This window comes from Piliocolobus tephrosceles, chromosome 3 (assembly GCF_002776525.5).
Source record: "Piliocolobus tephrosceles isolate RC106 chromosome 3, ASM277652v3, whole genome shotgun sequence".
NCBI lineage: Eukaryota > Metazoa > Chordata > Mammalia > Primates > Cercopithecidae > Piliocolobus > Piliocolobus tephrosceles.
Genome location: NC_045436.1, coordinates 141,376,487 through 141,448,575, shown reverse-complemented (window position 1 = coordinate 141,448,575; position 72,089 = coordinate 141,376,487). Strand labels below are relative to the sequence as shown.

General features: G+C 36.3%; 1 protein-coding gene across 1 annotated transcript; it reads right to left on the bottom strand.

Annotated features, from left to right (window-relative positions):
* Nucleotides 1-41,893: 41,893 nt before the first annotated feature.
* Nucleotides 41,894-71,245, bottom strand: YIPF7 (Yip1 domain family member 7). The gene is given in 8 exon segments (XM_023224560.1): nucleotides 41,894-42,056; nucleotides 44,064-44,245; nucleotides 48,515-48,660; nucleotides 54,975-55,153; nucleotides 69,080-69,199; nucleotides 70,624-70,657; nucleotides 70,660-70,782; nucleotides 71,224-71,245. Coding segments are annotated over 8 exon segments (969 nt in total).
* Between the last annotated feature and the right edge of the window lie 844 nt (nucleotides 71,246-72,089).

Genomic DNA, 72,089 nt, shown 5'->3' with positions numbered 1-72,089 from the left:
GGTATGTGTTAAATAGTGCAGATACATTGCTAAAAACAAATTATGAATTTTCCCAAAGTCTTGGTAAGAGTCCAAGGAACAGGAAAGAGCAGTTCATATTAAGCTGAGCTCTGCTGTTTCCTCTGTTTAATATGCTCAATATATACAATTTTTAACAGATCCTGGCACATTGTGGGTAAATATTGAATAATGAGTAAAATTGTGGTAATATATCAATGGTTTTGAACAATTTCCGAAACAATAATTTATGCTCTAGATAAAAGTACACTGGATAAATGATAGATTCTGATGTTGCATTTCCTGAAATAGGACGTTGTTGTATTTTAGAGGGCAAAGTTTTTGCTCCTTTAAAATTGGAAAATATTGCTGTGAGTTTACTTACAACAAAGTTTACTATAAGTCTACATACTCATTTTCATGAAATAAGAGTTTTTGTGTACATCATTTTAAAAAGGGAGTTCTAGACAGAAGGTGCAAATGAAAGATACTTGGACCCTGAATACTGGTACTTCATGTAAGAAGATAATTAATCACTTGGCAAACGTGCTTTGTGCCTTATTTCCTTATTAGAGTGTAAACTCTAAGGGTAGCGTTGTTCACCCTTCATAACATTATCCACTAGAATATTGCCATTCCCAAGTTTTTAAACTTTTCCTGTCTATTTTTTTCCAGACATGATGCCACTAAAGACTAAAAAACAAATAAAATAAGGCTTAGTGTCTCTCCTGAAAGTGCTCATGGGCTTGTGGTAGAAATAGTTCTATTTTTATCCCAAAGTGACAAAAATCTAGTAATTGAGGTAGATAAAAATTACTTTGCAGTTGAAATATATGAGTAAAGTCTACTGAAAATAAAAGAAGCAGATAAACATACTACTAGAAAGATAATTTAAGATATGTCTTTAAGTCTTTGATAAAACAAGTAAGCAAAGATAACTCACGAAACAATAGATATCTGAATAGATGATTGTTCAAATAGTTCTATAAAGGAAAAGTTTATATTACATAAAGAATATTATTTTCAAAACTGCTTATAAAAATTTCAAACATTGACCCTGCATTAGGCTATAAAGAAAATGTCAAGTAATTCCCTAAAGTGAAATGCAAAGCACATCTCTGATGACAGTGTAATTAATCTACAAATAAGAATATATATTAACTACTAAAATGCAACCACTTAGAAATGTCTTTTCTTAAAATAATGTTGGCGCTAAGAGGAATATAATACCTCAATTTCTAAGTATTTAGATAATAATTATAAGAATATTAAACATGGAAACACATGGATTGTGACTAACATTACACTAATGGGAAAAATACAGCATTTTAAACATTCACTAATAAATCAAAGGGAATGAATATTTTTAAAAAGTAAACATTAAATGTATAAGTTAGCATAAGATTGTAGAATTTAAAAATATAATTTTTCTGGTTAAAATAAAACATGGAATATTTTTATCTAGTTTGGATTCCTGGCAAAGAAGTAAGACAAAGATTCCTGCCCCTAGACCCATGGATAATTTTTTTTATGTTCCTATAATATAAAATGCCTTCTTTTAAGCTAATGAGGAAACTGAAACAAATCAAACACCTTCAAAAAACATTAATCAGTCAAAAAATGTATCCATAAGACTAGATTTAACTACATGCTTACTTACTGTAATAAGAGGAAAACCTGTGTGTGTGTGTATGTGTGATTTCCCACCATTCAATACAGAGTGATAACTCATGTTTTCAACATATTATCACTATTTTTAAAATTTTTAAAAAACAGATATATAATAGTTGTACATATTTGGGAGACACATTTGATATTTTATTTATTTATTTATTTATTTTGGAGGTACATATGATGATTTAATATATTCATATAATTTGTAAAAATCAAATCAGTGTAATTGGGATATCCATCACTTTGTCTTCTTAATGTTAGAAACCTTCAAATCACTCTTTTCTAGCTATTTTAAAATATATAACAGATTACTATAAATTACAGTCATCCTACTGATCTATAAAATACTAGGTCTTATTTCTTCTATCAAACTGCATATTTGTACCCATTAATCAACCTCTCTTCATCCCCACCCCTACCTTTCTAGGCCTCTGGTGACTGACGATCTACTCACTAGTTTCATGAGATCCACTTTATAAACTCCCACCTGTGAGTGGGAGCATGTGACATTTGCTTTTCTGTGCTTGGCTTATTTCACTTACGATAGGGACATCCAGTTTAATCCACGCTGCTGCAAATGACAGGATTTCATTCTTTTTATAGCTGAATAATATTCCACTATGTATATATATCACATTTTCTTTATCCATTTATTCACTGATAGGTACTTAGTTTGATTCCATGTTTTGACTATTGCGAAAGGTGCTGCAATAAACATTGGAGTGCAGACTTGTCTTTGATATACTGACTTCCTTCCTTTTGAATATACACTCAGTAGTGGAATTGCTGGGTCAATATGGTATATTCACTTTTAGTTTTTTTAAAAACCTCCCTATAGTTTTCCATAGCAACTGTAATAATTTATTTTCCCACCAACATTGTGTGACACCCTTTTCTTCACATCCTCACCATCGTATTGTGGTTTTATTTGCATTTCTCTGATGATTAAGAATGTTGAACATTTATTCATATAGCTGTTGGCCATTTGTATGTCTTCTTTTAAGCAATGTCTATTCAGGTATTCTTCCCATTTTAAATTGGATTTTTTTTTTTTTTTTTTTTTTTTTTTTTTTTTTTTTTTTTTTTTTTTGCTATTGAGTTGTATAGATTTGTTTTATACTCTGGTTATTAATCTCTTCCAGATGAATAGTTTGCGAGTATTTTCTCCCACTCTGCAGATTGTCTCTTCACTGCATTGATTGTTTCCTTTTCTGTGAAGTAGCTTCTTAGCTTGATGCAATCCCATTAATCTATTTTTGTCTTGTTCTCTGTGCTTTTCAGGTCTTACTAAAAAATTATTTGCCCAGATCAATATCCTAGATGGTCTCCCCAATGTTTTCTTCTAGTAGTTTTATAGACGAATTAAACTTTTTTAAATTTTAAAGATGACTACTATTCATCATCGTTTTTCTTTTAGAAAAGGATTAATAGGACATTTTTAAAGAAAAGTGCTTCTGTGACTCCCAGAAACATAGGTATAATGTGGAATTTAGTTATACCTTATCAAAAACAAGAGAATAAACCTAGGGAAGCATAAGTGAAGAGTTCAAATAACAAAAGTGAACTAATAACTTGGAAGACTAAAAAGAAAAATATTTGATGTAGTGGTTTTGGGGGAAGAAAAAGAACAAAGCTAGAAAGGTAGGAAGTAGTGTTGAGAGAGTACTCCAAAAAATATTAATAAATATGAAAAGATCAAGAGAGAAAAAAAATTATCTTATAAATAGATGCCAAGAAAGCATAGATAATAATTCAATACTTTTTTCTATTTTTTAAAATGTAGAAATAAAATATTGTCTTAAACTTATTTTTAAGATATATTTCAGGTGAACACTTAGCACCATGTTTAAGGGTAATACCTAGAAGCTTGTCTATTAAAGTTAGGAATAAAACATTTTTTTCCCTTACTATTAGTATTATTTAATATTATTCTGAAGAAATTATTCAAAGCAATTGAATTTCAGAATCTGCCTCAGAATATTCCTCCTCACTCCAAATACTTGTCACAATTCTCAGTGTTATCAGTATTCTTCTCATATGCAATGACTTTTCTGTTCACTTTACAGACTTTTGGATTACCAGCACTAAACCACTTCCAAAACCTCAATCTTTTATACTGCACCCTCTGAACAATTCCTGTGAGACTTCCCACTTCCGGCAGCTCAAGTACATCCCTTGCAGTTATAAAGAGACTAGCCAAGTTTTCTGTAAAGCACTAATACACTAGGTTAGTGGACTTAGAATTATTATGTTATTCTAAGTTATAGTTCCGTTGTTTTCATTTTTGTCACTTCTACCAGTCAGTGAACCACTTTTGACCCATTCATCTATTGCAACACAACAGAAATGATGAACCTTGCAAACTTAATAAATGTACATATTAATATGCAAATACTGTGAAAACAATTTGCTAGGAATTGTACCTCTTAATTTAATGTAAGCTGAGACAAGTGATCAACACAGTCCTTAGTATATGCAAAAACCTTGAGAACATTAATTTTTATTAAGAACATAATAAGGGTTCTATGAAAATCACAACTAATTTTAGAATTCAAGTTTGTAATATATATGCAAGCAAATTAATTCTATTTATTTTTCTTCTGCTAATGCTAATCTGCCCATGGAACAATCAGAGGCCCGAAGAACAGCAATTGTGGAACACTGGTATAGTTCCACTGACATGGAAATATATCATACATAATTTCCTTTTCAAAATGTTATAAAATAGCTTGCTTATTTATGTATACTGTGTATATTAATATTAGTATAGTATATATATTTATACATCATGTATATGGATATAAAATTATATAAATATATGAAAAATATTGTGAACATATTTATATATACAGAAAGAAAAAGAGAGAGAGAGAGAGGTACGTCTGGAAGAATTATCACAAAATGATACAAGTAAATATTTCTGAGTGATAACATGTTGATTTTTAACTTTTTCCCCATACTGTAAACTTCAAGGGACTATATACTCTATCTTTTTATGTCTGCAATAAATATTTGTTAAAAGGATAGTCCAATAAATATATAATGGAATTGGATTTTTTAACACTTTCATTTATGAGCAAATTGGTAATCCTAATCACTGTCAGACCTGTTATCCTAGATGCCAGTGATGATCTGGTAAAAAATTAAGTTGTTTATTTGTACTAGGTGTTTCTTATCTCCAAAAAATGGCTGCCATTCAATTCCTGTCTTTTGTAAACTCACATTCTGCCTAACTCAAATGGTGGAGTCTAATTTCCTTCTCCTTGGATCAGGCCAGATTCTATTGCCTGGCTAATAAAATTGTGTGACAATGGTGTTTGGGAACTTCTGAGGCTTATCTGGGTGAGGAAAAATTTTCCTTCTACCCTCCTAGGTTTGATAACTGAATCTAAGACATAAAATAACAACAGGCAGATTAACAGGAGAAAAGGTATACTAATTTGTTAATTTTTAATATTATGTGCATGGGGACATTTCACACAAAAAAGTGAATACACCTAAGTGGTGGTAAGATTCAGGAGTTCATATATTGTTTCAATAGAGCAAGGGAGGGGAGGATTTAGGCAACTTAGGGGAAAGTAGGCTCTTAGAAGCATACATGGGAGCTACGATAGTTTGTGACAAAATACATGGCTGTGCGCTGACTTCTAGTCTAAAAGTCAATTTTCTCTGTTTTCTGACACTCCTGGGGAAAGGACTTATAACAGTTGAGTTCCTTGTGAAGATCTGTCTTTAGGCAGATAAAGGAAGTTCAGAGAAATCCCTCTATTCATTTGGTGTTTTTTGAGAGCCTTCAGTTCAAAATAATCAATGCACCCAAGTTGCATATATTGGGATGACATGTCCCAAATTTCTCCACCAAGTTCACTCTTCCGCCTCATGGACTGCTCCTTTTGAGGACTTTCCCTTTTGGAAAGTGTTATGCTTGGAGAAGCCCACAGCATAATGCTGTGAAAAGTCCAAACTTTAAGAGGATCCCACATGTGGAAGCTCTGGTCTTGAGCTCCCAATTGACAGACAGCATGACTGCCAGCCTCATGAGTGAGTCATTTTGTAAATCTCATAGTCAAGTCCTCAGATCCAAGTCCTACCATGTGAGAGACCATAAGTGAGAACTGCTGAAGTAGGCCTAGTCCTCCCACAGAATTGTGCATGATAATAATATTTTATTTTAGGCCATTGTGTTTTGAGGTTTATTTTTATACCCCAACTGGAAGATACTCCATATTCTTACAAATTGAAAAAATTACTATATTTAAAGGATTCTGGAATATACTTCCTAATCAAGTATTTTTCTCAAAGCCCTCATATATGTCTGCTGAAATTTATCTTTTTAAATTAAAACTTAATGCCTCTGACACCTATACAAAATAGTACCTTAAATTCACTTTACGCTAGTGTAAATTAGTTTACAGGACTTTCAGGCAATGATATTTTCAAGTTCTAATTAAAAGGACAGTAGAATAAAGTGGAGTAAGCCAGAGGGTCATTCTGAAGAAGTTCGGGAATAAAAGTGCAAAAGGACACTGTGCCAACCTGGGCTTGGAAGAGAGGGATGAGAAGGAATGTGTGTGTATGTGTTGGGGAAAAACAGACCCCAAATTAAATTATTACTAGGATGACCCTTTACCTCCATATTCAACTTGAAGAGTTATAATGTTTTCTATTATGGCTCTGACACGTAAATAGGTGATCTTCTGTCTTCTCCCACCCACCAAGGAGTCCAAAAGGTCCTCATTTATTCATTTATTCATATAAAAATACTTATCAAACACCTTCTCTGTCTAATGTGCTAAGCTTGGGAGTAAGGATACAGCAGTAAACAAGATAGACAACTGAAATTCCTAGGGTGTATAAATGAGATATCCTAACATTGATTTAGAGAACTAAAATCAACAGTAGGGTGCTGATGCCATTCATGCATTGATTGAAGAAGAATGAGTGAGCCATTGCAGCATAATCAGGACAAAAATTTCAATAACACTATCAAAGGCCTATTGAGGTATGTCTTTCTCAGTCTTGGTGCTAGAGTTTGCCCACTGAAGCAACACTGCTTCTGGGTACTTCACTGGAACAATTACTAGCAGGACATTATCCCTCATTGATTCCTCCCTGGGGACAAAGATCCAGAATTTTTATATTTTTTTTCCTTGAGACAGAGTTTTGCTCTTTCACCCAGGCTGGAGTACAGTGGTGTCATCTTGGCTCACTGCAACCTGCGCCTTCCAGTTTTAAGCAATTCTCTTGCCTCAGCCCCCCGAGTAGCTGGGATTACAGGCATCCAACACCACAGGTGACTAATTTTTGATTTTTAGTAGAGATGGGGTTTCATCATGTTGGCCAGGCTGGTCTCAAACTCCCGACCTCATAATCCACTCACCTTGGCCTCCTAAAGTGCTGGGATTACAGGCATGAGCCACTGAGCCTGGCCAGATCCAGAATTTTTATACCCACCATCCATAACTATGTGACCACCATCTTTGATCTGGCCCAGGAATTCTCTGAATCTCCCATTCAGCATGCTCTAGTACTCTCCTCAATTCCCCGTCATCCTTCCTGGTCTCTTGTGCTTTACCCCATCTTCCTTAAGCTCTTACAAATCAGAGCTGTATTCAGCTCCTTTTCTTTTAAAACAAAAATCATTTTTAAAATGCCATCGGAAACAATCTGCACACCCTACCAACATAAAATTTTCCTTTTCATTGAGTTCTAGTCTGAATTCTTTTTCACAGAGTAGAAAAAAATTGTAATACAAGTTGAGTACTTTATTTATATACTCTGGTTAATTTTTTTTCCCTGGGGATCTTTACATTTTGTAAAACACAAAGTTAAATAATTCTAGAAGAGTAAAGCAATCACATAAAATCCAGATGGAAGAGTGCTATAATAAAATATTGGAAGCACTCTTACTCTTTTTGAAGTAAATACAATTATTTTCTCCCTTTGCCCACAACTGTGGCTAGCCCACAGAAGAGGAAATGGGAGAATTATTATAACTTAGATTATACAGTCAATAGAGTTAAAATATTGTCACTGAAAAACCTCCCAATCCATTTAAGTAAGGAAATAAAATACAAGTTTTGGCTATAGCTGCAAAGATAAAAGAACCAATGGAGTTAGTGTTAACTGACTTAAGAAGATAACAAATCTAACCTTAAAGATGGGAAACTATAAAAATGTATGAACTGATTTTTGTCTGAATATTTGCAGACAGTAAGAACAAAGAGAAGAAATAGACCCCAGCACTTCTATATGAATCATTTGTATAAATCTTCATTACTAGACAAATTCACAATGACAGTATAATACAAAAAATTTATTTATGTATAATTTTTATTGAGTTTAGTGTATACTTCCATAGGATTACAAGAATAAGGACCAAATGCTACTCAAAGAAGACCCTTATAATAACAAAATAATTAAAGTATTTCAAAAAATAGCAACTGAGGCTGTACCGAAAATGATTGGAAATAAAAGCACTGGCCAACATTCTGGTGGATTCCGATTTTTAAGTACCAGAGAGAATTTTCCCTTTCACAGTGTTACTCAGAGAAAATGATTTTATCTGTAAAGAGGCCCACAGAAAACTGAAATTCTAAAACAGCTAAGGTTCTATTCCAGTACACTGGATACAAGAAGAGGAGAGCAAAGGAAAGCGGGGGTGGGGGAAAACAGAGCCTGGCAAAAGACAAAATGGGATGACTTTGACGAGACGAAAGAAGAAGGCTTCAGTCCATCAAACTTCTCAGAGTTAAAGGAGGAATTACGTACCCAGCGCAAAGAAACTAAAATTCTTGAAAAAAGAGTGGAAGAATTGATAACTAGAATAATTAATGCAGAGAAGGCCATAAACGAACTGACAGAGATGAAAACCATGACATGAGAAATATGTGACAAATGCACAAGCTTCAGTAACCGACTCGATCAACTGGAAGAAAGAGTATCAGCAATTGAGGATCAAATAAATGAAATGAAGCGAAAAGAGAAATCTAAAGAAAAAAGAAGAAAAAGAAATGAACAAAGCCTGTAAGAAGCATGGGATTATGTAAAAAGACCAAATCTACGTTTGATTGGGGTGCCTGAAAGTGAGGGGGGAAATGGAACCAAGTTGGAAAACATTCTTCAGGATATTATCCAGGAGAACTTCCCCAACCTAGTAGGGGAGGCCAACATTTAAATTCAGGAAATACAGAGAGTGCCACAAAGATACTTCTCGAGAAGAGCAACTCCAAGACACATAATTGCCAGATTCACCAAAGTTGAAATGAAGGAAAAAATCTTAAGGGCAGCCAGAGAGAAAGATCGGGTTACCCACAAAGGGAAGCCCATCAGACTAACAGCAGATCTCTCGGCAGAAATTCTACAAGCCAGAAGAGAGTGGGGGCCCACATTCAACATTCTTAAAGAAAAGGATTTTAAACCCAGAATTTCATATCCAGCCAAACTAAGTTTCATAAGTGAAGGATAAATAAAATCCTTTACAGATAAGCAAATACTTAGAGATTTTGTTACCATCGGGCCTGCCTTACAAGAGACCCTGAAGGAAGCACTAAACATGGAAAGGAACAACCAGTACCAGCCATTGCAAAAACATGCCAAAATGTAAAGACCATTGAGGCTAGGAAGAAACTGCATCAACTAACGAGCAAAATAACCCGTTAATATCATAATGGCAGGATCAAAGTCATACATAACAATATTAACCTTAAAAGTAAATGGACTAAATGGTCCAATTAAAACACACAGCCTGGCAAATTGGATAGAGACAAGACCCATCAGTTTGCTGTATTCAGGAGATCCATCTCACATGCAGAGACATACATAGGCTCAAAATAAAGGGATGGAGGAATATCTACCAAGCAAATGGAGAACAAAAAAAAAAAAAGCAGGGGTTGCAATCCTAGGCTCTGATAAAACAGACTTTAAACCATCAAAATTCAAAAGGGACAAAGAAGGCCATTACATAATGGTAAAGGGATCAATTCAACAGGAAGAGCTACCTATCCTAAATATGTATGCGCCCAATACAGGAGCACCCAGATACATAAAGCAAGTCCTTAGAGACTTACAAAGAGACTTAGACTCCCATACAATAATAATGGGAGACTTCAACTCCCCACTGTCAACATTAGACAGATCAATGAGACAGAAAGTTAACAAGGATATCCAGGAATTGAACTCAGCTCTGCAGCAAGCAGACTTAATAGACATCTACAGAACTCTCCACCCCAAATCAACAGAATATACACTCTTCTCAGCACCACATCCCACTTATTCCAAAATTGACCACATAATTGGAAGTAAAGCACTCCTCAGCAAATGTACAAGAACAGAAATTATAACAAACTATCTCTCAGACCACAGTGCAATCAAACTAGAGCTCAGGACTAAGAAACTCAATCAAAACTGCTCAACTACATGGAAACTGAACAACCTGCTCCTGAATGACTACTGGGGTATGTAATGAAATAAAGGCAGAAATAAAGATGTTCTTTGAAACCAATGAGAGCAAAGATACAACATGCCAGAATCTCTGGGACACATTGAAAGCAGTGTGTAGAGGGAAATTTATAGCGCTAAATGCCCACAAGAGAAAGAAGGAAAGATCTAAAATTGACACTCTAACATCACAATTAAAAGAACTAGAGAGGCAAGAGCAAACACATTCAAAAGCCAGCAGAAGGCAAGAAATAACTAAGATCAGAGCAGAACTGAAGGAGATAGAGACACAAAAAACCCTCCAAAAAATCAATGAATCCAGGAGTTGGTTTTCTGAAAAGATCAACAAAATTGATAGACCACTAGCAAGACTAATAAAGAAGAAAAGGGAGAAGAATCAAATAGACGCAATAAAAAATGATAAAGGGGATATCATCACTGACCCCACAGAAATACAAACTACCATCAGAGAATACTATAAACACCTCTACGCAAATCAACTAGAAAATCTAGAAGAAATGGATAATTTCCTGGACACTTACACTCTCCCAAGACTAAACCAGGAAGAAGCTGTATCCCTGAATAGACCAATAGCAGGCTCTGAAATTGAGGCAATAATTAATAGCCTACCAACCAAAAGAAGTCCAGGACCAGACGGATTCACAGCTGAATTCTACCAGAGGTACAAGGAGGAGCTGGTACCATTCCTTCTGAAACTATTCCAATCAATAGAAAAAGAGGGAATCCTCCCTAACTCATTTTATGAGGCCAACATCATCCTGATACCAAAGCCTGGCAGAGACACAACAAAAAAAGAGAATTTTAGACCAATATCCCTGATGAACATTGATGCAAAAATCCTCAATAAAATACTGGCAAACCGGATCCAGCAGCACATCAAAAAGCTTATCGACTATGATCAAGTGGGCTTCTTCCCTGGGATGCAGGGTTGGTTCAACATACACAAATCAATAAACATAATCCAGCATACAAACAGAACCAAGGACAAAAACCACATGATTATCTCAATAAATGCAGAAAAGGTCTTTGACAAAATTCAACAGCCCTTCATGCTAAAAACTCAAAATAAATTCGGTATTGATGGAACGTATCTCAAAATAATAAGAGCTATTTATGACAAACTCACAGCCAATATCATACTGAATGGGCAAAAATTGGAAAAATTCCCTTTGAAAACTGGCACAAGACAGGGATGCCCTCTCTCACCACTCCTATTCAACATGATGTTGGAAGTTCTGGCTAGGGCAATCAGGCAAGAGAAAGAAATCAAGGGTATTCAGTTAGGAAAAGAAGAAGTCAAATTGTCCCTGTTTGCAGATGACATGATTGTATATTTAGAAAACCCCATCGTCTCAGCCCAAAATCTCCTTAAGCTGATAAGCAACTTCAGCAAAGTCTCAGGATACAAAAATCAATGTGCAAAAATCACAAGCATTCTTATACACCAGTAACAGACAAACAGAGAGCCAAATCATGAATGAACTTCCATTCACAATTGCTTCAAAGAGAATAACATACCTAGGAATCCAACTTACAAGGGATGTAAAGGACCTCTTCAAGGAGAACTACAAACCACTGCTCAGTGAAATTAAAGAGGACACAAACAAATGGAAGAACATACCATGCTCATGGATAGGAAGAATCAATATCGTGAAAATGGCCATACTGCCCAAGGTTATTTATAGATTCAATGCCATCCCCATCAAGCTAACAATGAGTTTCTTCACCGAATTGGAAAAAACTGCTTTAAAGTTCATATGGAACCAAGAAAGAGCCCACATTGCCAAGACAATCCTAAGTCAAAAGAACAAAGCTGGAGGCATCACGCTACCTGACTTCAAACTATACTACAAGGCTACAGTAACCAAAACAGCATGTTTGGTACTAGTACCAAAACAGAGATATAGACCAATGGAACAGAACAGAGTCCTCAGAAATAATACCACACATCTACAGTCATCTGATCTTTGACAAACCTGACAAAAACAAGAAATGGGGAAGGAATTCCCTATTTAATAAATGGTGCTGGGAAAATTGGCTAGCCATAAGTAGAAAGGTGAAACTGGATCCTTTCCTTACTCCTTATACAAAAATTAATTCAAGATGGATTAGAGACTTAAATGTTATACCTAATACTATAAAAATCCTAGAAGAAAACCTAGGTAATACCATTCAGGACATAGGCATGGGCAAGGACTTCATGTCTAAAACACCAAAAGCAATGGCAACAAAAGCCAAAATTGACAAATGGGATACAACTAATCTAAAGAGCTTCTGCACCGCAAAATAAACTACCATCAGAGTAAACAGGCAACCTACAGAATGGGAGAAAATTTTTGCAATCTACTCATCTGACAAATGGCTAATATCCAGAACCTACAAAGAACTCAAACATATTTACAAGAAAAAAACAAACAACCCCATCAAAAAGTGGGGAAAGGATATGAACAGACATTTCTCAAAAGAAGACATTCATACAGCCAACAGACACATGAAAAAATGCTCATCATCACTGGCCATCAGAGAAACGCAAATCAAAACCACAATGAGATACCATCTCACACCAGTTAGAATGGCAATCATTAAAAAGTCAGGAAACAATAGGTGCTGGAGAGGATGTGAAGAAATAGGAACACTTTTACACTGTTGGTGGGATTGTAAACTAGTTCAACCATTATGGAAAACAGTATGGCGATTCCTCAAGGATCTAGAACTAGAAGCATCATTTGACCCAGCCATCCCATTACTGGGTATATACCCAAAGGATTATAAATCATGCTGCTGTGAAGACACATGCACACGTATGTTTATTGCAGCACTATTCACAATAGCAAAGACTTGGAATCAACCCAAATGTCCATCAGTGACAGACTGGATTAAGAAAATGTGGCACACATACACCATGGAATAGTATGCAGCCATAAAAAAGGATGAGTTTGTGTCCTTTGTAGGGACATGGATGCAGGTGGAAACCATCATTCTCAGCAAACTATTGCAAGAACAGAAAACCAGACACCGCTTGTTCTCACTCATAGGTGGGAACTGAACAATTAGATCACTTGGACTCGGGAAGGGGAACATCACACACCGGGGTCTATCATGGGGAGGGGAAAGGGGGAAGAGGGATTGCATCAGGAGTTATACCTGATGTAAATGACGAGTTGATGGGTGCTGACAAGTTGATGGGTGCAGCACACCAACATGGCACAAGTATACATATGTAACAAACCTACACGTTGTGCACATGTACCCTAGAACTTAAAGTATAATCATAAAAATAAAATTAAAAAGCAGAGTCACATGAGCCACGCTACTCATCTTCCCTGTTCACTGACAGCAGCAGGATCTTGACAAGCCTTTACAAATCCCTCTACCTAAATCTAGAATATTCTTCCATCCCTCACCCCAGCTCCAGTCCCAACCACCTCCATCTCCATCATTTACATATCAAACACTCACTGTTCTTCAAGGTTAAGTTGTAGCATAGCCTCCTGAGCAAGCCTAGCCTGTCCCCCAGCCCCTGAATGCAGAACTGAAGTAGAATAAAGTAACTTTCTATTAACTCATTTTCCTGCTAGTTAACTTACTGCATTATGCTGTCTGGTGCCTTCAGTGAAAGGTGATGTTTTATTCTTCTTTCTCACTGAGTACTGTGCTGGGCATTTACTATGCCCTAAAAACATTTTTTCACCAAAGTGACGGAATTGGTTCTTCCTAGTCAGTTTGACAATCTCTGAAGCTCTATTAATTTGGACAAAAAGGAGAGAAAGAGAAGATATTGGACATATGTTACGGATTGAACTGTGTGGTCCTAGAGATGATAATGATGACAATAATAACAAATAATACAAAAGCAGTTAAGACTAGTTATGGTTCTAGTATAAATGATCAACCCCTCCACTTTCTAAGATACAGTAAAACTCTCAGCTAGGAGTCCCTGAGGGGATCTCTGTTCTGGGTCTGGACCAGATCTTCTGCTATTTTTATACCCCCTTCCCACCTTTTTTTCTAAACCACCCACTAACCTTGTTCTGTTCTCAAATTGGTTCATGTCAGGTTAATTATTTCTTTTTATAAGAGCTTCTATACAAATCTTAGAACATTTCAGTCTCTTCTGTAATTTATTCAAGCTGACATTAATGTAGAAATGTTTTCAGCTGTATTCCTAAAGCCCCAACACAGATTTGTAGGTTGCTAAATTTTCCATAGATGCAATTATTTTCCAATTCCATCACTTCCAAATATGCCTGATCAGCTAGCTGCCTGAGAATATCCAGAGATACTTTATCTTGTTACTACTGAAGACCACTCTGGTAATTAGGAGAAGAAAAATAACCTCTAAGTTAACTAAGACCTTTCTTCCAATACTAACAGGGAAAAAAACCCTGTTTTTATATAGCATTTTAACATTCAAATGACCCATGCTTATTAATGTTCCATGCACTTTTGTGTATTAACTACTTATACATAGAAATTTTTGACACCCACATAGTGCACAAAGTTCACTTACAATGAATCTTACAGTTTCCACCTATTCAGATATATGTATAACATTTATTTAATATTGGATTATATTTTAACATAAGTTGGGTAATTTGTAGATGTCAGCTAAAATAGGAACCAATTCACATCTTGCTTGAGACTTCCCTAAGCTTTTTCAAATCACTAAGGGCTTAAAAATCATTTTTTTTAACATAGACAATAGTAGCAGCACTTAAAATAGCAATTACTGTCCACTCCTACCACAACTGTTTATGTGGATATTCACAAGTTATTGCTTTCAATGCACTTAAGGCAATAGTTAGAAGGAAGCATATTCATATTGTTACATTCTAAAAGACAAAGAGAAATGGGAAAGTATATGTGCAAGAATATTCTAGAACAAGAAGTAGAAAGATAATTTATAAGCAACTAAAGGAAGAGAAAGTTTAGAATTTTAGAGATAAGATTTTTAAAAATTTTTTCAGCATTAGAATAGGAAATACAAATTTTTTATCAATGGGGGAATCTATTAGCTAGGTTTATGGTTTTTTAAAAAATGAACTCAAAATTATTCATCCAATGAAAATAAGTCCAATATATTGAGTTCACATGCAAAACCACATTTAAGCACAAATAATGCTGCGTAAATACAGCACCCATAAAAATGGAGGAAGGTTTTCTAAAATTATGTTCATAATGTTTTCTCTTATAAACATAATAGATGCTTATTATAGAAAATGTGAAGATTATACAGAAAGTCACTAAATAAAAAACACTCCTCAAAGTGAGTTACTTTCTTATGTTTTCATTTGTCTTTTTCTTTGCATATTTTTCAATATCTGAGATAATACTAACATTTTTAAAATGTGTGCGGCTTTTTACAATTTGATATTATACTTAAGTATTTTCTTTGTTATTGATTTATTTGTAAGGATTTGAGACCCAATTAAAAGTGGCTTAAGCAAGTAAAGGTAAATTTAGGCCTATATGAATATAAAGGTTACTGAAAAGGCCAGGAATAAGCCTGTTTGGGCTCATGTGCTCAAGTGAATTAATTGCAAATCCATGTTTTTCCACCTCTTACCAACACTTTCCCTTGTGTTGATTTCATTCTCAGTCAGTTTTTCCCACAACATGGCAAAAAATCCCTAGGCGCTCCAGGGTTACCTTGCATTCAGAAATCCCACGGAAACTTTCTCCCTCTTCAGCAGTATTCCCAGGAAGGGGTTTCATTGGGATTCTTCACTCTACCCAGAGGGATATAGCATTGATTACTCAGCGAATTACTTGGGAAATTTAGGAGTCATTGGTATAAAGCTGAATCTGATGATCTGATGGTTACAGGGCTGGATGAGATTTTTACCTAGAAAGCAAACATTTGTACAGAGGAAGGGTCCAAAGAATGTGGCTTGTATCATACCACCAGACTTGTAAGTAAATAAATATTTGACATACAAAAATATCCATGAGTTCTCTTTCATGTAAACTCCGTAGTCTCAATTAAGTTTCAGAAAGCACATGGACTAAAATCAAACAAACAAACAAACAAAAGAGCAAAGAACAAAAAACTATGTATTCTAACATATATGAAGGTTAGGCCCAAGATAACAGTTTCAGAAGAAAGTATTTCAATGGGGTTAAAACACCACTGAAAAATCAATATCATAGAATCTAATTAAAATAGTACAAGTATGTTAAACAAAAGCCTATATTGAACATTAAAGAAAGAATAAATTGTTCTCTACATAATCACTCTAAAATCCTTCCTGGCCAAACAATGGAATCTGACAGCCTGGTCAAACAATGGAAACCAACAGCCTGCTCAACGTCAAAGTCAGGTTCAATAATATATAGGAAGCCATGATATAAGAGAAACTGTCATCAAAGATTAACATGCATTTTTACACTTGACGTAAAACTGCCACTTCTGAAGACTTTCAATGTCTTTTGAAAATTTTATCAACAAGATCAAACTGCACAACACCAGAATTTTGAAAGTAATTTATGCTCTCTGACAATTTGCAAAGAACTTGGCATGACAGAAAATAAAATATGAATGGCTTTACTGTTATGTTCAGCTCATGTTCTAAGGAATAATTTGTAGTATTTCCTTTGGAATTTGTAAAATAATGTAAAATAACCTCTATTAGAAGTTTTATACAATATATCATTAAAAAAAATTTTTTTTCCAAGATGGCTGATTTGAGATGTTGGATGCCAGTTCTCAGAAAGAAGATCAAAGTTACAGGTCATGACCCAAGTGGAAAGCTGAGGGAAGATAGCCAACATGTGTTGGGACTGGGGTGCAGAAAAGGAAAGCAGCAAGAGTCTTGTAGAAATTGACCCCTAAGGAGTTTGGAGTCCTGCAGCAATAGTAGGTAGAAATGATTCTTTGCTCTTCTCACTCCTGCAACAAACTGCTGACTGCTAAATTGTCAAGGCACCACTCTGCTCTTGAAATCCTGTGCAATTGCTATAGGTGGAAATTTGAGAACTTCCTGGGACACAACACCAGGTGGCCAGCTCATGCAGGTGTGCCTGCACTCCTTTCAGGCCCAAACTGTGATGGCAGCTACCATACTGGTTGTATGCCTGTTGTGGGCCACTACCCTACCCAAGGATCAAGCCCTTGTATTGCCTCATCACCAGAGCCCCCACAAACATACCCCAGGACTCGCTCTGACTTTGGCATCCACAGAAGACTAGTGGGACCCTAGGGAGCTGTGGGATCCCCAGAGATCTAGCCACTGGTGAGGGGCACCTCCAGTGGAGTGGGGTGCAAGGCCTGCCAAAGTGCCCTTTGGGACAAAGAAAGTGCAGGTGTGGTGCCCATCTCTCTAGAGGGAGGCACTAGTGGCTGGGAATGAATGTGAAGATGGGGTCATCTCCACTCCCCTGTCCACTGTTGCAGATATAGCAGAGGCTTTCTCCACTGGAGGCTAGAGCAAATGCATCTGGGGATAGCCTTTCCAGCACAATTCACGGCAGCTGAAACCTTGCTTAAAGTGTGCATATGATGCACACATGTGTACAAAGGACAGGGCCCACCAATAACCCCCGCCAACCCCCCCCACACACATAGTGGCATTATCCAGGTAACTGAGCTCATAGAAGCCACAGAGTTGTCTGCCCTGGACTGGGGGAAGAGGCTCTGTCCTAAGGCCATTTCAGTGGTAGCCACCAGAGGGGCATTTTTACAGGCCTCAATCATACTGTGGCTGAAACACAAAGGACAGTATCTGTATCTATAGGAACTGAAGGTCATGAACCCTGTGTCAGAGGCCTGATAGGGAAGCACGTCGTATTTTTGCCTGCCCAGGAAAAAGAGCTGGTGCAGTCCCCACCTCACTCCCCGAAGACCTCAGTGCATCCCAACATGAACTCCCCCTGCCACCCACACAAGCCGCAGGGGCAGATGCTTCCGGTTGATATTCCAGAGGCTATCCAAGGACAAGCTAGCTCTTACTCTGAAGTGCCACCTACTGAACTAGAGGCAAAACTGCTCACCAAATAAAAAACCTGCTGTCAGAAGAGCACATGCTAGTATACAAGATAAACAGCCTGAGACCTCTGCACTTTCTGCCTCACAGAAGATAGTGTATTTGACTCATAGGGTTAATATATTGCTACAATAAGAGGCATATGAGAAAGTCACCACACAAAAGTTATGCATAATCAAGTAACCCATACAGAGCCTTGGCCATCCAAAAGCGCACAGAAACAAAGCCAAACAACTTATCACAACATATACTACATTCATAGAGTCAAGGGAGAAAAGACTAGAAAGTGAAAAAGTTCTATCTAAATGATAGCAAATTCAAAAATAAGAAGTGACAGCTTCTTCAAATGAGAAGAAATCAATGCAAGAACTCTGGCAGTAAAAATGGATAGAGTGTTTCGACACTCTCAAAGGATTGCACTTAGCCCTCTAGCAGTGAATCTGAAAATCCTGAAATTACAGGTAAATAATTCAAAATATGGATTGTAAGGAAGCACAGTTAGATTCAAGAGAAAGCTAAAAATCAACAGAATGAAACCAAAAAACAATTCAGATTACAAAAGATAAGACAGATACATTGTTTTAAAAAATCAGAATTTCTGAAAACAACAAATTCACTGGAGGAATTTCAAAATACAGTTGAAAGCTTTAACAATAAATTAAACCAAGCAGAAGACAGAATTTCAGAGCTTGAAGACCAGTCTTCTAAAGTCAGATAAATTTTTTTTAACAAAGTAAACAAAGTCTTTGAGAAATATGGGATAATGTAAAGCAACTAAACCATGACATGTAGTCATTCCTACAAGAGAAAAATAAAACTAGGAAATTTGGAAAAAGTATTTGAGAAGAAATATCCCAAGGACAAAAAACCAGACACTGCATGTTCTCACTCATAGGTGGGAATCGAACAATGAGAACACTTGGGTGCAGGGTGGGGAACATCACACACTGGGGCCTGTCGTGGGGTGGGGGGAGGGGAGAGGGATAGCATGAGGAGATATGCCTAATGTAAATGATGAGTTAATGAGTGCAGCACACCAACATGGCACATGTATACATGTGTAACAAACCTGCACATTGTGCACATGTACTTAAGTATAATAATAAAAAAAAGAAGTTGGAAGAGAGTGAAAACAAATGGAACTCTCTCTGTAGAGAAGATAGTAGGAGGTCAGCCATGGATAAATATGACACTTTGAAGGAATGTATATTTAGATCTAGAACATGTCCACATTTGCATGTAACAGTATTTAACTTCTTCATTAAAACAAAGATAAAATTTTTAAAAAGCATTATAAAGCATTATATGTGTTTTTGTCTGTATGTGTATATATATGTATGTATACAACATTATAAAGTATAATGCTTTAAACAAAGTATATGTACATGTCATTGTGTGTGTACTTATATATAAACACAGACATATATATACACATATACATGTACACACACATACACACACTCTGTTCACTTGATATTCTAAACAACTGAACCCATATTCATGAATTAAACTAGAAAAATACTCAAAAGTATTCATTTTAAGGAAACGTACACCTGACAAAAACAAGAAAATTGAAAATTAGTCATACACAAACTGAGACCTTTTCTTCACACCAAAGCAGATCAGCGTTTCAGTGTCTGTCTAATGAATGCTCCTTTTGAGAATCCATTTAGGAAGTTTGTCAAGTATGTTTCTCAAGCTCATCATATTGAAATGCTTGGTGTAGTTTTGTTTCTGTTAAAATCACTTGGCTATTGAGGCTTACTGTTGAGATTTACAGCAAGAAGTTGATCCAGATCATCTGTCTCTGAAAATAAACATGGGTTTGTCAAGTTCCATTGCTAATTCATACAAACACAGTCTTCTAGCAAAGAGAACAAGACACCATTAAAAAGAAAGCTACATTATACAAAATGTGGTAAAACTGAAAATTGCCTCTATTCTGAAATTTGAGCAGTATCGGAGCTTAAAATAGTGGCTTTGGGGCATAGTGAACAGTTTCATATCAATTAGGACATTTTCCAAAATTTGTATGCCAAAAGCCTCTCAGTCCATCGTAAAACAGGTAGAATAAAAAGCACTGAACAAAGAGTCTGCTTTAAGGTTTTTAGTTGTAAGCTTCACATATATGCTGAGATTAGGCCTCGTTTCTACCTGTGCTTCATCTAGAACTAAAACTTTGGTAAATATGTAAACCACTCGAAGTACACTTTTTATCAGCACTATTGGATATCAATGACCTTTTGAAGCTAGGAGAATCCTTTGACAGAGAGGCATTGTTGGCGTTGACACGAAATTGAGGGAAAGGAGTCATTCTGTATCATTCCTGATGCAACACCACGTATGGCCAATCTGAATCTGACATTTGTAATAGCCATAAAAGAAGCCTTCACTATTGAAAGGCAGCTCGCAGATTAAGGAAGCAGTCTCTTATGTAAGTACTATTTGTAATTCACAGACAGAGAGGTCTTGCCAACAAGGTCAGCAGGACATAGGAAATGTATTCTCTAAAATGTGTATTGATCAATACAGACACTTCAGCTCTCATTCAGGTTTCAGAAGATTCCACTAACATTTAGTTTGCAAACTCATGGGTATAGGCAGAACTTCTTCAGGAGAAAGCAACACCATGTCAGAGTGTGTTATTCAGAAAGCATCTTCAAACACTGGAGAATGCCTCAAACACTGGAGAATGTGATTGTTTGCAGGACTCTGGGGCTCAAGACTTGATCATTTTCAGAGAAAATAAAGGATGTCTTGGGATAATGAGGGATTTAAAATAATGTTTATATATTATAATAAAGTGGAGGTTAATAGTCAATTTTTAAACCTATTTTTAAAAATAATTTTTGTCAAAGTTGTTGAGACAAACTTTTCAAATAATCTCAACAATCAAGTTATTGATATTGTTGTGAGCTGCGATGTAGATTCAGTTCCCATGAAGAAATATTTATTCATTATTGGTAAAGAAAAACCAGAACTAGATAGTGAAGTGGTAAAAACAGGTACAGATTTTACTCAGGAACTGCTGTAATAATGGCAAAGAGACATCAGCTGGGCTCAATTTCTAATACAAGAACAAGTGGAGATTTATAGCCAAGAAACAGGAAGAAGGTGAGTGGAGGAAAAACCATTCAGAGGCAGCATCGGGGGTAAGGAAGAATTCTTGCTCAACCAACTTGACTGGACTCTTGCTGAAGGCAAGCCAGGATGATCAGACATCACCTGGGGAATGCTGGAGGTTGAAGAATTTGATCAGATATCAAGGGTGCTTAGATATGGGGAGTGGGGTCTGGCTACACTGACCTAGCAGGATTTTTGCTAAAACTGGGCAAAGGTTGGGGATTAGTTGAAAAGGTGGCTAAGAGAACCTGATTAAAGTTTTGTCAAAGACACAGTTTCAGTCAATACATATCAAAGGCATCACAAAAAACAACTGCAGTAAGAAGTAAGAAGAAAGGTAACTGATGATGGCTGTCCCAAAGAATCTTACATTCAAGCAAAGGAGATATGATACTTAGCCAAATATAAGCATTATATCCTAGCCAAGACTAAGAAAACCATTCAAATCATGTTGACATTAATGATCCAAATCTCAAACTCCATGGTTCAATGACAGATGTCAGCCTGACCTTTCCAGTATTACTCTCCTACCATCTCTGTGTCTCCAGTGAAGCTGGTTCCTTCCCTTGTTCTGCATCAGTTCATGCAGCTACAGGCCTTCAGCATCAAGTCTTTTACTAAATGGTCTTCAGCAGTTCTGAGAGCACATGATCTTCCTCATGCCACTAGGACTGTTACTACCTACCTTGAGAGAGGTGTGAAAATAATATTATACTATTTCTTACTGCTTACTCTAAGCATGGAAGAGTCTACTCTTACGGCCTCACAGGAGAGCTTAGTTTAGCATGTCATGAAACTTTAAGGAAGGCTTATACTAGATGTAGATATTCTCAAGCTCCTAAGTTCAGTATTCACAAGGCACTTCCAAGCTTGGTTAAAAGGCTGACTCCATGTGGCAGGAGGCAGTGCCCAAGGCACACTCACAAGTACTAATACTTTTTGTGAAATGTCAGGTCTGACCTCTCACATTCATGCTTCCCACTGGAAAGCCTGCCTTCCAGTTCTCATTTCTTCTTCTACATTAAACTTCTTCCCAGCAAAATTTACAGAGGGAATGTTTGCTCTATTCGGGGGAAATACCATCATTGTATTATACCATCATTAATTATAACCCATCCTTTATCAACTGGATAATCACTTTGGAACACAATGGTCCAGTGTCTCTTGTTTCACTATTCACTATAAGTAGAATATCAGTAGTTAATCAAAATTGAGCTACCCAAAACCCAAGTCTTCTTATTTTATCTTATTTTTCCAACTCTTTAATTTTTAAAACTTCAAATCTACAGAAAAGTTGTTGGAAAATAGTACAATGACACCCATATACTCTACATCCAGATTTATCTAACATTTTTGCCACATTTTCTCTATCCATAGACAATTTTTTTGGTTTGTTTTCTTTAACCATTTAAGAGTTAATTACAGGTAGCAAAATACTTCCTCTCTAAACATTTTGGCATATTCCTGCTCAGAACAAGGGCATTCTCCAACATACCCATAATGCAATTATCACACTTGGGAAATTTTACAGTTTGTATTCTATCTTGCCAATGGTTTCAATACCAATCTCCGTAATTATTTTGAAAGACTTTATCCATGATTCCACATTGCATTTAAGTCATGTCTGTTTAGTCTCCATCCTTTTCTGTGTGTTTGTGTATCTCTCTGGACACTGGCATTTGAGAATGCCACAGTTATTTTTACAGTCTTTCCTCCAGGATGAGGACTGGCTCAGGCCTACATGTCCTCCCTGTGTCTCTAAGCATCTCAGCTTCTTATCTTTGTAAGAGACTGCTTATCACATATGCACACAAACAAACATCTTTATATGATCATGCAAGACCTTATACACAAAGTACACTCAATACACACACAGGGAAAAATAGAAAATTATCCCATTCCCAAACTAAGTCAAAGAAACAGAAAGCAAAAAGAAAAAATAAATAAAAACCACCAAGGCACAACATTGACACATCCAAAACAATTACATCACAGAAACAATTTTCCAATTAAAAGAGTTGCATAGACATTACCTGTTTCCTTAGTTTTTCACAAGAATAATAGGTAGATACTGCCTGTACAATTACATAGATAAACTATTCACACCAATTATCTATCTTTTTAAACTTAAAGATAATTCATCACAAAAGATTGTTGAGAGGCTTTTGAGAGGCAGAAAATGTTAGTGACTTTCATTTTTTTCCCAGTGATTACTCAAAATTTTGTAAATCTTCAGGTCAAATTCCAGCCAGGGTACTCCATTAGAAAAATTTAAATAAGACAGGTATAATAAATAATCTAGAGGAAAGAGAGTAAAAAACTTAGGGATGAAAAATAGCATAAGACTCGCTATAAGAACCCAAGTAACAGAAGACTTACTCAAATAAGGGAAGTTATTGGTACATAGAACATGAAACCCCATGGAAGAGAAATTCCAGGATTATTAATTTAGTAGCTCAAAGTCATTATCAACAACCCAGCTTTGTCCATCTTGTCTCATTGTAATCACCTCATCAGTTGGCTTCTTGGTTGTAAGATGGCTATAACTACTGGCATAAAATATTCCTATGCCAGTAAAGGGAGACAGAAAAAGTGACTATCTTTTTGTTGTGTTTAAAACTAAGAAGGATTTTTCAGAATCTCTCAGGCATCCCTCATATCTCATTGGTCATAAGTGGGTAATAAGCCCAAACCAAAATCAGTCATTGGCAAGGTGATAGGACCTGATAATTGGTTTAGATCCATAAGAATTTACCAAGGCATGTGGGCCAAAGGATGCTCTTAATCCATTTAGGCTGCTACAACAAAATGTCATAAACTGGGTGGTAACAAATAACAGAAATTTATTTCTCACAGTTCTGGAATTGGAAAGTCCAAGATCAAGGCACCAGCAGATTTGGTGTCTGGAAAGAACCTGCGTCCTGGTTTAAAAATGGTCATCTTTTCTCTGTGTCCTCATATGGCAGAAAAGGAGGCAAACTATCTGGAGTATCTTTTATGAGGACACTAATCCCGTTTATGAGTGCTCCACTCTCACGACCTAAGCACCTGACAAAAGTCCCACCTCCAAATACTATCACATTCTGCATTAGGATTTAACATCTGCATAACATTTAACAAACATTCAAGCTATAGTAGATGAATATAAAACCAGAATAAAATTTTGACTCTGCATGGAGGTAAAAGGTCAGGAGTAAGTTTTGGGTGAGCAAGTATCAGTTTTACCTATATCTGCTCTACATATTAATGTCCTAGACCTCATATCTTTCTAAGAATGTGACTGAATATAGGAATTTTTCAATTTTTTTTTTTTTTTTTTTTTGAGACAGAGTCTCACTCTGATGCCTAGGGTGGAGTGCAGTACCATGATCTCAGCTCACTGCAACCTCCACCTCCTGGGTTCAAGCAATTCTCCTGCCTCAGCCTCCTGAGTAGTTGGGACTACAGGCATGTGCCACCACACCCGGCTAAGTTTTGTATTTTTAGTAGACAGGAGGTTTCACCGTGTTGGTCAAGCTGGTCTCAAACTCCTGACCTCAAGTGATCCTCTTGCCTAGGCCTCCCAAAGTACTGGGGTTACAGGTATGAGTCATCGCACCCGCCTTTAGCACATTTTCTAATCTACTTTTGGAAGACACAGAAATTCGCAAAGGAAGCTAATGTCTTTCCAAATGCATCCAGCATTTACCTATCAACCAGGCAGAGAGAAACTTACATTGTGCTATAAAGTTAAAGAGATGGAACATCAAAAAAGTACCATTTGTCCTGGTTTTTACATACATCTGGCAAGTTGTGTTAGTTGCTCTAGTTTTAATGCCCAGTGGCGAAGAGAGAAAATATACCAGACTTTGTAGACACGCAAGCACTAGAGTCACACTTTTATTGACAATAGCGTAACTGGGGCTGGGTCATCCAGGCTTGTAAGAACTAATGGTTACAGTGAAAGTGCTATGTAGTGGTATGCTACTACTGAGCATCTGTTCCCAGCTTTGCTTCGGTGGTATCACATTGAAATCAACCAAATCAACCATAATGAGCATATTAACCCCATAAAGATATTCAAATGCTACAGCCCAGAAAATAAAGCAGTCAAAAATGAAGTGGTTTGCTGTTAAATGTTTAACAACCATCTCTCTGAAGGCAGAGAGGAACCCTGATGCTAGAGACTGAACAGTATTAGACTGTTCAGGGTGCTGTAACAAACTACCATAGACTATATAGCTTACAAAAACCAGAATTTTATTTGTTAGATTCCGGAGGCTGGAAAGTCCAAAATCAAGTGGCCAGAAGATTTGGGGTGATAGCCTGATTCCTTACTCATGGATATCTTCTCTTTGTACTTTCACATGGCAAAAGGCACAAGGGAGCTCTCTTTCTTTCATAACGGCATGAATCCCATTCGTGACAGCTCTGCCCTCATGACTTAACCTCCCAAAGGCCCCACCTCCTAATATCATCACATGAAGAATTAGGATTTCAGCATATGAATTCTAAAGTGATGCAAACTTTCCATCTATAGATTCAAGGCAATCCTCTGCCCCAGAGAGCTGGTTGTTAAACATTTACCTAAATACTCAAAAAATTTACATTACCCATCATTACTACAATTACAAAAGTGAGGGTTTCCTGGGATGTTATAGCACAATGTAAATAAACAATTTATGTAATAGACTCATAAACCTGCAGTCCTAGAACCTTCAAACAGGGCTTGGTCAATACTGCTAAGAATATAGAGGCAAATACAGTCAAGATAATTTATAGCTAATTCTTTTAGTTTGCAGTTTCTGTTTTCCTTAGAATTATTCAGACTCCATGTAGATCATTTTTCTAGAAATCCAGGTTTGGTGCTCAATTATGAGACATCAGTTTGAGACAGGGAATTTGGTTTAGTTTAATGGGCTTGCTTAAGGCACTTGTAAGGGATATAACAGACAATATGTAAGGGATATTCATTTTCTTAAACATGTCTGGCATTAGCTAATATGTTGTTTTTCTCGTTAATCCCTGTTAATACATCTAGTGCTTCTGAGTTTTGGTTTTGACATCTGTAATATGCAAAGGTTGAATTCACTCAGTGGTTACCAGTGCCTCACACTCCTCTGGCCTGTAGAACATTGGCCTCTTCTTTCTATCTCCATTTCATTGTATTCCTTTGAACCAAAACTCAGATCCTCAGAACCAAAATCGATTTATTGCTGTAGCTAGTGATGAAATCATGACCTTATTTCCCAAAGATGTTTCAGAAATATTCATAAGGGATACATAAGATTCTAGGTATATCACTTTTCTTTCAGCTGTCCAAACACACCAGGAGCCTTTCAGCATCCAGGCCTGTGTCTGTTGTTTTCTCTCCCTGGAAATGCCCTTCTTCAAATAGCCATCTCCTCCTATCCTTCAGGTCTGCATTAGTTTTCTGGGACTTCCATAAAAAATACTACAGATTGTGTGGCTTCAACAATGGAAGTTTATTTCCTCACAATCAAGTGAAAGATCAAGGTGACAGTAGGTTTGGTTTCTGGTGAGGCTTCTCTGTTCAGCTTCTAGACCACTCCTTCTCGCTGTGTCCTCAGCTGGCCTTTTCACCTTGTGTGTCCTCCAGGAGACACAGGGTTCTGATGTCTCTTCCTCTTTTTATAAAACGAATGGTCCAATTGGATTAGGGTAACACCCACCCTTCTGCCCTCATTTAACCTTAATTACCTCCTTATCTCCAAATACAGTGACACTGGGGGTTAAGGCTTCAACATATGAATTTGGGAGAACACAGTTTAGTCAGTAACAAGGTCCCTACTTTCAGCAAGTGCTACTCTGCACCTTCCTCTCTAAATTTAATCTCTCCTGTTTTTCTCTCATAACTCTATGTTAATTTCCTTAATCATCTGTATGTGTATATGCACACACATATGTAATATTTTGTACAATTTATTTACTTGGAGCCTTTTTCTGCCATTAGACTGTAAATATCATAAGGGTGAGAACAAAGCCTACCGTATTTACTATTACATGCTCAGCAATTGGCATGGAGACTGGCATACAGTGGGCAGTCAATACATACTGTGGTTTGCTCACTATTTATTTAATAAATAAGCACTTTAAAAATCAAGATGCAAAAGAAGAATGATTCCTTGCACTCCCTGAACTCATCTGTGTACTGGCAGTAATACAGGCACTTTTCAAGCATTATCTTATTTATTCTTTACAGCAACACAAGTTATTGCTGTTTTATTTTCCACTTGGTAGTGATAATCATTGTCTGCATTCATAATCCACAAAAATGGAATTAAAGGGTCAAAAGGTATGAGCATTTTGAAGCTCTCAGAGCATATCATTAAATTGATTTCCACAGAAGCTTGCAATAATTACTGCATGTCTACTTCATCATACCCTCATAAGGATTAATATTTTTATCTATGCTAGTTTTAGAGGTGAAAATGGTAGAGCATTACTATTTTAATTCATTAGATTATTTGATAACCAAAGAGTCTGAAGCCAAAGCCCTTTCCTGCTATTCCTACTTATGTCTTGTCTCCCATGCCTATACATTCTGCTTCTTCATGGGAAGTCGCCAGGAAGCCTGTAAGAATTCTTGGTTTTCTCAGCACCATTACAGAAAATCTTAATGATGGTGAAGATCTTAATTAAAATTGCTCAAGAAATTTATTTTTTTTTAGTTGACAACTTCTCTGATAAAATCCTCCAATAACTTCTGATTATCTTCATGATTAAGCCCAAACTCTTCTTTACCATATCTAAGTCATTACATTTTCTGGCCACCACCTCATTTCCATGGTCATCTCTCCCTCCTCTATTTCATATTTTATAGTCAAACAACACAGAACTGCCCACGGTTTTTGCACACATAGTCCTTGTCATTTCTTTTTCTTGGCCGAAGATCTCTCCTCTCCTCTGGCTGTATTACCTTTCCCCTCTTTTCTCCTTCTTCTCCTCAGCTTCACATCCTCTGACAAGCTTCCATCTCTATTCAGCATTATTTAACATATTTTCATGCTATGATTTTTTTCTGTGTCACAATATCAACTTCTCTGTAAATACTTACCCATTGACTGGATTGGGTAACCTTCCTCTGCTTCCCAATAGCTCCCTGTGTTAACTGGTGAATTATAATGATATGTCTATTTATCTCTCCTGAATAAGACAAGAACTCCTTGAAGGCATAGACCAGATCTCCTTCATCTTGTATTCTTAGGAACTAACACAGTTCCAGTGATTATTACATAGTACCAGATATGCAGTAAACATGTTTAAATGAATCAATGACTGAGAGAATGAATTATTAACCTTGAGGAGGAAATGCAACATTTTTCCCTGTAAAGTGGATGAAAAAGAAGAAATATTATTAGGTTGGTGCAAAAGTAATTGCGGTTTTTGCCATTAGAAGTAACAGATTCAGTAAAGATTCTATCAGAACAAAAGAAACATCTCTAGATATTTGATATGGAAGAGATTTAACTCAGCATATTAGAACCCAGGGAAACAAAGATCACAGCATTGAGCATAAGCAGACACTGACTCCTCAGTGTTCCACTTTTCCCCTAGAAATGCAACTGGGCAAGAACTAGGTGGATGCAGCTCAGACAGTGAGCATAATATCACTACTGAGGAGCCCCAAACGAATGCTTCTGCCTCTTTATGAATTTGTGAGCCAAATGGAGGAACTCCAAAAATTATGACAGTGAAAAAGATCTGACCTAACTGACCCCATCTTGCTTCTAACCTCCCAAGCTGTCCTTGTTCATTACTGGGCATAGGCCAACTAACTTTCAGAAGAATTTATAGTTTAACTTTGAAACAAAAATAATAACAGCTCTTTTCTGAAGCAAACTCCTTTCTTGTCTGGGGTCCAGGCTGCCTTTGTAATACAAACAAATTAGCCATAAGATTACAAATTATGGCTTAGGAGTCATAAAGCCACAGACCACAAGGTTCTGAACCTCCCCAGTTGCTCCTAGGAATAACATCACTATTGTAAAACCTAAGATTGATGCTTGAAATATTTTTCAGACCCTGCATTCTGATACACCAGCTGGTGCCACCCAGATTGGCAATCTGGCTTAACCAGTTCTGTGATCCAACCCAGGAACAGAAGACAGCAAGAACACACTTGGACCTCCTATGATTTCATCTATGACTCAACTAATCAGCACTCCCTACTCCCTGTCCCCTACCCACCAAATTATCCTTTAAAAACCCCAGTCTCCAAATTTTCAGGGAGACTTATTTGAATGATCAAACTCTGGTCTCTCATTCAGTGGGCTCTGTGTGAATTGAACCCTTTCTCTATTACAATTCCCCTGTCTTGATAAATTGGCTTTATCTGGGCAGCAGGCAAGGAAAACCTATTGGGGAGTCATAGGGGAAGTAATAGGAGTTGGCAGGTATGGAGTCAAAATGGAGAGAAATGCCTTAGGCAAGTCCTCTACTGAGGTCTGGGAGGAGGTTCCTGGAAAGTGATGAAGACCCCTTGGGCCTAATAAAAATGCCTCCATGAAAGAGCATGGCTAGTCCTGGGGTGCCTGATTCCTTGGCTGCAGTTCCCTCCAGAAAACTACAATGGACTGGCAGTGCAACAAGTCTGGTGTGGGGAGGGTGACTTCCCCCTGGGAAGCCTCTCCACCCTTGCTGTGGTTTAGCCTGAAAGATCACACATAGAATTTGGGAGCTGAGCTGGACTCCTTACAGGGAACTGCTAGCATACAAGAGTTAAATTATATGGGTATTGTAGAAAAATGCCAGCATAATCTCAGCTGCCTGTAGCATCAAATTGGAAGGCTGGCAGGAAAACACCCAGAAGGTGGAAAAACCTCACATTTGCCTTCTGCCAAAACCCATGTGTGTGGCCACTGCTGCTTATGAGGAATGATGGTTTCTGCTTCTTTTTGGCCTACCCCATATTGCATAAAAGATGTATTGAAATCTTACCCGAAATCCAGCTAGTGGAATTTAAGTAAATATAATCCCCATGGTTCTAGCTCATGTGATATAAAGTAACAGGCAAAAAATGGGAAAAAAATCTGAGTTGCCCATAAATAAACCAGCACAGTACAGAAGACAATGTATGGGGATAAAGAAGAAGAAATATTTTTGCCAGACAAACTAAATACCATCTAAAATGCAGGAAGCAAACTTGGAAGTTGTGGAATTGGAAATGAGATAGCTAGGAATAGTTCAAATGATTACTTTAAAACTGTGAACAAGTAATTCACAAAAACAATTGATGCTAAGAAACTTATAAAGTGAAAAGCTTAATCTTACTAGTAATCACAGAGATAAAACACACATATATCCGATTTTTACTCACTTAAAGAATTTTAAGTGCTATCAGTGCTACTTTGGTCACTGATCATGTATGGTCTCACATTTGGTGATATAAGCTACTCAGTGTGCCAAGTACAGGATAAAACAATTGTTCTTGTTTCCACTGTCATTGGAATCTGTTGTTCTCAATATTTTCAAAATTGATTTGTCAAAGTGCATCAAGAACCTTAAGCCGTTATTTTCTTTAGCTCCCGAATTCTATCTTTCAAAATGCATTCTAAATAAAAAGTTAGAGTTGCTGGTCAGTAATAATCTAAATAACCACTAGTAAGGGAAAGTTGAAGATTAATAATACAGTGTCTAAAAAAAGGAATAATATGGAACCATGAAAAATTAGATGCTGGAAATCAATTCTGTGACATTACTCTAAGTGAATTTTATAATATTAAGGGATATTTTATAAGATAACATGCACATTATTCCTGTTATATGTGTAAAAATAAGATTGGGAGGAAAAGCACCAAAAAGCTGATCCCCAGTTTTCTGTGTGATGGTATTATGGGTGCCTTTTTTCTCTACACTGTTTTTGTTTGTTTGTCTGCTTTTATGAGTTCTATAATAAATATGTTTTACTTATTGAGTTGCTTTGAAAATTCATTTGACATTTTGGCTTATAAATATGAAATCAAACTCATCTGTACGGTTGCGTGATTCAACAGTTGTCCAGCAGCTCCCATCAGACCAAGCAGGGAATTAGGAAACCAAGAGTTTGTTTCAATTTAAGCTGTGTGACGTTTAGCAAAACAAGTTGGCAGAAGGGCAAAAGGCTTAGGAAGTTGAGAGTGTGACACCATGTTATCTGCCCTGGATAGAAACAAAAATTGTATCTGTTAGGATGCGAGACGAACACTGAAGTAAAATGAAGGAATTGAGGGACTGAGAATCCTAATGCAATTTTTCTTTCGAGGTGAAACAACTCTAGGAAACAGAAAAGTCCAGAGTGTAGCTGGGGTATCGAATGCTGCAGTCATGGAGATTCTTGGAAGACGTGATGCAGGACACACAGTCTACATGGTCCTGCACGTCCTTTGGGATTACTCCAACATTTGAGGAAAGAGCAGGACACAATAAGGATCCTAAGTCCTCAATGGATGCAGAGGGGTGCCCTGGAGCAGGTGGTGGCCCGGCCTGAGCAGCACACAGGAAGTGACATGAAGAGATGAGAATTTCAGCATTGTCTCTACACTTGAAGTTCTCAGGATGTCTTTCTTTTAAAATAAATGTTTAAAAATTTGATTTTTAATATTTTTAATTATATTCACTTCCTCAGAAACGTGTTCTGATATAACCAATTTTCCTGTGGTACCTTTATGATTCCTTAGCTTCTGAAGGGGAAGAGGTTACAGTATCAGTTAATTTACTTCCCAGCTATCATTGCAGTGATTAATGACTGGCCGTATGGAGAATCTGCTTTTAATTTTTTTTCTCATTAAAATCGTACAAGAAATGTTGACAGTACCAATTGCTTCTGAACAGACATTTCAGGTTCAGGAATAGTTGAGAACCATTCTGTGGATGGTTGCTCCAGTGAATAGTTTTCAAATTATATGAAATTGGTTTTTTGTTAAAAGTGCAAAAGTTGTCCTAAAAATGTATTAATTTTATTAAATTGTTTAGAGACTTAGAATTCTCTTACGACTGAGCCAGCTAGCATCTTGGGAAAGGACAGAAGACAAGACTACCCTCACTGCCTACTGTGTACACTGGGCTAGTGTGAAATAATTCTCTATCATTGTGATACTCTATCCATCCTCAAGGCAGTAAAATTGAAGCAGGGGCTTCAGCAAAGTCAAATGGGCCTAGAAGTAGTTGTGATGTCAAGGGAGAGGGTTCAAGGGAGAGACAGTAATTCTAGTCAGAGTTCCTATCAGCATTATTTTCTCAAGGTAGACATTATCTGCACAAGATGTCTTCTTCACTGATGTTTTTAGCACCTCCGTTTCCAGCTCCTCTATGTGGAGTCTCATTTCAGCAGAGGAGCCTGAACTTCTTAGAAAGTAGTTCAAGACTTCAAGAGCCAGGAAGCAGAAGCAGCCAGTCTGCCTAAAGGTCGGACTCAGAAGTTTCACAATGTCATTTTCAACTATTCTATTAGTCAAATTAGGTACAAGCAGTCGAGAGTCAAGAAGGGGAGACGGCCATGAGTACAGAGAGGAAAGGAATTGACGGCACTGGCCATTTTTCCTGAGACATCCTATGGGAAGTGCAGAGAGTTATAAGGGGTATGGGAAAGAAGCTGTAGCAGATTGAGAAAGAGATTAGAAAATGACTTGAATAAAAAGGTCATATGATAGAAATAAGCACTACTTTTGGCATCACCCTTCTTTCACTGAGTGTCCAATATACATCCTTTCCAATGCTTGATGGTGAAGATATAAAAATGATTCAATATGGGCAATGCTATAAGCTTGCTTGTGTTCCCTGTACCCCGAAATTTATTAAGTTGAAATTCTAACCCTCAGTAACTGAGAATGTGACTTCATTTGGAGATAGGGTTTTTAAAGAGGATAATTGTGGCTCACGCCTGTAATCCCAGTACTTTGGGTGGCTGAAATGGGTGGATCACTTGAGGTCAGGGGTTCGAGACCAGCCTGGCAAATATGGTGAAACCCCGTCTCTACTAAAAATACAAAAATTAAGCAGGCGCAGTGGCAGGTACCTGTAATCCCAACTACTTGGGAGGCTGAAGCACGAGAATTGCTTGAACCTAGGAAGTGGAGGTTGCAGTGAGTTGAGATCATGCTGCTGCACTCCAGGCCTGGCTAGCTCAAGACTCTGTCTCAAATAATAATAAAAATAAAATAAAATAAAGAGGTAAATAAAGTAAAATGATGTCATATGGGCAGATGCATTGCAAGAAGGGGGCCATCCGCAAGCCAGATAGAGAGGCCACAGAAGACAGCAAACCTGCTGACACCTTGATTTTAGACTTCCATCCTCTAGACTTGTGAGACAGTAAATTTCCATTGTTGAAGCCACCCAGTCTGTTGTACTTTGTTATGGAGGTCCCAGCAAGCTGACTGAATAGAGTATACTCAAGACACTTAAACTGCATGGATGATGTAGACAAATAAGTAGATTTTTCAATACAGTGTGATAATACCTCCAATAGGGGTAGACACAGGATGCCATGGGAACATAGAAAAAGGACATCATCTTCTCTTACTTTAGATTCTTCTTTAAAATAATGTATCATTGCTTTTTCTGATGATGAAATGAGACATTTTACATAAAGCCCTGAAATAATAGGTGTCTATTATATATTGGTTCTTTAGCTCCTTCCTTCAAACCTATTACATACATATATAATATTTTTTTCTCCTTCTACCCATGGAAAGAAAAAAAAAAGTAGAAAGCCAGAGTGGAAGCATATGAAAAACACACCACTGACCCTGGGGACTGTATGCGCACCCAACAGTGAGGCAGAAGCCTCATTTTGGCAGCTCTGGGTCACTTAGGAGTTTTCCACAACAAAAGGGCTACTAATTCTGAAGCCTTATGAAGCTGTGTGTTGGAACCAGGATGGTGGTTCTGAAGACATTTTAAAATATTCTGGATGAGTTCATTCTTCTCAAGTTAAGAGGAATTTTCTCGAGATTAGTTCAAGTTGTGACTGAAAGCAAAAATTAGTAAATAGACCTTCTCATTATTTAAAAATAATAATTCATGAAAATATCATGTTTAAGCCAATACTAATGGCTATTTAAAGGATTTATTTTATCCAAGTTTATGAATGATGAGAGGTTTTTTAAAAAGAATTTTGATGAAAGGAATTTAACTTGGGAAATCTTGCTGGAAGTTGATTTCTAAGATTAAGTCAGTATTAATGCATATGATTCATCAGGGAGGAGTTATTTACATTTTTGATTTATCATTTTAATTAAGCAATGCTCAGTGATGATCCAGGGCAGATACATAGGGTAAAGGTTATAGGTATGCGAAGCATTAGGCCAGGCTCTATGATTTACCGCAGAGGGACAAGTCCAGGGTCAGATCCAAATAGATAGGAAATAAATGCTTTTGTAGTCAGTGTTGACAAAAATAATGCTAGGAATAAAAATGTCCTTGCTCATTCTATATGTTTTTTTTGGATTTCCTCCAATAAACTCCCTTGGCAAATAAAGAATATTAAACACAGAAACGAAATGGCACATTGGGGCCTCTCTAAAAAATCGCATTCTAAGCAAATCCCAGAAATTTGAAAGCATTCTGTAAAAGTTCCTCTAATATGCCTTTGACACAAGAACAACCTTGCTTATACTTGTTGGACTGGCTTCTCTCACCCCTGTCAGTTCAATAAATGATTCCTTTGGGGGAAGTTCAGAATAGTTGCTTATCTATAAGTCCCACGCTTTTTATTAAATAGGGATGAATTCCCAGTGTTCACATTTTAAAATGCAAGACAGATTGCAGTACCTATAGATGATGATTCCACTGGCAACAGGCAGCAACTGAGGATTTGTGTGCCCTGTCACTGGGTCTGTGGGATCCCTCGGACTGCTCTGCCATTGGCTGGTATTCATTGTCATTCCTGCTGCTCTGGCCCTGGATTCTGCCTCAGTGAAATACTCAACACGTTCTTCCTCACATGCTGCTTTCCTTCCAGCAAGGCTCATCTCTGAACCACATTATACACCAGCAAATAGCATCTTCAATCTGTCTCACAAGATTTGCAGCTGGGACAAATAATACACAAGTTCTTAATTCCCAGAGTCTGGAAATTATACTCTAGTTACTAAAAATCTCTCCTCAAATTACAGTCAGTTTCAAGTGACATGTCTATGTTGTTCTGTGTGATAAAAATACCTCTACAGTGACAGTTTAGGTGCTAAGTGTTCTGCTTGTGAGTGCTACATACAATATAATGGTTGTGTCTTCTCAGATAACGTAACGAATAATGTGTATTTCGACCTTCTCTATTATGATAACCTAATATGCCCTCCAAAGGTTTGGTGATGCCAGGAGAGGAAATGTTCATTAGTCTACCAGTACCTTAGGAGTTCTTGTACGCAAACAACAGAAGTTGGCTCTAGTTAACATAAAAAGAAATAGGATTTATAAGAAGGGTATAGGCTAGATCATGAAATCAACCGTAAAGTAAGAGGTCAGAGCTTGCTAAAAGTGCATGATCTTATGAGAGACTGGGTAGAGAAGACAGCCCAAGTCTTCAAGTTCAACTCGTTCTACAGATACGGACCCAGCTACATATGCATAGTTACTACCACTGCCAGAATCTGCCCTTCAGCTTTCATGAATATTTCTAACTGCTCCTCTGCCCGTCTATCATTTTATCAGGATTCCAGGTGCTGAACAAAAGGACCAAATTGGCTGATCCTATTTCATATGTCACTAGCTGCCAGAGATCAGAGAGAGGGAATAACTCCCTGCTTTAGGATATGGAAAATGCCTTCAATATAAAATATTCAGATGCTTGGCAGCCAAATAATGAAACTTCAACAAAGGACCTTCTCTCAAATTCATAAAATTGTATTAATATTTCTAGTAATACTTAACAAAAAGTTTAGCTGACCTTGACATGATCTCCCTCACCAGTTGCACCACCATGCCAAAATATTTGTTTTCCATTAAGTCTGTATGTCAGTTAAGGTCATCATATTTCACCCATTATTTTATTCATGATATTACAGAAAAGCAAATAGACTTTCCTAAAATCTTATCCCTGAGGATCTATTACAGCTGTGGCAAGTTTCCACTTACTGAGTAATTACTATATGCAGGGCACTGGGCTAGGTAATTTATATGCAGCATCTTATTTAGTCCTCACAAGGCCCTTTCAAACTCTGCATTACTCACTTCATTTTCCATGAAAAGAATATGAAATTCAAAAATCTACGTAATGGTCTCAAATACAGCAAACTGTTTACAGGCAGAGCCAGGATGATAACCTAGGATTTACTGATTTCTCCTTCCTTCCTGCTTTACTTCTTTCCTTTTTTCTTCTATGTCAAAGTCTCTGTTCAAGATATTTTCACCAGTCTGTATGGCTAATCAGCAGTGTAAAAGACTATGAATCCTACCTCACACACAAAAAAGTCAATTTTTTTCTGAACATATGTATTTGGTCACCATCGTCAAGGATTCTCTGTGACATAGACTGGTTGGTTTTTAAATTTAAAAAAAATTATTCGATACTTTTACTCAAATATGAAAATCTATTTAGAAAGCTATAGACTCTTGACTGTGTCAGAGAAACAGAATAGAAACTATAATGCTCTGAGAACAAGAGGAGCAGGAGCTTGTCAATGTGGGTTTACAGTTGGCATCCCTCACTTGGAGTCAGAGCAGAGTAGAAAAGCATCTGTCATCAAATGTGACAAAGGCCACTGCCCTAGTTAAACTGTTGTGAACTGGGGCACTTGAGTCTGAGTAATTCAGGACTTTTATTTTCAGCCCATGTCCCCAATCATTCCTGTTGAAATGAAGGCCATCTCTTGCCACTAAATGTGCCGTTTGCCCTTAGTAATAATCTGCAACTTTCATCCAAACAGTAAAGACAGAAAAATGGAAAATGTTACATTCTCAGATAAAGGAAAAAAAGATATATTTTTCGTTGTGCACTCCAAATGTGTTTTCTTACACTTTCTCATTTGTTCTGTAACAGATTTTACTGACTGCAGATACATTTCACAAAGTATATAATAAATTTAAAAGGAAAATATCTTCATTCCACACAAATCCATACAATGTATACACCTCTTGGAATTGGGGGAGAGAATGATATTTTGTGAAATTTTTTACATAAATGCTAACTAGATCTAAATGTGCATCATTCATTTCAATTACAGTTCAGAAATGAATCCAGGAGCCATACAGGTACCACTATAATCCACTTAGACATTCTGGATTCTTCTATCTTATTACAGTATTATTTTTGCCTTGTAGGTAAAGCCCATTGGCCCTATCTAGTATTGGACAAGATGAAAAAGAAAAGATAAACCCTAGTAGAATGAACAGTAGACACGTTGCTGCTTACTTACAGACAGTGTTATGCAGTGATTATGGGCTCTGGAATCAAGCTTCCTTTATTCAAATCCTAGTCATTGGCTGTGTAACCTTTGCCAAGTGATTTAGCCTCCCTGTAACTCAGTAGCCTCACCTATTAAATGGAGGTGATGATAAGTGTACTTCATACAATTACAGTGAGGATTAAACATGAGTTAATAAATGTAAAGCACCCAGGCCAGCCCATGGTAAATCCTCAGTAAATATCAAAATTGTGAAAACTTACTGTGTTTATTTTCTCCTGTCATGATTCTTCCAAAACATTTGTTAGTTACCAAGCATTCAATTACAGAGATGAACAATAATCTACTTAACAATTGTCATAAAGTTTTAGATTTTTTTTCCAATTCTTCACAGTTATATTATATATTTGCCTAATGTTTCAGATTAACCTTAGAATCAATTTGTCAACTTTCTAAAAAAATGCCTCTTGGATTTTAACTGAGATTATATTAAACATACACATTCATTTGGGGGAGATTCACTTATGAAGTCCAGTCTTCTCATCCAGGGATATAGTTTATCTTTCTGTAAATTTAAGTCTGCTTAAAATAAACCTCTAATGTTTTATAATTATTTTCATATAAATCATCTGTATTTCTTTGTACATTAATTCTTTGGTGTTTCACAACTCTGTCATTAGGAACTATTAAATATAATTTACTCTTATTTCTTGCTGTTATGGAATATTTAGTAGTTTCTTTATGTCACTTTTAAATATAGAGGTTATAATTTTTCACAGTAAAAAATATCAAACCTTTTCTGTGTATGACTGTTTTTATACACAGAAAAACATCAACTTACATGCTGAATTTAGAGTAATTTTTAGTTTTATCTTTTTAAAAGTAAAAGCACTTTCCAAAGAGGAAAAAAAATTAGGTCCATAAGGCCAGGCGCGGTGGCTCATGCCTTGTAAGCCCAGAATTTTGGGAGGCCGAGGAAGGTGGATCACGAGGTCAGGAGATCGAGACCATCCTGGCTAATATGGTGAAACCTTGTCTCTACTAAAAATACAAAAAAAATCAGCCGGGTGTGGTGGTGGGTGCCTGTAGTCCCAGCTACTTGGGAGGTTGAGGCAGGAGAATGGTGTGAACCAGGGAGGCGGAGCTTGCAGTGAGCCGAGATCACACCGCTGCACTCCAGCCTGGGCGACAGAGTGGGACTCTGTCTCAAAAAAAAAAAAAAAAAAAAAAATTAGGTCCGTAATATAAGTATACTTCTAAGCAAAGGGCAAAGGGGTGATTTTACAGAGAAATCATTACAATAAATGGCATTCTTGCTTCACCATGAAGGATCTCAGCTCAAATAGAAAGACCAAGAACTTAAGAAAATTCTGTGCTAATTAATATGTCTATTAATGGGTTATTAGACCATAACAGTCTAACGTTTACTACAATCCTGCCTTCTTTTCCACATACTCCTACCTTAGAATTCTTCTCATACTTCTTTAATTATTTCATATTAATTGATTCCTTATTGCTTATTTTTGTCCACTGCTAATGTATTTCCATTAGGGCTGCAATCTTCAGCTGTCTTGTTCACCACAGTGACCAATGTCCAATCACAGTCTCATTCGTTTATGTATTCATTAATTGAATAAACAAATATTAGTCTCCTATTCCTTATCAGAAACTGTTGCATATAGACAAGGTCTTTGACCTCAGAGTGTTTATTTTCTGTGGAGTTGGGGGAGGATAGAAAGCAAATAACCAAATAAATAACATAATTTCAAGTAATTATAACAGCTACTGCATAGGGTGGACTGAGCAAATCTGGGTGGATGTACTGTTGGAAAAAAAAAAAAGCCAGTGAAGTCTTCTCTGAGTTGGTAACATATGAACGGAGAAGTGTAACATGAAAGATCTGAGGGGAAAATGTTGCAAGAAGACTGAATTTCTATAAAGATCCTGAGGTGGATAAACTTGGTGGTTTGAGAAGCAGCAATAAAACCAGTGACCAAGAGAGAGAATGGAAGGAGATGATGTCACAAAGTTAAGACACAGTGAGATTGTGCAGGCAAGGCTTTCTTGTGTCACACTTTTCAAACTTAGTTGTGCATGTAAATCATCTGGAATCTGGTTAAAATGCACACTGATTCAGGAAGTCTGGGCCAGGGCCTGTGATTCTGAATTCCTAATAAGCTTCCAAGGGATGCTAATGCTGTTGTTCTGGGGACCACTCTGAAAAGGAATCTTCTGAGTTATAAAAAGGAGGTTGAGTTTTATTGTAAATATGGATAAAAGCCATGAAAGGGCCGTTGGATGACATAATTGCTTTTCATTTTCAAAGGATCACACCAGTGTGTAGAAAAGCCTGTGGAGGTGAAAGCATGGAAGCAGGAAGCCAGTTAGGAAACTACTTCCGTGAGGCAACAGAGGAGGGTGGTTTGGAGTAGTCTGAGCAATGAAGGAGCCCACGGCACATGGTGACGTTTGGGACATGTTTTGATTACATAGTCAAAATAATTGATAGACTAGATGTCGGATGTGAAAGTCAGAGTAATCAAGACTGTCTACTCTTAAATGGACCAGTGAGTGATTTGTGGTTCTTGTTATAAAGATGAGAAAATATGGAAGAGGGCCAGGTAGGACAGGATAGAAGTCAAGGGTTTTGTTTCAGATATGCTATTATTGAGAATATCATATTAACGATCAAATAGAAATATTAAGTATAAGTTGTGTACATATGTTAAGAACTTAGAGAAGTGTATTGAATGTAGATGGAAATTTAGGGGTCATTCAATTTTGAAGTTATCCAATAAAATGAGCTCATCTAGCAAGGGAGAATTAGAGACGATATTTAAGTCTGAGAAGAAGAGGAAAGGTCAGCCAAGGAGACTGAAAAGAAGCTACTTGTGAGGTAGAAAAATAATTCAAGAACATGTGACACTCTAGAATTTCAAGAACATGTGACACTCTAGAATTTAAGTGAAGAAGTGCTTCAGCATATTGGCTAATGGAGATTGAGTAATCAAATAAGTACCTGCCAGGGTTCAAACGAAATGAAACTGAGCATTGACCACTGAATGCTGCAAGACGTGGGCATTGTTGCTAACTTGACAAAGGTGGTCTTGGTAAATAGGGTGATAAATTATTGCCTAGAATGTAGGAAAGCAAGAATGGGAAATGATAAAGTAGAAGCAGAGACAATAGAAAACTCCTTCAAGAATTTTTGCAATAAAAAGGAGCAGAGAATGAGCCATAACTGGAGAAAGATGTTAAATCAAAGGAGTTTTATTTTAAGATAAGAGTTACTGAAACGTGTTCATGTGCTGACATAAATGATAGGTGATGAGAAAATATGGATTATGCAGGTGGAGGGGCTGGCTGTGGAGAGAAGAGAGAGATGAGAGGAAAATAAGAGTATACATGGGTAAAGGTGCATGTAAGTTGAGAGAGAAGAAAGTGGGAAGATAAGCACTTTTCTTCTAGATGATTCTGTTTTGCAATAAAATAAGAATAAACAAACAGTAGAACATGAGGAAGGAGTGTTGGGGATTTGAGCGGTGAAGAATTTGTGTGATATATTCATCTCAGATAGCATGGAGGTAAATTTAAGAGAATGTAGTGGGATTCAAGGGTAGTACTGAGGGACCATTTAAGGCATGGTAATACAATAAATATGAAGTGGGATTTCTTCTAGTAACATTCACCTACTTAGGGAGAAAAGGCAAGATTGCTGAGGATACATGCAAGAAAGAAATTACAGTAATGAGCCATGGCATCTAAACTAAGTAAGAAGGAAGTGAGGGCTTGAAAAAGCGGTGAGTCAATGCATTATTTAAATGAGACTGAAGAATAGTTATTAAAGTAAGTGAATTGAAAAGCAAGAGGTTCTTTGATTCTTTAGGTAAGTAAAACCCTGTATAACATACCCCTGAACTCTCCAAAGGTGCAGAACATTGGAACTTTAGCCACATGCACACAGCTTGAGTTGTCATGAAAGTTTCTGAAAAGGCTTACTAGAGATTTCCTTTTAGTACACATATGATTTTATTTACTTATGTTTCTCAGAAATACATCTATTGAGAAAGGCAGGGTTGATCAGTACAGCAACTGTATCCCTTTTTATTTTAAGTATTTTGAAATGTTTTAATGCACCAAACTCAAAAGCAAAACATCATTCAAACCAACGGGTTATTAGAGCACCACCCTTAAGTGCTGCTTTGTCTCTCTGCTTACTACTCTTTCAAAAGCAATAAAACAAAAATCATATCATCAAATTTGAATGTTAATTTATATCCAAAATAATCTGGACAGCAAGCAAATAGAGTTTTGAAATGCTGTCTCAAACATTCTTTAGAAAATTGTTAGGAGGGCAAAAAGTCCATAAAGTAAGGCACAAGGGTAGGCAACAAGAAGCTGCTGTCCTTCCATGTGCAAGGCTGCAATGAAGATCTTGGAAGCTGAGAGACTGCACCAGCCAATGATGATCAGGGATGATACGGTTCCAAAGGTGCCCCTGCGGCAAAGACAAAGAGATGATTGCCTGTGCCAGTAGAAAAGAGATTACTGAGTTAAAGTTGCCTCTGAAATATCCTTGGTACAATATTCATAACAACTTTTTCCAGTGGTAAAATGAAAATCATGAAATATACGAACAAAAGCCCTTGGCCAGTTAGGCATTTTTTAGTCAAGTTCATTACAGAGGCTAAATATTTTATATTTCTGTTAAATCCGAATTAGAAAAAACAGTAGAAGTCACCTGCAGTCACTCTCCTCTCATCTGTCAATATTCAAATCCTAACTCATAAAATTCTCTTAAATACAGCATTGAGAGCCTTCACATCCTTATAGCTATAGATTTCCTTTCCCCTACTTGTCTCAAAAATTGGCCAATGGCATGGGAGAAGGATAGACAGAGTTACATTCCAGTGGGGTGCCTAATTCCTGCTACTTCCAGATCTGCTTCTCAAGTTTTTGTCGGACATCACAAAAAGCCTGACACAGCTCAAGTAAGGAGCACATGAGACGGGAAAGCACGTATGTGTGTGGCTTCCCACTTCATCCTTGAAGCTCCATTTTGTATATTTTTAGAATGTTGAAATAGATTTGTTCAACTGGTATCTTCAAAAAGTAACTGCGGAGGCAAGTGAGCAAATAAGATAGTTAAGTCTGGTCACTTGGAGTATAATAAGGCAGGAAAGGTGATCAAGAGTGAATTTCCTTTCTTATGTGCTAAACAGAATGCATTATTTAGAAAAATAAGACATGAGAGCTGGGAGAAATCTCAGGAGATGTCTACTGCCCAGTTTTAAAGCAATAAAGTGATGACAAAAATTGCATGGTGAAGTGGACAATAGGTCAAGATCTCTCCTATCATAGTACTCTTTTCACCACCAAACTAAACTGCCTTACTTGATCTTGGTTTGACTCTGAAGTTGGGAATTGTGTTTATTATTTGTGAAAATGACAGAAATATCTACTTCTAATAATTGAACGAAAGCAAAACAAGTGAAAAGCTCTATAGTATAGCTTCTAATGCCTCAGACTATTAATAAACCAAACATATTTTTAAAACACCAAATAAGTACTACATTTATTGATTTAAGTAATACCTATTAGGGATAATTTCTAGAGTTGTTTAATGTACTGTATTCTTAGCAATGGTCTTGAGTTGCACATACTAATTGCCTAAATTAAGGAAGAAAAAAAATATTGACTGAGCATGTATGTTATAAAATTCTCCAACATTAATATCCTCATCAGGGTTCCTGGGAATTCTACCCGGCAAGGAGCCCAGCTGAGAAAGAATAGTTGTTTTCAGCCCAGAAGGCAGAGTGAAAAGCTGAAGCAATTTATCAGTGTTCACCAGGCACTTACTCTTCCAAAATCAAACAAGTGAATTTCCTGTAGTTGTTATTTTACACATGACGATAGTTCACATTGAAAAATGTGACAACTTAAAAAGTGCCAGTTTTTTTCTTTTCTTTTCTTTCTTTACTTTTTTTAGATGGAGTTTTGCTCTTGTTGCCCAGGCTAGAGTGCAATGGGACGATCTTGGCTCACTGCAACCTCCGCCTCTGGGTTCAAACGATTCTCCTGCCTCAGCCTCCCAAGTAGATGGGATTATAGGCCTGCGCCACCATGCCTGGCTAATTTTGTATTTTTAGTAGAGACGGGGTTTCTCCATGTTGGTTAGGCTGGTCTCGAACTCCCAACCTCAGATGATTCACCCACCTTGGCCTCCCAAAGTGCTGGGATTACAGGCACAAGCCACCGTGCTCAGCCAAAAAGTGCCAGTTTTAAAGATAACTTGGATTAATTTATTTTTTTAAGTAACCGAAGTAACAACAGCACCTGGGCCAAAACTGACCTACTTTTCTGAATCTATGTGTAGCTTTTAATAGCCATGGTTTTCCCAGTTCCACTACCAAAACAATCAGAAAGGGCTTAGCTTTTACATGACTGTGGCAAACCTTGGCTATGATTGTGCATGTGAGGTCAATGAGAGCACACTGACACTTACTGCAATGAAAAGAACATGGCGCAGCCAGACAGGATGACCAGGGGGAGCAGGCAGTAACCCAGCACGCTGGCCACACAGCCGTATGACACTCCTGAAGAGCTCATCAGGTTCAGTAAGGCATGAATCACAAGGCAGCCAATGGCACTCATGCCATACACATAACCAAATTGAACTTTTCCTGCCTGAAACGACGTGGGAAAAAAAAAAAAAAAACAAACCAGTTTGAACACACAATGGACACCAAGAGGAAATCTGAATATCACGAAGCAGAGAGCATCTTAGAGTCAGTTCAGTGCCGTTCCCTGTCTTTGTAGGACTGTCATCAGGAGACTGGCAGTTCTGGGAAAAACATGGCCAAAGGTTTGAATTCAGATTCTGACAACAAACACTTCTGACTAGAGTTAGGACAGAATAAGCATGCTACAAAGAAGACAGAATATTTCTAGACTTATTTTTTATTATAAATTGTCTATTAAAAGTACAAGGCATAAGTAAGACTATATTTTGTCCACATACTTATTAAATAATTATGTGATTGAATAGAGGAATAAAAAATCCAATTTTAGTCTTGGGGATTTATAAGGCATATTAGTAAAATTAGCAAACATCTACAGGATTTATCATGTTGGATCCCATTCTAAGTGTGCCACATATATTTATTTAATCCACATAACCACCTTATGAAATAGGTATCATAATTACACCAACTTTACACATGAGGGCACTGAGGTGCAGAGAGGATAAGTAACTTACCCAAGGTAATATAATGCTAAGCAATGGAGGTTGGCTTTGAGCATAGGTATTTCAGCTCTAAAATGTAGGTCCTGAACATCAACAGGAGCTCTTACAAGTCCTAAATAAGTCCCAAAATAATGGCACATATTTAACCCTATTTAATTTAGCACTTAGTTGACCACAGAATCCTTTTATGTTTCATGATACCTATTGCCAGGTTGAGTAACCATGCCTTATGAAAAAGTGATTTATATAAACTAACTGGTAATGAATCATAAAAGGTGTACTGTCAAAGGAAGTTAGTAGTGTTCAGAGCACACCACCAGTCTTCTGAGGAAAACTCATAAAAACAGCCATTGCTCACAAAGCCAGTATTTTGTGAGTACAAGCCCCAGTAAATGCATTCAGAGAAAATCACAGTGTACTACTACTTCAAAAGAGGATATTTTAATGTTTGCTTTCTGAGAATACCAAAACTACAGTTAAAAATTCATTAATTTTTTATATTTACATTATGCTGATCATAACTTCTAGATAAAAGTTGAATAGGCTGTCTCTGGTTTTCATGGGAATTAGACAAAAACAGTGAAGGATCTGATAAGTTGATTCAGGAGAGAAAGAGCTTTTTAGCTGCCACTTTTCCTTCTCCATGCTATTATCTATGAAGTCTTATAGAGATATTTATTTTACAATTAATCAGGGTAATGGAGAATGTCATAGCTATTTTAATGTTCAAAAGTGTTCACCTATTCTGAATTCTTCTTCCTCTGCAGTTGGAGCGTTGATCACTACGAAGTCCTTTCGTAAATATTCCTGACTTTTGCTGGCAGAATTGTCTCCAGCATTAGCCACTGATAAATTCTTATGATATCTTCTGTATTCTTGTGGCCATTTAATGAAATAATGCTAACGATGGACATGCTAGCAGAAACACATCAGCTATCTACTGCTTTATTGGGTGAGTTTGCTCCACTTGCAAAATAAAGACAATTTCACATCATTGTCATGCATTAGAGAAACCATCTACTTAATATTTTACTTGGATGGGATAAATATGAGGTAGGGCTAGTCTTAATGGTATAGGACAACTCTCTTACAGCCAAAGGACACCTAACTGCACCTTCCTGTCCTGAAAAGGCAGTTCTACAAATGGAGTGGGGCAAATAGGGAGTAGATGAAGCTAATTTGGTAGTAAAGTTGTATGTTTTCACGTCAGTTACGAACTTCTCTCATCGTGTCTTTCTTTTGTAGTTTGTCCAATTTAAGTTGTAATTCCATTTAGCCTAAATCACTGCCATTTTAAAGAATTGTTTCAAATTCTAACAAGGGCTTATAATCGAAATAGAAAATAAATGTTCCATTTTTTTAACTCAAAATTTTTAAGGATCCTCCCTATACCATCCTCATTACCACATCTTGATTTAAAATACTTAGTGTTCTTCTGATTGCACTTTTATATTGGCCATGCATGTTGCTTTTTCAGACCACACTCTTGGCCCTACCAGAAAAGTTAAATGGAGCAAAAGCTTTAAACCATTTGTCTTCTTGGTGTTGGAAATGAAAATAATTTGGGGGAAAAGAATAAGTAAAACTAAATTTGTGCTAAGCGCTTGAAGCTGTTTTCTTTGGTGTGTCTCTTTTTGCCTAAAAAAAGTCCACTGAAAGAATGGTGTCTTATGTCAGCATGAATCTCAAAGAAGGAAGCATATGTGACTATGACTCTTATGACTCCAGAGATGATAAACAGATTTGGATATTGATTCTGGATTTAGTTTTGCTTTCTCCAGCAAAATTCCTGTATCAGCCAGTAAAATCACTTTTACATTTTAATTCTACATATCCAGGAAAGAATTAACCTATAATCAAATGAATTCTGCATTAAATCATACTTCAATTAATATTCAATTGGAGTTTTGGGGGAGTCCTTTTTGCTCTATATCAGAATCAATTTGAAAGTTATATCTAATGGTAAAATTTCAAGTGATAAGATTTGCATAAAGACATTCAGAAAACACATATTTTCACATATTCTATACAATTTTAGAACTAAATAGAACCTGAAGAGCTACTTAAATAAACTCCTTTTGCCTTGAAGAAAATGAAATGAAAGCCTAGAAATATGAAGCCGAAGGTTAAAGATTACAGCAAGTGGCAAAGCTAGGGTAGATCCAATTTTCTCGCTTCCAGTTAAGAATTTTTGCCTCTACTGCTTTGTATTTAAAATATAAGAAGGGATATGTAAATAACTCTAACTAACATTATGCATCCAAAAGAAATCATAATGGAATTGATGCTGTTCTTTAAGGGATGGTAACAGTGATGTTTTGCTACAGAACAGCTGTTTTATTACAAATGACTTGAAAAAGAAAGATGAGTTAATATATTAAATTGATTGTTTCTGACTATTTGATTAATTGACATGGCCTTATTTAGCAGTTAATCTAAGATTATCAAATTACTGTGACAAAGACAGAAGAAGGGAGGTTAGAGATTAAATTAAAACTCTAGTTGGTATAGTGTTTGATTTACAGAGTATTTGCACTAGGTGTAGTAAAAAGAAATAAGATGTTATCACTAAATACTATTGTATTGGATTAATATGATGTTATTATTGGCCAAATTACCTGCAGAAACTAGATTGCTATCAGTATTTTGATTGATTATATATAATAATTGAAAAGCAGAATTTTATTTAGTTGCAAATGCATTTTACAACTACTTTTGAAAATTGTATATCCATTGGAAGAAATTATTATTATGGAACATGAAGAGCAGGAAAATGGGGAAAAGGGCTAAATAGTTATTGTTAAGAGCTTTTCCTATAATGTTTAATTTCTCATATTATTTCTTCTGCCTAGTTTATCTCTTTGTGTCTTAATGAAACTACATTTTTCAGACTGCCTTGACCATCTTTATCATTCTCTGTTTTTATTGTATTGCCATCTCCTCCTTGGTATAAAGTCAGAGACATTTTCTCATTTCTTTCTTATTCCCTTTTTTTTTTTTTAATGAAACATTTTCCTAAACTATGAGCTAGAATGTCTTTTAAACTTTACTTAGGTCACTTTTTGAGTGACCCTTAATACCATTACTTCCAGATATAAAGAATGAAAGCATACATAAGACATATGGTGAAGTCGGGGAACAAATGTCTTCATAAAATGTGGAAAACTAACATTGTAGAGGAAATATGTAGGCTGAGTAAACAAATCATAGGTTGTCATTGCAAATTAACTTTTTCCTAGTAGCCTAACCCAAAACAAGGAGATCAGTCTCATACCTCTTAAGATGTTAGAAATAGTCTGGAGATTTATCACAGCAAAGAAAATGGTGACCAAAGAGAAGCGACTTGTTCAGTGTCACAATAGAACTCTCACAAAAAACAAAAAATAAAATGTAGGCCTTATATCTCCCAAAACTGTTTTCCTCCCATTATTCCAGATTTACAGTCTTTTCTTAATAACAAAAAAGACATAAGTGATCTCCTACTTTGATCTCCTTCTTGATTTTTGAAATTCTATTTAAATTTATACTTTTTAGCTGTTGCAAAGCATAGTGGTAGCATATTTTTGTCACTATGGTTAAATTATTCTCTCTCACTTAACAAAATTCTCTATGTAAAGTGACACAGTTTCTCTTATATTTATACGTATTGCTTCAAAACCAGCACTGGCAAGGACAAGCATTAAAATCTGGTGCTTACTGTGACACATTACCAGAAGCAAGGTGGCTCCCAGGGCTAGGCAAAAAAGAATGGGTCCAGTGAGGTCCGTTTCATTCATAATACTGCCATCTGCTGCCTTCATTGGGTTTAACACTGTCCAAGTTTTTTGCCATACGTGATCAAAATGGATTCCAAGTTCTGTAAAAAGGAAAAAAAGATAGATCATATGATAATATAAATATAGAAAAATAAAAATAAGTTACACTCTTTAAACGTTAACATATCTGATTAACTTACTTAGCATTTTAATCTGATTGTTCTATCATACCTTCTAAAGTTCTATGTTCTGTATTACACAAAAACTCAAGTTCTATGTAACATATAAATCTTTAAAAAACAAACCAAAAAGTAATTTGGTTTCCAAAGAATGACTTAAAAGAAATGTGTTAGAGAAATATTTCCATCAAGGAAAACATTCCCTGATTTATGCAGCAAATACAAGCTTTAAATCTAATTAAAAATTGGGAAATTGGCAATATACAGTAAAAAATAAAATTGTAGCTAGCAGATCAAAAATTTCATCCTATTGTCCATCTAGATAGTTCTTTTTCCTGTATTTTCTTTTTTTTTTTTTTAATTTCTTTTTTGAGATAGGGTTTCCCTCTGTCATCCAGGCCGGAGTGCAGTGGCATGATCCCAGCTCCTCCGCTCAGCCTCTTGTGTAACTGAGACTCATGTCTCAGTTATGGCAAGCACCACCACACTTGGCTAATTTTTTTTTTTTTTTTTCATAGTGATGAGGTTTCACTACATTGCCCTGGCTGGTCTCGAACTCCTGGGCTCAAGGGACCCTCCTGCCTTGGCCTCCCAAACTGCTGGGATTACAGCCCTGAGCCACCGCACCTGACCCTTTTCCTGTATTTTCAATTGCTGACACTTCTGAAATCCCGTCATATCGGCCATGGCATAATTTTTAAATTAGTAGTACTATACTAAACTAATGAGACTGAGTCCAAGTCTGGGGTTTTACTTCCACTATGCCTAATGAGAAGAGCAATTTTATGCTAAATGAATGAAACTACACAGAGGGGAAAAGGGATTTTTCTGCAAGTAAAAGTGATCATGATGTGCATGCATATTTTTGTAAGGTCAATGTACTGTAAAGCTGAGTCTATGTATTCAAAGATTAAATTCTTGAGACAAGTTAACCTTTCTCTTTTATACATGGTAGTATTCAAATAAAGTATCCAAAATCAGTGAAGTTCAGTGTTCATGAGTCCAAACCCATTTAGAAATTTCTAATTGTTTTTCTCCAATTCCCATTTTTCAAAGACTTCTGACTGCTGCCTCACAGATCCTTCTGCTAGAATCTGCTTCTCTCATTACTATAAAGCAAATACCTAGCCATTTGACATACCCTGAACATAGAAATAAGTATTGATACCACATTGGTTTATTTTCCTACCACTCCTGTAGAGATCAACTAAGATGTATCTAGGGTACAGAAAGAGAACATTCAAAGAGAAGAGTATGACTTGACTATTTAGGGACCAGCAATCAAATTGGTTATCCTCCTTCTATAATTTCAGAATGTCAGTAAGGGTGACGTGGAGGCTAGGAAGAATGAAAGCTAAAATTTACTGAGCATTTGCTATGGACTTCACAAGATTTACATAAATTGGTCTTATAAATGCACAATCAATTGCTATTATTTTATCCCTATTTTATGCATTGGATATATAAGGCTTTGAGAGATTAATCTGTCCGAAGACACAAAGCAGTAATAGAAAACCTAGGTTTCAACGCTGCGCAATCTGACTCAAGAAGGCACGTGTTTAACCATAGAGTTGTGGTCGGGTCAATGTTCATCTAATCTTATAATGTTTTTTTTTTTTTTTTTTTTTTTTTTTTTAAATGAGCCCAATTCTTCCATGTGAAGGACTGTCTTCCTGAATGTATTTGTATTTGGCATGTAACTACCCTTCCAAGCTTTAGTAACTTTCTTTGGTCAGATACAGGGGTATAGCTCAACTTATTTTACAGAGGGACGTATCACCTAAATACCTTGCAAAGCTGACTCTCTGTACACAGACTACAAGATAGACTTTTAATAAATCCCATGACACAGAGGACCCTTGTTCTAACAACTCAGAAATTTTCAGAGGGTCAGCTAGACACTGGTCTAAACCAAGAAATAAAGTTTTATTCATTTCATGTCCAGAATGACATCTGTTATTTTAAGCTTTAAAAAATTGAATAGTTAAATTAATAGCAAATAATTTACATTTCCGCTTCCTTGTTTCATCCTTTATTTCCACAGTGCATTTGTATATTTATTAATGAACATACACTTTGAAGAATATGAGCAGTTCACCAAGCTTAAAGGAGGTTAGAATGTCTAATGTAATTTTTGAAAGGGAAGACTTTAAAAATTGAGACATGTTATATATTTAAAATTAATTAATTTTAAATTAATTTCACCTGAAGCTTATGTTCTCAAACTTTATTTTTTAATTTTGGCATTTATGCTAAAAATACATTTTCAGTATTTACCAAAATAAAGTGGTATTTAATTCCAAATACCTTTTCCTCAAAAAATATAATTATTTTGGAAGAAATTCAGATGAAAAATGCTTTATGCAACATCATTACTGATGTCAACCATTTATTTAATGGCATAACTCCTGCACATATTTTAACATCAAGCCATGAGACATTAAATTAACTTAAGCCCATATAAATATTTTCATAATGAAAAATGTTTTATGTGCTTTCTACTAAAGTATCTCTATAATATTGTGTTTTTTATTTATTATAAGGTATGTGAGTGATTATAACTATTTATTAATTATAGATACTCTAACATCTTATTGTACAAAATAAAAGATAAAACTGCTGTAAAATTTGAATGCAAAATTTATTGTTTTGCTGTCATCTAGTGGTAGTAAAGCATATGATACATATGCTATAAAAGTGAATTAAGATCTCTATTTTCTATGCAAATTGTGGCACTGCCCTTTCATATAGAAGCGTCAAGCTATGCTATAAATACAACATACCAAATATCAGTAATTCTTCTTATCTGACAGGCTTGAATTTACTATTATTCTTGAAAATGCATTTAACATATTGATTTTACATTAAGAGCAAAATTTATCATTCTTACATAAAATCAAACAAATATTTTAGACAACAAAATATTTAAGAAATAAAGAAGGACTCTTTTGAAACAACATGCTTTCTGTGCAAGGAATGTTCATTATTACAGCTTGATAATTTTATAAGCCATTCTGATGGATGGTCAATAAAAACTGGTAAATGTTATTTAATGCACTATCCAAGAAATTGTATCTTTTTTTTTTATATCTGAAAAAGACATATCCCGGCCTTTTTCATATCTTTAGACAAAAGAGGCTTGAGGCTTTCACAAGTCACTCAGCTTGAAGAACACATTGGATCCAAAATCCAGATATTTCATAGATTCAAAACACAAAATTATATTAGGTACTCTATCTTCTAATACTGGGGGTCCCAAACTCAGGGCCATGGACTCATACCAACTTGCTCATGCCCTGTTAGGAACCGGGCCACACAGCAGGAGGTGGAGGTGAGCAGTGGGCAAGCAAGTATTACCACCTGAGCTCCGCCTCCCGCCAGATCAGCTTGTTAGTTTCTCATAGGAGCATGAACCTATTGTAAACTTGCATGCAAAGGATCTAGGCTGCACACTTGTTATGAGAATCTAACTAATGCCTGATGATCTGAAGTGGAACAGTTTCATCCCAAAACCATCTCCCCAAACTGTCTGTGGAAAAATTGTCTTCTACAAAACTGTTCCCTGGTGCCAAAAAGGTTGGGGACTGCTGTTCTAATACACTATATATTTTGGGGAAATTAACTCTGAGCTGTATAAAATGGAAATAAAAATCGATTACATATTTTCTATTCAAACTGAAAGACATGTTAGATGAGGATGTATAGAGAGTGGTAAATTCATGCAACAATAGAGACATTTCAGATAGTAGAAAAGATTATTTTCAATAAATGCTGCAGAAAAAAATAGTTAAGCAGTACAGAAAAAAATTAAATCTTACTTCACATATTAAGCTTAAACAACTATTAAATAATAATTTCAATATAAAACAAAAAACACAAAAGGATAATTTTAAAATGTGAGCATCTATAAGGAGATAGAGGCAGTACCTAGAGTTGGAGAAATAGATTTTAAACAAACAACAATTGGAAAGAAATGTTACTAGGAAACATATTCTGGGTTTAAAAAATTAATATCACACTTTTAATATGTCCCAATGACCCATAAACAAATTAGATGGCAAACACAAGCTAGGAAAAATGTTTAAAATACATATTGTAGACAATAATTAATATAATTACTATATAAAATGCCTAAAAAATAAACAAGGAAAGAAAACTCTTTAGATTCTATAGAAATCTGAACCAAAAAAGCCATGAAAAATAAAAAGTCAATACACATATGAGAAATGTCAAAATTTTTTTAGTAACCCAGAGGTACAAAGTATTCCGTTTTCCTTTTTTCCTATGAAATTGACAAAGATGTGTCATATTCTACTCTGGAAGTTGAGTAGAACACCATTTTTGACATCAGTTGACAGTGTCAGTATCTTTAACCCAGCAATCCCCCACATCCTAAGGACAGACTCTATAAAGGTCAAAGATGGCAAAGCATTACTTGCTATAAGGAATAACCTTTAAGGTGTGTTTAAATTATGGTTATGTTATATAATAGAACTCTATGAAACCATTATAAATTGTTTTCAAATAATATTTAATGACTTTAAAGAATGCTTGCATAGAAGTGCTCGTGACAGCCTGGGCACAGTGACTTATGCCCGTAATCCTAGCACTTTGGGAGGCTGAGGCAGGCGGATCACCTGAGGTCAGGAGTTCGAGATTAGCTTTGACAACATGGCAAAACTCTGTTTCTGCTAAAAACACAAAAATTAGCTGTGCACGGTGGTGTGCACCTGTAGTTTCAGCTACTCAGGAGGCTGAAGGAGGAGGATCGCTTAAACCCAGGAGACAGAGGTTGCAGTGAGTCGAGATTGGGCCACTGCACTCCAGCCTGGGCAACAGAGTGAGACTCCATCTCCAAAAAAAAAAAAAAAAAAATGCTCGTGACATAAAGTAAATAAAAAGAATGCAATACTTAAGTACTCGAACGTATATATATTCATTGAAAAAATAGTATTTTAAAGTATGCATGTATATTCATGCATAGTACATATACATAGGCATTCATAGGAAAACAGAATAAAGATTAGAAGAAAATACATCAAATTGTTAATGATAGTCATGTCTTTGAGACAAGATTTGAAGTAATTTTTATATTTTTATTATGCTTCTCTGTTTTCCCAATTCTGAAGATAATTAGGCAGAGATATTGGCAAAGCCAAGGAAAATGTTTAACTGGAATAACTTGTAACTTTTAAGTGTTTATTACTTGTAGAGGCAAAACAGAATGAACTGGTTAAAGATAACTGATCCAGAAACTTGATTGGTTTCCAAAGAGCCAATAGATTGATTATATAAATCTCTGTTCTGTTCTGAACAGTTTAAATCTTTCACGGTTTTACATTTTTAAGGAAAAGAAAGAAGAATGTGGTTGGTTGTGTTCATGTGAGGCAAACATCTTTACATCTTATGATGTAAAATACTGGAAATTTTAATCTATTCCTTTTCACTTGACTACATGCAAAGGTCTTGGAGCAATTAACCAGTGACTATTTCTGCTTGGTTCTCAAATTTAAATCCACTTGTGTTTTAGTGTCTTAACACCTATGTTTCTAGCACTGTATTAATCTTGTTTAAGACCAAAAACAGCACATACAGACTGGCTACACATGAAAAAAAAAAAAAAAAAAAAAAAATCAATGGATGGAGCAACTCCAAAATCCCCTAAGGACCTTCAGCTCTAAGAATCTCTGGATTACCTTCCCACCAGGAGTGTTATTTACTGGATTTATATACTTCCTCACCTACTCATGCCAAGTGAGATGAAAGGGCTTGCATGAGTCAGGAAAGAAAAATACTGGCTTGTCTCCATGTCAACCATGACAACAAAAATATTAATTTGAGAAACTATCCACTTTGCTCCCACGAAAACATAGCAGAAAATAAAATATGCTGTTATGAAGTGCTTCATTAACTGGGTGGGAAGGGTGGTCACTTTGATGTAACTACTCTGCCAAAAGATGTCTTCATTTTTTTTTATTCTTGGCCAAGGAGTTCAAATTTAAGAAACAGTGAAGGAGCATTTAATAAGTACGGCAATGTCACAGAATATCCCATATCTACACCCAATTTCCCCTATGCAAACATGCAACAAACTTCCAACAGTTTAAGGGTTTTGGTTCAGCAAACTTGTTATATGTGAAACAATCACATATAAAACACTGTACACTGCAGCCTGACAGCACACATTAAGTGCTAATTATTGCTATTATTCTTCTAGCTGTACACACACTAATAACACTTCCTTAACTTATCTTCTAGCAAAGGAGGCTCTTCATCAAAACTGTCAAGGTAAGGAGATTGTGAATAATAATCTGAGTTGGATGCTGGCTGAAAAAATTGTCCTGCGTAACCTGGTGGCATGAGCATCTCTGATGGAACAAAAGAGGCAGGCTGAGGCTGCTCACCAGCTTGTTGTCTAGAAAAAGAAAAATACAAACATTTTTAGGTCTAAGAAAAAGGTATCATGACAAATAAAGTAGGAAAATTACAATTTTACTTATATGAATTCACGTAGTTTTTATGAGTATTTACTCATGAAAGAAACAACTTACTTAAAATTTAACTTTAGTCCAAAAATGTAAAATAACTGGTCATCTAAAGGCTTCTGGAAAAATAATCCATATCAATAAACATTAATTGAGCATGTATAACATGCTGAATGCTTCCCCTAATCTTTTCTCAATGAAAACTCTGTAAGGTAAAAGCTGTATTTCTAATCCCATTTTACAGAAAAAGACACAGAACTTCATTGAGACTAAATGACTTGTCCAGTAATACAAAATAACATTGCAGGTGCTGGCCTCTGGCGTGAAGCTTTCTGAGCAGTGATCTGCTCATCACACACTGCTGCTTTTTTACTTATCTTCAGGGACACTCTCCAGCAATGAAGCCCCTCCAAATATGTGGAAGCAGCAAGGAAAAATTATAATTTTAATAGTATAGTCAACTGATAGGAAAAATAAATACATATATTAATCATTGTGCATAAGGAAATATACTTCATTCTGGCCATTCCCAGACAGTCATTACCAACAGAATTGTCTCTGAGTTCCTAGCTAAATGTATTATCTAGTTGGCTTTAGTGTCTCTTTATTTGTACAAATTTATGGGGTACATATAAAGTTTTGTTACATGCATAGATTGTGTAGTAGTCAAGTTAGAGCTTTTAGGGTATCCATAACCCAAATAACATTCATTATAGGCATTAACTAATTTCTCATCACTCCTCTCCTACAACTTCACCCTTCCACGTATCAACTGCCAATGATTCTACTCTCTACCTCCATGTGTACATATTTTTAGCACCTTTATGAGTAAGAACACGTGATATTTGATTTTCTGTGCCTGGCTTATTTCACTTAAGATAGTGACTTCCATTTCCATGTATATTGTTGTAAATGACATGATTTTATTCTTTTCATGGCTGAATGGTATTCCATTGTATATATACCACATTTTCTTTATTAATTCATCCACTGGTGGATACTAGGTTAATTTCATGTCTTTGCTATTGTGAATAGTGCTTCAATAAACATATGAGTGCAGGTACCTTTTTGATATATTGACTTCTTTTCCTTTGGATATATACCCAGTAGTGGGATTGCTTGATAAAATAGTCATTCTATTTTTAGTTCTTTGAGATATCTTCATACTGTTTTCCATAGAGGCTAATAATTTACATTCCCATCAACAGTGTATAAGAGTTCCCTTTTCTCTACATCCCCATCAACATCTGTTACTTTTTGTCATTTTAATAAGAGCCATTCTGACTGGGGGAAGATGATATCTCACTGTTGTTTTAATTTTCATTTCGCTGATGATTAGTGATGTTGAACATTGTTTCATATAATTGTTGGCCACTTGTATGTCTTCTTTTGAAAAATGTCTATTCATATTCTTGCCTACTTTTTTCTTTTTTTAAAATTTTGTATTTCCATAGGTTTTGGGGAAATAGGTGGTGTTCGGTTACATGAATAAGTTATTTAATGGTGATCTGTGAAATTTTGGTGCACCCATCACCTGAGTAGTATAAATTAAACCCAATTTGTAGTCTTTGATTCCTCACACCCCTCCTACCCTTTCCCACGAGTCCCCAAAGCCCACTGTATTATTCTTATGTCTTTGCATTCTCATAGCTTAGCTCCTACTTATAGAGAGAACAAACAATGTTTGGTTTTCCATTCCTGAGTTACTTCATTTTGAATAATACTCTCCACTTCCATATAGGTTGCTGAAAATGCCATTAATTCATTTCTTTTTACGGCTGAATAGTATTCCAAACTGACTAATATACAGAATCTACAAGGAACTCAAACAAATTAGCAAGAAAAAAAAAAGCAAACTATCCCATCAAAAAGTAGGCTAAGGACATAAACAGACAATTCTCAAAGGAAGATATATAAATGACCAACAAACATATGAAAAAATACTCAAAGTCACTAATAATCAGGGAAATGCAAATCAAAACCATGATGCAATACCACCTTACTCCTTGCCCACTTTTTAATGGGATTGTGTCAGGGATGTTTGGCTGTTGAGTTTCAGGGTTTTTTGTTGTTGTTGTTGTTGTTGTTGTTGTTTGTTTTTGGCCATTTGTTGGCTAGGCCATTTGTTGGCTATTTTTATTGCTGATTCAATCTTGCCACTCATTATTGGCTGGGGGCCAAAGCCAGATGGAGCTGGACTAGGCAAGCTTGCACTCAGGCCCGCTAGTCATGAGTGCATGCACCAGCCATGACAGGTGAGGGCAAAACAGTCCATCAAAAAGTGGGCTAAGGACATACACACAATTCTCAAAAGAAGATATCCAAATGACCAACAAACATAGGAAAAAATGCTCAACATCACTAATCATCAGGGAAATGCAAATCAAAACCATGATGCAATACCACCTTACTCCTTGCCCACTTTTTAATGGGATTGTTTCAGGGTTTTTGGCTGTTGAGTTCAGTTCCTTATATGTCTGGTTTTTAGTCCCCTGTCAAATGAATATTTTCCAAGCACTTTCTCCCATTCTACTGGCTGTCTGTTCACTCTGTTGATTATTTCCTTTGCTGTGCAGAAATTTTTAATTAAATCCCATTTGTCTATTTTTGTTTTTGTTTCCTATGCTTTTGAGGTCTTAGTCATAAATTCTTTGCCTAGATTAAGGTCCAAAAGTTTTCCATATGTTTTATTCAAGCATTTTTATAGTTTTATGTCTAAGTCTTTAATCCATCTTGAGTTTATTTTTGTATATGGTGGGAGATAGAGGTCCAGTTTAATTCTTCTGCAAATGGCAATCCAATTGTCCCAGCACCATTTATTGAAAAGGGTGTCTTTTTTCCAACTTATGTTGTTGTCAGCATTGTCAACGATTAGTTAGCTGTAGATATGTGACCTTATTTATGTGCTTTCTATTATTTTCCATTGATGTATATGTCTATTTTTATAGCAGTATACCATGGTGTTCTGGTTACTATAGCCTTGTAATATAATTTCAAGTCAGGTAATGAGATGCCTCTAGGTTTGTTCATTTTTCTCAGAATTGCTTTGGCTATTTGGGCTTTCTTTCTCGTTCTGTATGAATTTTAGGATAGTTTTTTTCTAATTCTGTTAAAAAAAGATGCTGGTATTTTGATAGTGATTGCATTGAATCTATAGATTGCTTTGGGCAGTATGGTCATTTAAACAATATTAATTCTTTCAATCCATGAGCATGAGATGTTTTTCCATTTGTTTGTGTCATGCACAATATTTTTTCATCAGTGTTTTGTCATTTTCCTTGTAGTTATCTTTCACCTCCTTGGCTAATAAATGTATTCCTAAATTTTGTTTGTAATTATTGTAAACGAAATTGCCTTCTTGATTTCTTTCCCAGCTAGACAGTTATTGCTGTATAGAAATGCTACTGATTTTGTATGTTGATTTCTACAGCTTTACTGAATTCATTTATTAACTCTAAAAGGTTTTGGTGAATTCTTTAGGTTTTTCTAGAAATAAGATCATATCATCCAATTTCCAATTTGGATGGCTTTTTGTCTCTCTTGCCTGATTTCTCTAGATAGGATTTCCATTACTATGTTGAACAGGAATGGTGAGAGTGAGCATTTTGTCTTGTTTCAGTTCTTAGAGAAAATGCTTTCAACTTTTCACATTCAGCATGATGTTATCTGTGGGTGTGTCCTAAATAGAGTTTATTATTTTGAGGTACATTCCTTATATTCCTAGTTTGTTGGGGGATTTTATTATGAAAGGATGTTGAATTTTCCCTTGAGATAATCATATGGTTTTTGTCCTGGGCTCTGTTTATGTGATTTATCACATTTATTGCTTTACATGTATTAAATCATCCTTTCATCCCTTGTATAAAACCTACTAAATCATGACATATTTTTTTTTTTTTGATGTGCTGTTGCATTTGATTTGCTAGTATTTTGTTGAGGATATTTGCATCTATGTTCATCAGAACTATTGGTCGAGTTTTTGTTGTTGTTGTGTCCTTGTCTGGTTTTGGTATCAGGTGTTACTGGCCTTGTAGAATGACTTAGAGAAAATTCCCTCCACCTGAATTTTTGGGAACCGTTTCTGGAGGATTAGTATTAGTTCTTTTTTTGTACATTTGGTAGAATTCAGCTGTGAATTCATCTGGTCCAGGCCTTTTCTTTGTTGAGAGACTTTTTATGGCTGATTCAATTTTGTCACTTATTATTGGTTGAGGGCCAAAGCCTGATGGAGCTAGACTGGGCAAGCTTACACTCAGGCTCCCCAGTCATGAGTGTGTGCACCAGCCATGACAGGTGGGGGAGAAACAGTCCTCAGGCCTCAGGTAGAATTCTTGGGTAAACTGTAGTCACCACTGCACTGAGGTCCTGCCACGAGAAGGGTGGGACCAGTCCCAGTGGCCATAGCCTTGGCCAGTAAGAGACTTGCTTCCTTCTTACAGCCCCCAGTCCGGACAGGGTTCACTCCCCTGTCTCAGGTGTCATAGCCATCCCAACTGTTCGGTTAGACCCCATGCCCCTCAGTTCATGCTCATGGCCCATAGGAGTCCCCACTTAGCTCAACACTAAGGCTTCATGGCAACTCTCATCCTGCTTAAGTAGGAGCAGTACCTGCTTCCCGCACTGGTGGCTGCAGCCCATGCCACACTAGCTTCTTAGTCTTGGTTGTTAGGGCCAGCCCCTAGTTCACACCCCAGTTCTGCAAAGAGCAGCCCAAGTTTCCCTAATGCCTAGGACTGAATTCTCAGAACTTCACACAGTCTGTTAAGGGCTAAGATCTAGAATGGTGTCTTGCTATAGCTGCCTGGGTTTCAGAAACAGCATGGAACCCAAGGCATGCTCCCTCTCTAAAGCAGTTCCTTCTTACAGTTTCCTGTTTGCTTTCTAAGTTAGACTTAGGGCTTGAGAGGGTCAAGGTGCTCTCCCATAGCCTGGATTGTGCAATTCCCCAGCAGAAGAGTGGACTGCGTAAAGATTCTCACTCACCCTCTCCTGTACTGGGGAGTCATTCCTGGTTCTTGGCTGGTCTTGGCCATGTACGCTGCCTATTTTCCTTACCCTTCCTAGCTTTTGGTGTTTTCTGTCACTTTCCTGTTGAATTCCAGTGTTCTGCCTTGGATAATATATTAGAAGCGTGATTGCCCACACACTGTTTTGCTGCTTCTAAGTGGATAAAGCATGCTTGAAATGCTTCAAGTCAGCCATCTTGAACAAAAAAAGAGTCCCTCTTTTAAAATGCACAATTTAATTTTGCCAAACCAAAATACCTCTTTGACATGTTTTTGCTGTTTACTTTTATTCATTTTAAATTGTTTTTACCTTAAAGAATGGAAAGAAACATAGAGCTGTCCAGTAACATGTTTTAAGTTTCTTTCACAAAAGCCTTTGGAATAAACTAAATATACAGTCCAAGGTTCTGAACTTGGTAACTCCTTGTGATTTCTTTATGATAAAATATTTACAAAATGGCCTTTAGTACTTTCCTTCGAATATTAATCTTAATATGAAATCTAAGAATAACATATTCGACCTCCTTTATGTGAGTTAGCCTGACGAAGAGAATAACTTATTTAGGAAAAGAAAGCCACATATATAGAGGGGGGAATACACACTTAATCATTTACTAACTCAAATCTATACTCATTAAGAGCAAGAGCCTGGTGTAATACTATTTGAACCTGCCAGAATGTATGGTGATTACCTGCTATTATTTTTCAGTTAGCCATGTGTAATATTCCTAATGTATTTTCGAGTAAAATAGGCACACCATCAAAAATACTGGTAGAAACAAATTAGAATAGGAATCTGAATGGCTTTTTTCTTGATAAAAATCCCCCAATACCTATTTTTTTAATGTAAGCCTTTCCAGAAAAATGAAAGGGACACATAAAGATGTCTAAATGGACCAATGTCTAAGTAAAACTATGTCGCTGCCGTACTTGTCTGGCCTCACCATAACTTATATCAGGTGTTACTAATCAGGCTTGAGTAAACATAACTTTCACAGTTATTAGCTGCAAAGCAACCTTTATGAACGGGTGGACTATTTCAGGTAGTAACTTTGACTCATCCTCTTCAAAGAGAAACAAAATTTTACAGATAAAGGTTCTCAGGAGCTTGGCTTCTAATGTCCTTATTGTAATGGGGGTATAATATTAAAATTCCTCTACCACATATTTAAGAAAGTAAAAATTTAAAATTTGTTGCATAAAGGAAAACACAAAATTTATAAAATTACCATGCTCACCTTTGATAACTATCTAAATTTAAATTATGCTTTTCTATATCTTATATCTTTGTATACCATCACTGTAATATTAAACGTTGCATCTCAATAAAAATAGTACAACCAATACCAAAAGAATCACATTATTAGTCCAAAGTATGACCCAAAAATCTGTAAATGATATGGTTTGGATCTATGTCCCCACCCAAATCTCATGTAATCCCCAGTGCTGGAGGTGGGGCCTAGTGGGAGGTGATTGAATTATGAGGGCAATTTCTCATGAATGGTTTACCACCATCCCCCTAGGGCTGTTCTTGTGATAGAGTTCTCATGAATCTGATTTTTTTAAAGTGTGTAGCACTTTCCACCTCTCTCTTGATCCTGCTCCTGCCATGTAAGATACCTGCTTCTTTGCCTTCCACCATGAGTAAAAGCTCCCTGTGGTCTCCCCAGGAGCAGCTGTTGCCATGCTTCCTGTTCAGCCTGTGGAACCATGAGTCAATTAAACCTCTTTTCTTTATATAATTATCCAGTCTCAGGTATTCCTTTATAGTAGTGCAAGAATGGCCTAATACAAGAAATTGGTACTGAGGAGTGGGGGCTTTGCTTTAAAGATACCTGAAAATATGGAAGTGGCCTTGGAACTGGGTAACAGGTAGATGTTGGAAGACTGTGGAGGGCTCAGAAGAAGACAGGAAGATGACGAAAAATTTGGAATTTTCTAAAGAATCGTTAAATTGTTATGACCAAAATGCTGACAGTGATATGGACAATGAAGTCTAGACTGAGATCTCAGAGGGAGATGAGAAACTTAGTGGGAACTGGAGTAAAAGTCACTTTTGCTATAGTTTAGCAAAGAGCCTGGGAGCACTGTGCTCCTTCTCTAGGGATGTGTGAAACTGTAAACGTGAGAATGATGGTTTAGGGCATCTAGTGGAAGAAATTTCTAAGCAGTAAAGCATTCAAGATGTGACCTGGCTGCTTCTAACAACCTATGTTTATATGTATGAGCAAAGAAATGATCTGAAACTTTGAAATTATGTTTAAAAATGAAGCAGAGTGTAAAAGTTAGGAAGATTTGCAGAATGGCCAAATGGTAGAAAACAAAAGCACATTTTTAAGGGAAGAATTCAAGCAGTCTGCAAAAAATTGCATAAGTGAAAAAAAGGAGCCATGTACTATTAGCCAAGAAAACAGGAAAAGGACTCAAAGGCCTTTAAGTGACCTTTGTGTCAGTCCCTCCCATCACAGGCTCGGAGGCCTAGGAGGGAAGAATGGTTTTGTAGGCCAGGCCCAGGACCCCACTTCCCTTCATAGCCTCAGGACATTGCTCCCTGCATTCTGGCGTCTCTAGCTCCAGCCTTGGGGCAAAATGAGCCCAGTTATAGCTCACTGCTTCAGAGGATGCAAGCCGTAAGTCTTGGTGGCTTCCACATAGTGTAAAGCCTGCAGGTGCACAGAGTGCAAGAGTTGAGGCTTGGAAGCCTCCACCTAGATTCCAGAATATTTATGGAAAAGCCTGGATGTCCAGGCAGAAGCCTGCTGCAGAGGTGGAGCCCTCATGGAACACCTCTACTAGGAAAGTGTGGAATGAAAAGGAGGGGCTGAAACCCCCACACAGAGTCTCCACACAGAGTCCCTCACAGTGCAGCTGTGAGAAGAGGGCCATCATTATCCAGACCCCAGAATGGCAGATCCCCAAGAAGCTTGCAACCTGCATCTAGAAAAGTCTCAGGCATTCATCACCAGTACTTGAGAGCAGCCACAGGGGCTGCACCCTGCAAAGCCACAGGGTGGAGCTGCTCAAGACCTTGGGAGCCCACCTCTTGCATCATTCTTACCCGGATGTGGGACATGAAGTCAAATGAAATTATTTTGAAGCTTTAAGACAGGGGTGTCCAATCTTTTGGCTTCTCTGGGCCACACTGGAAAAAGAAGAATTGTGTTGGGCCACACATAAAATATACTAACACTAACGATAGCAGATGAGATAAAAAAAAAAATCTGCAAAAGTATCTCATAATGTTTTAAGAAAGTTTATGAATTTGTGTTGGGCCACATTAAAGCCACCATGGGCTGCACACAGCCTGTGGGCTGTGGGCTGGACAAATTTGCTTTAAGATTAATGACTGCACTGCTAGGTTTTAAACTTGCATGGGGCATTTAGTTTTTTTCTGGCCAATTTATCCCTTTTAGAATGCCTACACCTCCATTATATCTTGGAAGTTACTAATTTGTTTTTGATTTTATAGGATCATAGGCAGAAGGGACTAGCCTTCAGGTGAGACTTTGGACTTTGACTTTTGAGTTAATGCTGGAGTGAGTTAAGACTTTGGGGTACTGTTGGGAAGGGTTAATTTGAACTTTGACATGTAGGACAGAGATTTGGGAGGGTCCAGTGGTAGAAGGATATGGTCTGGATCTGTGTCCCTACCCAAATCTCATGTTGAAATGAAATTCCCAGCTGGAGGTGGGGCCTAGTGGGAGGTGATTGGATCATGGAGGTGGTTTCTCATAGATGGTTTAGCACCATCTCCCAGTGCTGTTCTCGTAATAAAGTTATCATATCTGGTTGTTTAAAGATGTGCAGCACCTCCTCGCTCTCTGTTGGTCCTGCGTCTGCCATGTGAGACTCCTGCTTCTGCTTTGCCCTCTGCCATAAGTAAAAGCTCCCTGAGGCCTCCCCAGAAGCAGCTGTGACCATGCTTCCTCTACAACCTGTGGGACTATGAGTCAATTAAACCTCTTTGCTTTAACCCAGTCTCAAGAATTTCTTTATAGCAGTGTGGCAATGGCCTGATATAGTAAATAACCCAATTCTTATGTTTTAGGGTTTTCTTTGCCAAAAATGTCTATGAACAACCTTAATTTTAAGCACATATTATGAATTTACATTTGGTCCCCTATGTCTTCTGGTATTCTCCTTTTTTTACTTAGTGGCACTAACTCTGGATGGCTACATCAATGAGTTTTCATATATTCTTAGAGACATCTTTCAAGCCTACAATATCCTTTCATGAAAAAAGTCTCTGAGATAATGGATCTGGACACTTCACTATTTGCTCTATTAAGCTTATAGTCCTTGATGATTAACCTATTAGAGGTAATGTAATGAGTCAGATTAATATGCTCAATATTTAAGATGTTAAAGTTATATATTTGTACCTCACTCACAATAAGTCTTTTGCAGAATATGCCAAGAAAATGTAACTCTTCTCCTGTATTACACCTTTAGTTCTATTGAAAGATAAATACTGAAATTGTGATAATTTCAAATTCAGCACATTATTACAGATAAAATAAATGTTAACTGAATTAGATCAAAAGAAACATTGAACTCTGGCTTGTTGAATTTAAACTTTAGCTTTGTTAGTAAACACCTCCTCTTCCTTTAAAAAATCACTTCAAACTACAGAGAAGTGACTGTAGGGCTCCTTTAGAACAATCAGCAAATTTCATGTATAAGTACTCATAAATACATATACATTCATTGAAAAATAGCATTTTATTTTTAAATGTATATATATATATAAAATATATATATAAAGTTCATATAATATATATATATATAAAATATATATATATATATATATATATAAAATATACACATTCATAGGAAAATAGAATAAAGGCAGCAAGGAAGTACACCAAATTGTTAATAATAGTCATGTCTTGGAGACAAGATTTGAAGTGATTTTAATATTTTATTCATATGTTTCTATATTTTCCAAATTCTATACTGGATACAATTAGATATCAGATAGTTTTCTAAAAGCAGAGATGTTGGTGGAGTCAGGGAAAATGTTTAACAAGAACAGCTCACAACTTTTTGGTGTTTATTAATTCCAGAGGTAACACTGAATTAAGTAGTTAAACATAGCTGATTCAAAACCATGTTTGTGTAACTTATCTATGTGAATTTCCAATGAAGCCTGTAAACTTAGGCAATTTAAGTGCCCTTGGTAAGACCTTATCATATAGGATGAATTTGGTGGTAGCATGAGTCAGGCAGTGGTAGCTGGGAGAGTTGGCTTCCGCAACATTCCTAGACTCTGGTTGGTCCAGCTGGGTGCACAGTGATGCCTTAACAGTGTTTGAAATACTAGAAGATCAGGTCTGAGGATTCAGAAAAGATGATGATTCAGTATTTATCTGTTAAAGTCCTACTAAACCACTCAAAGGGATTTTTCCAGTTGTTTACACCCTTCTGCAACAATATCTATTTCTTTTTTCCAAATGATATGAATAGATTTCACATTTCAAAAGGTGGAAAAATATAGCCTCAGTAACTAGTTATAGATGGTTGGAAATTATCCCTATCTGAATGACAGAATAATTATGTTTTTAAAAAGATAACGATTCTACTGTTTATTCTAAAATAAGAAAACTTGTTTTTAAACATAAATATCTTCACTGTCTTAGTAAGCACAGTCACCCAGCTTTCAGATCAGTACACTATTGAGCCAAACAGACTTTTAAAACAAGCTCTCATATACTGTGAACAGGGTAAGGAAGAGAGAGAGAGTGAAAGAGAGAGGCAAAGACAGAGACAGAGAAACAGAAGCTGAATGACTGATTATAGCTATTCTCTAGGTTGCTACATCTTTTGCCAGAATGATCATCATCTGTTCTGATTTGGGGTATATTTTAATTGAACTATTCATGGTATGCATAAAAGATCAAATCTCTGGATTTTCTTTGATGTACATAGTAAATCACTGACCTGACTCCATGTTTTATGTACCTCATAAAACTACCACAGCTACTATGCCCTTTCCTGATTCCTGAGATGTACAGTGTGAATAGGAATTTAAATGTTGCTGCATCCAAATCAGGACTCGGATTTAAATGCTAAGCATCTGAAGCAGGGTAGGCCATCAACCTGGTACCGTAAAATTATGAGCTTTCCTCATCTGGCTACATTAATTTCTATTTCTTTGTCATTTTGATTTCTAGGAGATGTTTAGTCAAATGGAAAAAGAAAATTAGAGTGTGTGGGGTGGGTGGATAAAGCTGTGGTCCATGAGTCCTTGCTTAGGGAGAAAGATTTTTCTCTCTCATTGTACATTTTAGTTTAATTTAATCTGAAAATATCAATGCTACCCAAATGCTAATCTTATCTGGAAAAGAGAGTAGAGAAAAGAAACAGAAGGTTTAAGGCAACTAGTTCCTTTCTACAAAACAGAATAGAGCTTAAAAAGCCTAGTAGATAGCCTTCATTGCGGATTGCAAATTTAGAGTGACCACCTTTGTGTACCTTAGTGCTCAAACTACTCCCTGTGCCTCAAACATTTCCCTGTTTTTTTTCACCTTCCAAAGTGTAAATCATAAAAGGCAGCCTGACTAGTGCTACACAGGATAGCATAGGAGTGTGAATTAGATACAATTCCAGATATTCAACTTTTCCAGCCTAAGAAAAATTATATCTCAATACCTTTCCCTATCTTGAAAGCAGCATCTATTTGCTTATACCTGTAGGAGTGATCAGTTAGTAAAAAGAGAGTCAATTTTTTTTCTGGGCAGAGTGGGAACAGAAGACTCCCCACTGTCTGTTATATGTATTCTGTCTTTTCATCTTTCTATCTGGAGCTTTCAAGGTTTGTGTGTGTGTAACAAAGCTTCAAAAATTAATACATTTGAAATATACCACACATCCTAATTTATGGTACAGTTTATTCCTATTATCCCAACATTATTATAATAGCACTAATTTTACACTTTAAAAAGTCTTTATTTTATAATAAGTCATATGCTCACACTAGTTATAGCCCTAATCAAACAACCTTGAGCTAAAATCCTAACTCCATTTCTTACTAGATGTATAACCTTGAGAAAGTCTCTTAATTTCTCTGTGTGTCTGTCTTCTCGTGCAAAATGGGGGTGATAGCGCAAGTTGAGTATCCTTTATCTGAAATGCTTGGGACTAGACTGATTTAGATTTCAGATTTTTATGGATTTTTGAATATTTACAGAATACATACTGGTTGAGAATCCGTAATCTGAAAATTAAAAATCTGAAATGCTCCACTGAGCATTTCCTTTGAGTACATGTCAGTGTTCAAAAAGTTTTGGATTTGGGGACATTTCAGGTTTTTGATTTTGGATTTGGGTTTGGATTTGTTCAACCTGTAGTGCCTAACTCATATGGTGCTCCAATGAGTTACTGTATATAATTGAGGATCCAATGAGTTAATTTATATAATTTCAGAACTGTTCCTAACATATAATAAAAACTCAATATATTGTGGTTATTATGAAAGTTGAACAGCCTGACTCTTCTTGCCCTCTAACCTAGACCCAAAAAATTTCCAAGAAATCAACTATTTAACAAAATACAGTATACTTAAGTGACTTTAGGTAACAAAGTGTCAATTGCTTTTGTAAGTCATATTTATATGAATAAATAATATTTATATAGTGGTTTTACTTTAATACACACTTTCCTACACATTATCACAATTTTTAATAACAATTCCATTAAGCAGGTATTATTAATATCCTTATTTTTCAGATTAAGACAGTCAGAGAAGTTAAGTCATCCCAATATCACAGACAAAAAATGCCACAGCCAGAATTTGAACCAAATTCTTCTTACTCTAAATGCCATATTTTGCCACTATCAAATTCTTAATCATTTTGTTTCATTTTCAACTCAAGTTGAATTTTTACCTCAAATAGCTATCATATTTTGACATGTTTACCTTGATTCCATCATGGTATTTTTCATACTTTAATTGCATATTTAATCACCCAATTCTTCAACATAAAAATATTAAATTGCACAAGAGAAAAAAATATGAATTTCATCATTATATTTGGATGTGCAGTGCCCTTAATTTCTGAAACACAAGCAGAATCTCAATAAATGTTTATTAAATTAAATGAAATCAGTTTCACAAGAAGTGTCCTGGAAAATATTAGGCAAAAGGAAAAAATGCTTTCTGTTTGCCCAGTGCCTGTATCCCAGCTCCCTGTTAAGTGATAGTTTGAAAAGAGGAGACAAGCCATTCACTTGGCTTAGGCTGAGGTGATAAAGGGGATTCATGGAGAAATTGATTAATTTCTCTGCCCTTTCCTGACATTTCTTCTTGGGCAATTTACTGAGACATGTTGAGGCAAACACAGGTTTTTCCCAAGGAAACCTCCCTCTCTAGAAATCCCAGTCATAATATTAAGACTTCTTAAAATAAGAACAATACAGCCTACTACGGTGGCTCACCCCTATAATCCAAGCACTTTATATTATAGGTGGCACACACCTATAATCCTAGCTACATGGGATGCTGAGGCACAAGAATCGCTTGAACCCAGGAGGCAGAGATGGCAGTGAACCAAGATTGTACCACTGACTCCAGACTTACAAAAGCAATTGACACTTTGTTACCTAAAGTCACTTAAGTATACTGTAGATATTTTGTTTATTAGTTGGTTTCTTGGATATTTTTTTGTGGGTCTAGGTTAGAGGGCAAGAAGGGTCAGACTCTTCAAATTTCAAAATAACTACAATATATTGAGTTTTTACTATATGTTAGGAACTGTTCTGAAATTATATAAATTAACTCATTGGGTGACAGAGTGAGACTGTCAAAAAAAAAAAAAAGAAAAAGAACAATATTAAGTATTAAGTACTTACTTTCTAGATCCATAAAGATTTCCATAGGCATTAGAGTCATCACCACTGTGCTCCTGGTTATCAATAGTAAAATTAGATTGGTAAAAATCAGAGTCAAATTGTGCCAAGTTTGACATCCTGAAAAATAAGAGTATGTTTTTAATAAGTTCATGAGTCAATAAAACTTAGTTAGAGATATTTACAAAGCTCAATTGACAATGTGGTTACGGCTGGATTCCTATCAGAAAACAAGATGTCCTTTGAATGGGGTCAGTAAGGTGTTGGGGGAAGGCTATAGAAATATATGCTAGAAAGTTATTTACAAAATGTGTTATCTTCAACTACTTTGTCTGAAGTTTTCACACCCTGGACTGTGGCTTTTAATATGTTGACTTTAATTGATCTGAAAGAACTAATCTTCTCCAAATATCTTATTCTTAGCAATTTAAGAGAAAAAGCTTAAAAGTTAGGACACATCTAGAAGGATTTCCCTAAAATGATGTGTTTTTCACTTTAAGCACACACACACATACACACACACACACACACACACGTAGAAAGGATTATTATCTGCAAATGGCTGATAATAATAATACTCCTTCCCAAAGCAAAACCAAAACCCTACAAACCTATTTCCTTGTTCTACTTGGCAATTCTTAAAAAGTGTTTGGTTTTCTTTTGCTCTGGACACTGCACCTGGGCTTCTGGCTGAGTCAGAAAGGAAAAGACTCAATCCTGCTAAGGGAAGTCTTTTCTATACACTCTCTCTATAGTTTCCACTCACTTCTGGGAGTAAAGAGGAGTGATTGTTTTTGAATTTAGACCTAATGGCCAGGAATACAAGAGGGAAAAATAAAGAACTGAGAGAAGGAAGAGGTATAGGAGAAGAGGACCTAAGAGAGGTAATAGTGGCTCTTTGGATAAAAAGTAGAGAATAGAGAAGAGACTCTTTTCAACTGGACAAATGTGGTTACTCAACTCAACATTTAATTATTTATTTTTCTTTGAAAACCTTCTTATTTTAAAAGAGTGGATTTAAAAATCACCAGGAGTAATCTATATACTTATAATAATATGTGGAATACTACTTATAAGAAATCTCAAATGAAATCGCATAAACAGCCTCAACTCTAAGGGTATCATTAATCAGAAATATTCAAGCAACAATTGTCAAATACATTAAATTTGCTCAGTTCAATAAAAACACAAAAAGCTTCTCTAGAATTAGATCCGGTGATTCATACATCTGATGCAATAAATCAAGGTTTTACATTAGTAATGTGTATAAAAGTAGCTATGAATTATGTAAACTAAAATCAGGACTTAGTGATAAATCTTTTAACAACTTATAAGTTAAAGAACTTAAAATATAATAGCATAACTTTCTCAACACATGAAAATATGTTATTATAAAGCAAAGAGAGTAATTTATTGAGAATACACTAAATTTTCATAACATGCAAAGCTTTATGTAATATGACTATTGGTACTACAGTCCTTACTTAACTGAGCTTTGTATTTTGTTGAAATGCCAAGTCTTTTAGAAAGATCAGTCACATACCTTTTATTTATTTTTTATGGAAAGATCCTCCAGTAAAATAGCTTTGCGTGAGAAATTTAAAGCAAATCTGTTGGTGAAAAGATGACATGCTGGCTATATATACATCTTTCTAAATTTGTACTCTGACATCCTGAGCAGATGCTACAGCCAAAAATAAAAAAGTCTGCCAAAAGCCAAATACAGTATCTTATAACACTTATTATGGTTTACAAACACAGTGAACAGTGTACAGACATATAATTTGATAATATGGAAATTGTGGAATGATAGATACAGTTTCCTTGTGTACATATCTATTAAACTCTGAGGTAAGATCATTTATTTGAGGCAAGCAGTTAAAAAGAGGCCTCAATGTCCCTTCCGTTTCATGGATTTCCTAATAATATGCAGTAAAAATCAAAATATGGCACATGATCTTATCGTGAAGATCTCAGCACCGAAATGAAAATGAGTTGTGGTCAATTTTATCTAAATCAGAGCTGTTCTGTTTATATGAGCAATATTTATGAAAACTAATTATGGTCTACCTCTGACTTTTTTCCTGCTTCCTACTTTTCCAGCAGAGGCCAAGATGGATATGCTAATGGGATCTAATGCTTCTTACTTGACGGACAGGTTCTGTACATTTTCGGGCCAATTCTAACCACTGGAAGGTATTAGGACCATCCCCACCCCAGGAAACTCCCTGAGTTGGCCCTTCTCTGTATCACTGGGTCACTGCTGGGAGCCTACTCTCTGGTTCTGACCCAGTTAACCTGGCTAATACTATCAATTCTATCTAGATCTGGTGTTCTCATCCCTAATTTTAATCACATGGTTGGAAGTCAAGTTCTCCTGTAGTTTGCTTCATGCTGATTCTCTTTTTTAGGACTTAAAACTTTCCATGCATCTAAATCTCAGTAACTGAAATTTTATGTCCAAAGGCAGATAATTAGGTACTTAGAAATCTTCAACTGAAGTCAATGGCAGAAAGCTGAAGTAATTTCTTTCCACATTGTTTAAAAGCATTTGGAATTTGAATGTCTTTAATGACAGCTGCCCTTCCTACATTACTAGTCAGGCAACAATTGTTCACACATTTATCAAGGGAGTACTGTTGAGTTCCAGACTCTGTTCTAGATACCAGGGTTTCAGAAACAGGCAAACTAAGAGTTACATCTTAGTACCGATTTTGCTACACCTACACCTAATAATAATGATTAACTGGGCATTGTTCTACAGACTTTAAGTCATTTAATTTTTGTAACAACCTGATAAGGTATTATTATTCCATTTTACAGAAAAAGAAATGGAGATTGAATAATTTTCCCAAGGCCATTAGCTAGTAGCTGAAAAAGCCAATGTTTGAAACCAAACTGAGTTCAGAACTCATAGTATCCAAGATAATTTCAGGAATTAAACAATAGAATATGCTATTAAGATGGAGCGTGCAAAGGGCAGAGGATTTGAATACTCAGTGAAGGCTTCTTA